Source organism: Anser brachyrhynchus, assembly GCF_964034855.1.
Source record: "Anser brachyrhynchus genome assembly, chromosome: 2".
Classification (NCBI taxonomy): domain Eukaryota; kingdom Metazoa; phylum Chordata; class Aves; order Anseriformes; family Anatidae; genus Anser; species Anser brachyrhynchus.
This window is the reverse complement of record NC_137695.1, coordinates 119,819,412-119,891,500: the sequence shown is the minus strand read 5'-3', so window position 1 is coordinate 119,891,500 and position 72,089 is coordinate 119,819,412. Positions and strand designations below refer to the sequence as shown.

General features: G+C 38.6%; 1 protein-coding gene across 3 annotated transcripts; it reads left to right on the top strand.

Annotated features, from left to right (window-relative positions):
- Positions 1-22,153: 22,153 nt before the first annotated feature.
- OPRK1 (opioid receptor kappa 1) lies at positions 22,154-48,286 on the top strand. 3 transcript variants are annotated; one of them, XM_080581166.1, is made up of 6 exons: positions 22,154-22,441; positions 22,962-23,329; positions 23,821-24,148; positions 39,190-39,542; positions 45,391-47,112; positions 47,206-48,286. In XM_080581166.1, the coding sequence occupies exons 3-5, from the start codon at positions 23,889-23,891 to the stop codon at positions 45,921-45,923; spliced, it is 1,146 nt and encodes a 381-aa protein (XP_080437292.1). In that variant the 5' UTR covers positions 22,154-22,441; positions 22,962-23,329; positions 23,821-23,888; the 3' UTR covers positions 45,924-47,112; positions 47,206-48,286. The 3 variants fall into 3 exon arrangements, with proteins under 3 accessions (XP_080437292.1, XP_080437293.1, XP_080437294.1); XM_080581167.1 differs by lacking the exons at positions 22,154-22,441; positions 22,962-23,329; positions 23,821-24,148; positions 47,206-48,286 and adding an exon at positions 31,585-32,480 and having other exon boundaries at positions 45,391-46,965; XM_080581168.1 differs by lacking the exons at positions 22,154-22,441; positions 22,962-23,329; positions 23,821-24,148; positions 47,206-48,286 and adding an exon at positions 35,593-36,166 and having other exon boundaries at positions 45,391-46,965.
- The last annotated feature ends 23,803 nt before the right edge of the window (positions 48,287-72,089 follow it).

Sequence of the window (72,089 nt, the reverse complement as noted above, 5' to 3'; positions counted from 1 at the left end):
TGATATGTTTAATTCATACCTCACATCTCTAATCTGCTCATTTGACTTTGTTGATATACTGTCAATAACACTGGTGCTTGAATAATGAATAATCTGTTCTAGCCACTAGACTGATTCACTGCCTTCACTGTGGGTTTTGAAAAGTGTCATGTCATTCAGGTGGTACTAAAAGTGAATGATGTGGTGTGATGAAGCAAAATGGTAAATATTGCCTTTAGCAAATGCCAAAGATATTGGAGCAAATACAACTGCAAAAAGATTCACAAAATGTTTCTCTCTTTCCTGTAAAGTATAATGATAATTCTTCAGCACTTTTTTTTTTTTTTTTTTCTCCCCGAGCACTCCACTTCGTTTTATGAATCTTGTTTCTTATGCATTCTCAAGTATGGAGGAGGGCAGGAGTTGTTCCAGGTGCCAGAGCAGAAGTCCTCCTGTGGCCTGTGGAGCAAATACCCAAGCTGCAGCCCATGGAGGATCCCACGGTGAAGCAGTTCATGAAGGACTGTGTCCTGTGGTATGGATCACAAGCAGGGGAAGAGTGTGAGAAGAAAGGAGCAGCAGAGGTGAAGTGCTATGGACTGACGGCAGCCCCCATTCCCCATTCCCCTGCACTGCTTGAGGGGAGGAGGTAGGGAAGTTGGAAGTGATGGAGTGAAGCTGAGCTTAGGAAAAAGGAGGTGATGATATTTTTAGTTTTGTCTTTGTTTCTCTCTGTTCTACTCTATTTTAATTGTCAATAGATTAAATTAATTTTCCCCAGGTTGAGTCTGTTTTGCCTGCAATAGTAAATGGTGAGTGATATCTCTGTCCTTATCTTGACCTATGAGCTTTTCCATCTTATTTTCTCCTTTTGTTCTACTGAGAAAGGGGAGTGAGAGAGCAGCTAGGTGGGGATCTGGAAGCCAGACGAGGTCAACCCACCACAGACACACGTGGAATATAAATATCATTTAAAAAACAGTTGGGAGTAGGAGAGAACAACAGATTAAAATTTAGAAAATAAATGTAATTTCAGCCTGGTTCCAAACTAAAGAATTTCTGATCTGACCCGGAATTGAATTAAGTCTTTACATTCTTTTACAATTTTTCAGTCTATCACAAGTGAGATGCTCTTTAGCTCAGCCTCAACTTGTCATTGTAAGGCTGAGGAATATTACTGCCTTCTTGTTAACAAACATGACATCCAGCTGGACTTTTTCAAAGTCACAAACAAGTTGGGACAGATAAAAGCGGAACCTGAGCTCCCGCAGGATTTCATTGCCTCAACAGCAGTGGTGGGACACTCTTTGGTGCCAGTTCGTGCTAATCATGGCAAGTAAAGCTACAGTTATCTTCTTACTGCATCTCTCTGATGAATGTGTACCCTGTGTGAAGCAGAAATCCTGAAGGTAATGAAACATTTCATCTCCTTTAAAATCTCCATGGTAATGCACATGCACAGGAAGGAGAGCTGTGCAAATGAAACCAAGTCAGAACCAAATATCTTCCCCTTTGCCTTTTCTGTTTCTTCCACGCTCCGCCTGGCGAGCTCCCCACACTGAAAATGCTGCTCTTAAAAAGTAAATTGCAACCATGATAATTCAAGTTAAACATTATTTTCTCAATAATGCAAAAAGTTTTGTGGGAAATAAAAGCAGCACAAAACAGCTTAAAAATTTAAATAAACTTTTATAGTTTTACATATGCATATTTATGTGTATATGTATGTTTGCATATAATAATCCACATACAAACACACATATATACATAGACAGTATTATGTATTTCATAAGAAGTTGTGAGATTCACTCAGATCAAAAATACTTTATCAAAATTTTGTCCATTAATAAATATGTTCTAAAAATATTGTCTGCTTGCCAATAAAATTTAAAAGAACATTTTGATACCAGAATCAAGATTAAAAATACTATTAAAAGAAAAAGAAAGAATAAAACTTGGATCAGAACCAAGGGCTGTTGAGATGAAACATTTTTTCGTGTTCATTGCAAATATGTATGCACATTACAAGATGCACAACACTGCTCTTGTTTGACTACTCAGCTTTTTATTGTTTGGATTGAACAAGCGCTGAGACAGGTTCTGTGACAAATATTTATTCAAGCATTTGTTTTAATTGAAATTGTTTTTTAAAGATACAAACTGGATTTTTAAATATATTTTAAGGAGAAGTCAGTCTTCGGTTTGGACTTGTGTTTTGAATCCCAGTGATATCTCAAGAATAATCCAAATGTGAAGAAAACTGGTTAGCTAGTTCTGGAAACATTTTTGTAGTGATAAGAGCACTGACATTAATACCCATTGTCTTACTGGACAACATTGATGTCTTTCCTGTTTTATGCCAAGAAGTTGTGGTTCAAAAAAAATCTGTATTTTACAGAGATTACAGAACAAGGATTATAGCTGTCATTACTAGTGGTAGAGTTTAAAAGCATCAGAAAAAATATCTTAAAGGTCTCATGCTCAATGTCTTGATTTTTTTTTTTTTAAAAAAACTTGGACAGCTTTGCAGCATTGCTCATTTGTGTAACTCATGCTTGGCAGCATTCAGAAGTAAATGTCACACTTCCATCCCCAGCAGTAGCATGGGGCTAAGGCAGCACACAGTCCCATGTGTTGCTGGTGTGTGCCTTGCTGGCCATGATGAGGGGACATACTCCGGAGCATGAAGTCTTCAGCCCGCTTTCAACAGGGGAACAAGTGCTCAGGCCGGCATTACAGACACAGTAAAGGGGCAAGGTTTAAAAGTTGTTGTGTGTTTAAGCCTATCCATCAACATTTTTTCAGTGTAGGTATAAAACATTGTCATTCTGAGTCCTGGTGGACAACCAGCTGGATGTCAAAGAGCAGTGTGCAGTCTGCTGGTGCTACAGATATTTTGTTTACACTGTTAAAAAGCACAGCTGTGCTATACTAAAGATAAATTGTTTATAGAGTTACAAAAGAGCATTTCTCTGAAGCTCTTGTATCTGCTTGAAAAATTGCAGCCTGACTTCCTTATAGTCTGTCATTTTTCATCGGCTGAGACTGGCAGAAGTGGCAGGTGATGGCTGACAATTTTGGATACAATCGGATTTAGTGAAACCAGGACTTAAACCCCTGACATTCTCATAAGGAATACAATGTCTGATAATTAAAACATTTTATTAAATAATGTTGAAAGCTACCTTACCCTCACCCTAGATAATAACAGTTGTATGAAAACAGATTAAGTGTTTATTATTAGTTTTACAGTCTTTAGAAATTCAGCATGTTAGAAAACCTCGGGTAAGCCTTGATCAGGTGAAATAACCTTTTGATCATGTTTCAAAAACCCAGGGACTCCTAGGGTAAACCTTGTTCAGGTGAAATAACCTTCTGATCATGTTTCAGAGTGTGACTCTTCTTATTCAAGCAAAGGACCAGTTAGTGCCACAGTAAAGAAATATTAGCTGGTATGATACATACCCTCTGCTGAAGGAGGTGATGAGCTGTTGAATCTCATTGTACAAGGTATGACAGTGTTACAGCTGTCACAAAAGCAGATGGTAAAGACCCTGGAATTACTGAAATATAGCTAAGGGTAAGATTTCGTCTACAAAATGCTTATTCTTGGTCATAAGGAAAAAAAATAAATAAAAAGAATATAAAATCCTCCTAGCCTTCCAGTTTGTGCTGAGTCTCCAAGGTGCAGATGGTTAAAAAAATGCCTTTTTATTTCTAAATTCATGCACACTATCGAGACAGTTATCATGAAAATCAATAGTGCTATTTTTGCTTATGAACTAGAGTATTCCACATACAGTGAAAGAAGGCAACTCTGTGGAGATATTCGATATCATTTATCTCCTGGTGACAAAAATAATTTTAACTCAAAAGTTCATTTCTTACATTCAACTGTAGATATGTACTGATACACTGGAGAAGTAAAATATTACAGCAATTTCAAAGTATTTTTTTTTTTTCTCAAGATGAATTTTCAGGGAAAATAAACAGAAACAAGAATGTTAAATTCCATGGGCATGGAAATTTTCTCAGTGATCACAGTCAACTTTAGCAGGTCAGGGACCTTCCTTCATTCTCTCCAGACAGAATATATTCCAGCTGGAGAAGGGGAAAAAATAACTGTCTGTGAAACATCAATGAATTTTTTGTACACTGTAGGACCATAGTCTCCATAGAGCAGTGAATATGCTCTGAACTTTTTATATGTAACACCAGAATCTAACATGTACTGAATGGATGTGGATTTCTCAGGGAGAAAGATTTTCAGTTCTCAAGAATTTTTCTTCCATATTTAAAAATAACTTTAATATCAGGGAAGAGAATAACACTAGGAGTCTGCAGGCATGAAGTACTTGTCTAATCAAATGGTGCAAATCATCTGAACTATGTGATTGTTAAAAGTGATTATTAACTTTTTAAAGGAAGCAAGAAATAAAGCAGTGGCCTGGTTACAGTGGCTATAGACTAATTTATTCATCAAGACCTAATATAAATCCCTAAATTTATGAAGCATTTTATTGACCTCCTAGCTACAGAAGTATGGTTCAGTCAAGCATTCTTTGGAGAACAATTTGCTATTCTTTTGGGTGCAGCAACAGTACTTTGTTTTAGAAAAGTTAATGTCATTTATTCTGTTTATAGCCCTGCATTTGGGTTTTTCTTCAAACTGACTTTATGCTGGGACTGAACTCTTCTCCAAAACACAGACTTGAAGTGAACTGCATGATTTCATACAAAATCACAGAAAGGCTTGGTTTGGAAGGACCCTTAAAGATCACCCAGTTCCAACCTTCCTACCATGGGCAGGGACACCTCCCACCAGACCAGGCTGCCCAAAGCCCCATCCAGCCTGGCCTTGAGCACCTCCAGGGATGGGGCATCCACAGCTTCTCTGGGCAACCTGTTCATGATTTATTGCTGTAGATTTAAGAAATATAACCTGAAACTTCATGATTTAGTAGCCATCTTCAGCACCACGTCAGCTAACCTCATTGGTGTCTAAACGCACATCTCTCCCACTGGCTGTGGAAGAAATTCAGAGCACTAACTTTGAGTATTTTAACAGCAAATGCTCAGTGCACTGAGAGGGACTCCCAGCCCCAGAGGTGGGCTGCAAGGTCTTTTTGGTGTATAAGCAAATTGCAGCAGTTGTAGTCTATTGCTCTGTATGCATAGAAAGCTCAGAATAAAGAATATTAATTCTGCCACATGCTAAACTTTCTGCTAATGCACACTGATGCTACTATGGATATGGAATATGCTCATGATTCTCCTGTGAATTGGACCATTCAAGCACTTTCCATTTCAGTGGTTGTCTTTCCTGTGGGTACTGAAAACATGTACGACCATGAGTCACTACCTGCCACGAGTCTTCTGAGGCACTCTTGATTTATAGGACAGGTCTTGGTACTTATATCTCATTCGGAACTGAATGTTGGGAATTATTTAATTTCTCTCTGCTGGGGAGAGAGGGTGGCTTGGTGACTCTGTGACTCCATGCTGTACAGAAGTAGCATATGCTAAGAGGAGATAACAAATTTCCTTGCTGCCTGTAATGGCAGGAGGTAGTTATGGATGTTAAATGCTTCTCATCACACTTCTCTTTTAATTGAAAATTTACAGTTTGGAAGAAAGGTCAGCACAGAGTAACTTAGGGAGTTCCTGGCACATAAATGTCAGATGATAGATCTAAAATGTTAGAGACCTTGATTAAGAAAAGCAAACCAAAACAAAACAGTGTGATTAATTCATACTGGGTGGAAATAATAGAGCAAATAGCCGGGTTAGGCAGAAGGAAAGCTCCTGTCACTTATGCAGCTGGCTTTAATGTGTCTCTTACCACTAAGAGCAGGAAAAGTAGTTTGTGGGTAGAGACTAAGTATTCTTCATCTTCCTGCTAGCTTCCAATACAGTAATTAGGACAACAATATAATAGATGCCTAACATGAAGGCACCTAGACATAAGGTTTCTGTAAGTCTCTATCGGGCAACACTGCTTGTCCATATCAGGCCCATGGGAATCCCAGCCCTGCCTCAAAGCTGAGAGCTCTGCTCCTGGCCTGTGCATGGGGAGTGGGCTGGGCCCTGACCTGTGCTGCTCTCAGCCAAGGAGGGTCTCTGGGATCTCCGGTTCTCTAGAAGCCCCTGGTGACCACATCTAGCAGAGCCATGAGCCTTTTCCAGGCTCCTTGATCAGCTACTTGAGAAGAAAATTGTTTGCATCCGAACCATACGAGCCTGATTCAAGGATCAGAAGTGTCCTAAGCTAATTTTAGCAGTTTCCTTTTTGAGCAAATTTGCTTTGCTTCACAGCTTAGGCTAAGGACCAGAGTCTGTCACTACAATTTGCTTTGCAAAATATTTCATAGGATTTACTTTATCTGTTTTCTTTCACATACATTACCCTTTATAAATAATAATTTCAGTGCAAGTCTGCCATCATTTCTGAGGATTACATCCTTTCCCTTGTGATTGAAGAATGTCCTAAGACTTCTGCCAGTTTTAGAAATGTGTTTATAAAAAAAATCTTCAGTCTACATTAATTTCCATAACTAGAAAAAAATCTCTAACTAATCTATGACCTGTTAGAGATTACAGTTTTAGCTGTGCTGGACAAAGAAAAACCAGTAATCTACTTTTTTTATTTCTTAGTTTCAAATCCTTGTTTCCTGGTTTCCTGTTTCCTACTAAGTTTGAAACTGAATTTTCTAGACAAAATATAGATATAATGTATGTCATGCATTATTTTTTTGTAAAGTATCTTCTTTAAACCTCTCAGAAATTTAATAAAAATAATACATAATAAATGTAACTAAAATAAATAGATTGTAAGCTTACTCAAAGTACTACCAATACGGTCAATGGTAGAAACATTACAAAGGACGCAAAACTAATTATGTTGGACAGAAAACCCATAAACGTTAACGTATTTTAAAAAACAAACAAAGAAACAAAAACACAACACAATGTTAATTACTTGGACCTTAAACAATGAAGCAAGTATAACAATAATTGAACTGAAAGCCATCAGCATAATATGGTCTTCTGAAAATATAAGTAAGATATGGCTTTTTCTCAGAATAGCTAAGTTCGGAGGAAACTTCTAAGTAAATTCTAAGTTCCAAGTTGTTTGTTGCTTTCTTATCCATTCCAAATCTTTCAGCTATGTAGCTGATCATTGATTATTCCTAACTGCAGAGAGCAAAAGCATTCTCATTATTGCACTTCCTTCTCCTTTTAATTAAACTTCTTCCAGGAAAAACAAAAACAAAACCAAAAACATCTGTTTCTAAAACCCTGCTCTTCTCCATATTTTTTAGTATTTATTTTCTCTTTAATTTTGACCTTTTCACAATGAGACAGCACTTCTGTTCCTTCACTGAATGGACATTGGCTGCCCTTCAATGCCCTTGTCTCATTTTGGTGTGGCTGCAATATGTGAGGAAATGCTCTCTTTCTTCACTAACCACAGATGAGGCCAGAGTACAATAAAATTACTATCTAATATATATTTTATTTTTTATGAACAATCTTATGGTTTTCTTCCTTTATTCTGAAGCCATATTTTTCAAACAAGTTCTTGTTCTTATTGATCTTCATTGATTACATGTAACATTTTAACTTCATAAATTTTGGATAATCAATTTATCTTGAACAAGCAGATTCTGTAATTAAACTAGTCCTGGATGGGATAAACCCCCTCGTAAGGTTTTGTTGTCACATATAGTTTTTTTTTTCTTTTTCTTGTGAGTTCACCTTCGGGGCTTTTATTCATTCTTTTTTTTTTTTTTTTATTTTTTTATTTTTTCCCTCGACAATTCTCCCATTTTCTCTCTCATGTTCAGACGTTCTTCATCTTTTATGGCACCTAACATCATCTTCCTCCTTCTGGCAGATGGAAGCAGTGAATCAACATGTATGTTGCAGACTGTCATTAGTTTGTACCTATCAACAAAATAGATTACCCAGTCATTGCTGGATGATAATGCTTTTCTTCTGCTGTTGCTACAATCCAAATCTCCAGTGAATTCCACTGTAGGGACCCGTTATTCTACGTTACATTCCTCTTGAAATGGGAGAAATTTCTATGCATTTTAACCTCTCTGTCTTCTTTTAATCTCCAACCATATGCAATTGATTAACTGTGAAGATATTCCAGATTGGCGGTGCTGTGCTGTTATTTTCCTACATACAGAATATCTATAATTCAGAAGGTTTTAGAGTGAACTAATTGTTTTCAGGTAAAAATGAATAAAACCAAATGCCATTTTCTACTCTCTCTTTCTCTCCTAATGGCTTTAAACCTATTAGTCAATTTTAAACCAGCTTGTCAAAAGAATAATCAGAAATATTTAATAGATGTGAATGAGTTTGGTGAAATTGGATGGTTGGATAGAGAACAGAGTACACATTAGGAGCCCCATATGATAAAGAGGTTGAAGAAGGAGGTTTTAAATAGGACAGGAATTGTTTCAGTGCTACTAGGACAGTTTATTTTGTTCTTCAAATATTTATGAGTTTTGAAAGGTCTCTGTGATGACCACTGACTTGGCTTGGTTTAGATTAGTTATCTGGGGCACAATGTCCTCTTTTATTATTTATATCTGGAAAATAGAAACAGACAGAAGTGATGTATGTCTAATTCCTTCCAAAGTGCACTTAAAAATGTACTATATGATGAAGTGTTTAATAAATTTGTGTTTTCTAAATGTTGGTTTGAGCATCGTTTATCTACTTGGAACAGTGCATTTTTGCCAATCCATTACTTCTTCTAAGTCTGTGATAGAGTGGTTCACTGGGAATAACATGTTGATTAACTTCAATATCAACATGTTGCTCTGCATTTTTCTCTAGGCTGGGAACGTGTCATCTCTGTAGAACATATATAAACCAGATAGACTATTATGTTGTTTTATCGCTTTGCATTATAGATTAAACATGGAGATTATGTGTGCATTATTACAAAATAAATATTTGTTACATCAACAACTCTTCTGATATTAAAAAATACAACAGGATATCCATCCTTGCTCCTCCTTTCAAATATTAAACACTCTAATAAATCAACTTCATAAACACAATAGGCTTCAAAATTAAAAATGAACATGCTTTCATACTAAATTAATGTTCTTTTCCGTAGACACTTATGTATGATGGCTAATTTTTGTAGGTTTAATTATAAGCACACAATGTCAGAGTAACTGTCCTTCCATATTCAGATTCTTCTGTTAACAGCAAAGAAGCAATTCATCAAACTCTTATGAAAACTCACACAAAATGTTTTCCACATAAGAGCTAGGTGAAAAACTGTCTAAAATTAAAACAAACAAACAAAACAAACATTCAAAAATTCAGGATGTGCAGTTAAGCAAGAATTGAAAAATTCAATTTAGAAATTTTCCATCTTTCATGTATTAAACATTTTCTTTTCTATGTTTTCTAAACCCCATAAATACTGGAAATTACAGGCACTGCCATGATGGTGAAGCAGCCAGTGGGTGTTTTTCTGTTGACTGGAAAATAGTAGGAATTTTCCCTCTATTTTCACTTTTTCTTTTATTACCTCAGTTTTATTAGTCCTGTTGGCTACTGGAACTATGTAGCTAGTTTGTGAAATAGTGACTGTTTTCTTCTCCAGATATCTCAGTGGACCAAAGACTACAGGGTCTTGAGGGGAGGAAAGTGGAAGGGAAAGTCAGAGGCAGGGAAAAAAAAGCCTTCAACCAAGAACAGATTTTCTGCTGTTTTAAAAAAAAATCTTTATTCTGTCAATGTCAAAAAGAAGTTAATTTCATGGTGATGGAGGTAAACCAGCAATTTGCCAAGGCATTAGCAAGGAACAAAGGTTTTTCAAAACGATGGTCCTGCCTGGGAAAATTTACTCTTGCTGCTGTAACAATTTCTCTGTACAAGACTACAGAAAAGCAGGTAATCAATGGGGGTAACAAATGGGGTAACAAAATGACCCCACTGGATTACCAGGTTACTATTGGGAGCACTATTGAGTGCCTGCAGCCTTCAGGGCAGTGAAATCACTATGAAGCATAGAACTTCAGAAAATCATTTGTTTCAAGTCCAATTTCAATTTTTCTAGAGAGATTTATTTCAAAGCATCCTTTTTATAAACCTATAAAATTTTACTAGAGAGAGATAATTTGCTCATCTGCCTTGCAATGAGGTGGAAAATAAAACAATCTATGGACTTCTGAACTAAAAAAGTAACATGGAAGAAAGCATGAACATAATTATTGAATGTTTTTGCTTGAGAGACATCCTGCTGGACAATGCTTGCAGAAGAAAAGTAGACTGTAAAATGGTTTAATAGAGGAGAGAAAGAGTAAGTGTTTGGTAAAAGGAAATTTGCCAAGACCAGAGAGGAGCAGGTCATGTTAGTAAGACCAGATGTGTATGAGGGCCTGGATCACAGAAGTTACTTGTGCAGGAGTGTAAATTTCCAGATCTTTTCAATGCCACTCAGGAAAAACTGTGCCTGACAGTTACTCCATCCTTGTGGTCTTTTCTGCCTCTACCTCTCCAATTCACAAAAATTCCTTTTCAGACAGTTTCCAACCCTGACTGAGGTCATTCTGTGACTGTATCCTTTCCTTGTTCTCCAGAAATAGCTCTCAGTTCTGTCTGGACTCATTGAAGCTGTCCTAGTTGTTTCCAGTCCACTTCCAGTTCCTCTGTCCATTTTACTTCATCTAACTCTTCACACCAAATTCTTACTTATGTATTTATTTATTTATTTATTCCCCTACAGAATGACCTGAGCCCTGGATCTTTGCCCCTTGCTTTTAGTCTGATTTGGAGAGCCTTAAGTTGCTCCAGGCTAGATGGACTAAATCTTCTGAAAGGTCCTGCTTTATGTCCGAATTGTGGAAAATATTGGGGAGATATTATGCAAACCTTTGCATTTTTAACTGGATTTATTCTATATTATGCAATTATTTGTATGCTGAGTGGCCACTGAAAATAAGGAAATGCTAAGAAAAAAATGTTGATGTTGAATAGGTAGGAAAAAGTATGTAAGTGATCATAGCTATAATCTTTACTGTTTCTGTTCACAAGCTAAAAATCACAGACTATTTTCCTTGACAGTAATCTCTTGAGAGATTATCATTAAAAATCAGATTTTCAATGTAGTTTCTACAGTTATTACTTCTTATTCTAAGTAAACACTGCAGGCAAACAGTCAGCTGCTTATGTCAGCCTCTGTATCTCTACGTCCCATCTCCCCAGCCTGATAGCCCTCCTTCCCTTCCTTCCCCTCAGTTCTTCTCTTCCTGGCTGCCTTGGCACAAGGGCAGGACCTGATGTGCTGAGTTCTGCTGCTCAGGGCTAGCAGGCTCTATGGAGATTTCACCTTCCCAGATCTGACAAGTCTTTTCAAGGCACTACGTGAGATATTCAAAAGCTTTCAACACAGCACCATTTGGGGAAATTTCCACATGAGCTGCATTCTCCCAGCTCAGGGTGATTCCTTCTGAAAATATATGAAGTCTTTCTTCTGGTGTCAGTGTCAGAGTGCCTCAGCCAAAAAAAAAAACAAAAAACAAGGTAAAAACAAACCGCCTAACCTTGTTCTCCGAAGTAGTTAAGTACTTTTTTTTTTTTTCTCTGCTAATTTATCTCAAAATCTTTAAACTGAAGATAGAAAGTTAGCATGAAGAAAAAAATAGAGCTAGTATTGAAAGTTGGTCAGAAAACTGAAAAATAATATCTCAGAGAGGACAATGTTTAGGAGGCTTTACCTGCTGCAGTGGTGACTTTGTAAAAGGTAATTTTAAACAACCTGAAAAAAGCCCTTTGCTGGGGCTGTGGAAGGGACAGGAGACTTTCTAATGCCCTGCCTGTCACAGGGAGAGGTTGGTAATTTTTCTTCAGAGACTGTTGCTCATGCCTTTTTGTTGGCTGCAGTAGGGCAAGGCTGGTGGGGCACGGATTTGTGCTTATTTTGCTGAACTTGGTGATTCAGTGAAATGGCTTAATTCTGCCAACTAATTTAAACCATAATTTAGGAACCATTTGGAACAATTAAATGTGTCATCCTTTCTTATTTTCAGGTTTTATTCTTTGGTTGCACTGAAAAGATCACAAGGCTAAAACACCTTGAGGGTTTGCTATCTCTCGTGTATCAATTCATACTTCCTAAGAGAACCTTTTCAAACTTAGAAGAGGTGTAAAGGCTTAGCAAAAGGTGGGTTTGATAACGTCTAATTCATTTCTCTTCTGGGAAGTAAAATGAAAACTAGAAAGGCAGATGGCATGTCTTTTTTTTTTTTTTTTATAGTTGTAATTAATTGTTATTTATGTTTTTCAATGTGAAGTAGAAACGCCTGTACTAATGATCAACTATATACGTGTACTAAATACATATTTCTGTTTGTGGAATTATTTTTTTAAGACTGGTGGCTGAAGCACTGTTAGTTGTTAGCATTGCTACCACTGAGTTTCCGAAGTTATTCTCATGCACATTTGTCAATAAATCTTTCTGTCATAAAGTTGCAGAACTGATAAGTCATGGTTTTTATACTAGAAAAATTTCTATTAGTCTGTAGTTTAATACATTGTTCTCATAATCCCTTTCATTCTCCGGTGTGGAAAAGAGATGTATTCAGACTATGAAAGTGACAAATTTCCTGAGTATGCAGGTAGTGTGAAATAGAAAGGATAAATATTTCCACAGAGTATTGTGTTAGGCATGTTTTTATTTTCCATCCTTCTTCTTGATCTGGAATCAGAAAAAAGAAAAATGCACTGTGTAAGGGCCTGTTTTATAAAGCCTTCCTTACAGAGCTAATTCATTATCTCAGACCAAGTCCTACCAACCTCTAGTGGAAATCTTTTGTCAGAGATGGACTGTTTAACTCACAGAGCATTTGCAGGTCTGATAAACCAGTAAGCCAGTGATATTAACATGGGTTAAAAGCTTTAGGAAGAGGAATGACAGGAAAGCCTGCAGAAAAATGAGGCACACAACCAGGTAAAGAAAAGAAGAATTAGAGCAAAAAAGAAGGGACTTTACAGCCTGCTTCTGTCCCTCTTACTGACTCCTGTATGTCTAGAAGCACACTGTAACCTTTATGTGTTTTCTCTGTCTTACAGATGGTGAGTATTTTTAGTTTATCTGCCTCACAGCAGTATTGTGGTGCTTAAGCAGGTTTCTAACACACTGTTTGTGTCAGAATTAATCAGAATGAACAAAATGAAGAAAGTCCCTATAACCAATGGCATTTCCCTTCTTCCTCCACTCAGGACTGGTTCAGACAACTTTGCTGGCAGAACTTATTTAATCTTGTTCGGTCGTGCAGAAAACAAAGCCCACAGGGAAAAAAAAAAAAGAGTATGGGGATTTCAAAATCTTTTGCCTACATGGACAAATAATTACAATGACAATTGTTTTAGTTATTTTTAGAGAGTACCTCTCTAACTCATTTAGTACATTGCTGTTAAGCAACCTGGGACAATCACAGAGGAAAAACATCAACTGTCTGTGTATATGGTACATAGGTTCAAAGTGTTGAACCTGGATCCTTTCCTAGAAACACCTTCTGTACAGGAAGAATTATCAACCTGGAAAAGTTTAGGTTCTTACCTATGCTTTAAAGTGACAAAATCTGCAAAAGAATAATGCTAAATAATACTGGCCTCCAATTAGTTGAAATAAATTGCTGAAGCAACAGTCTCTGTAGAAAGCCCATGTTTTATAGATAAGATTACTATTTTGTCTGATTATGACCATGTTACCTTAGATACACAGAAATGTCTGGGTTATCATAGCTCATCATTAAGTAGTTATTGCATTCCCTTACGATTACTTCCTTTAGATACAGGTGCTTGGTGTAACATGCTAACCTGTGGTGTAAACTAGCAGCTGCAACGTAGGAATTACAGGGACAGCAGGACCCAGGAAAACCAGCAGTTTGAATGAAGGGCTAACAAGCCAAGGCAACCACGGTCACATAGGGGGTCAGCTGGAACACGCCACAAGCCTTCAGATTAATCACAGTGCTGAGGGACTGTAGGCTTTTTGAGCCAAACTGCCAGCTGGTAATTGCACAGGAAAGGCTTATCAGAGCAGAGTTACTAAGAAGCTTCCATGGCAACATCTGCAAAAGAAAACCTTCACCTGCAACCCAGCATGTGCATGTAAAGCACTTCCAAGTATGCCAAATCAATCTGGCCATGGGTCTGGGCTAAGCACGAGGGATGACCATGAACTCTGAAGATCCCGGGCTATTTTTGAAGCAATAGACGTGAAGAAACAGAAAATCTAATTATAAGAACTGTTTATCACCTTTTTTTCCCCCAAGACACTTATGGGAAGTCAGGAATGTAATTCTTTGCTGCAGACTTAGGCTCGTAATAAATTTTTTTTCCCCAGCAGAAACAAAGGTACAAGGACAGAAGCCTATGCCTGAATCTTTCTACTTTCATATGGTTCATTCTTGGTTTTGTCCAGACCATATACAAAATTTAGAGTGTCACTTCTCCCATAGAAAAATGGCTCTTCACTCTTCTTTCATCCTGTTCTGTTCCCAAAAGCTGGTCCTGTAGTTTTCAGGCCAATTGTTATTTCAAATAATGGAGGAAAAGTTAATGATAAGAGGAAGCCTTCATTTTTCTGAAGAGTAGAAGGGAGAACACCTCATTCTGATTCTTGGTATTCAACAGACCTGTCTGTGAAACCCAGACCCTTGTTTCCTTGGAAGCAGGATTCCATCCCTGTGATCATCTAAGACAGGCTCTAAAATGCTGTTTTGAGAAGCTGTGTGTAAGAAGGGATTTCTGAAACAATATTGTGTGGGTCACTGACATGCAACACTAGAAGGATACAGATTTTGTAATGCTGCAAGACTCTACATAAGATTTTTGGGAAGTCACTTGGTTCACCCCTTGCTTCCGGTCCTTTTTTGTAACAGAAGGACTCTCTAAAGCAGAAGGGTTATGAGGAGAAGAGGGTGGCAAAGCGGGAGGGGAGCTGGGGGTGGTGGCCCCCGCCCTCCGTCGTAAGGGGGTTGAGGGTAAAAGTGAGGGGAAAAGGAACGGGGTGTGGTTGGGCCTCGGGATGCAGGATCTATGCCTCCTGCCAGGAATAAACATCCCAGAAGAGGAAAGGGTGCTGTCGTGAGGTGTTGGGACTAGAGGGAATGGCCTCAAGTTGTTCCAGGGGAGGTTTAGGTTGGAAATTAGGAGCCATTTCTTCTCAGAAAGAGCAGTCAGGCATTGGGACGGGTTGCCCAGGGAGGTGGTGGCGTCACCATCCCTGGGGGTGTTCAAGGAAAGGTTGGACATGGTGCTTAAGGACATGGGTTAGTGGGTGACATTGGTGGTAGGGTGATGGTTGGCCCAGATGATCTTGAAGGTCTTTTTCAACCTTAATTTTTCTATGATTCTATGATTCTATACTACACTCACCTGACTATGCCAGTACTGCAGGACATTGGTTATCGATAGGCAGTTTTTCTTTCTGACTTTTAGCCTCTTACATAGCAATTTTAACATAAATAATAAACCAATTTTGCTAGAGGGCCCAAGATCGTGTCTGAATTTACCATTGACTACTAAGAGAATAAATTTAATTGGAATACTTTTTGAGAGTTTTTTAATTCTTTATGAGTTTAAGAGGTAGATTAAGTATTCTATAAGCATCATGTGTTTTTAAACTATACAACATGCCATAAGCACCTAGAAAAATTCAAGGTAAATATCATTCAAAAACTATAGTCAACACTTCAAATTTGAAAGATTTAAATGAGATCATAATTTTAATGTCATTTCATAATTTTGGTTCCTAAGGAGGAAAAAATCTTTTGTATTCTGATGTGAGGAGGGAACAGAAATGTATGGGGTAAGAATAAATGCACAATAAGGTCAGGCTCACCTAGATGGACTGATACCCTAGTGGATAGATAGAACATGTGGACAACAGGTGGGAGAGCAAGAAAGTCAATATATTTGCTTGGTACAAGGAGGTAAGCTCAGCTTTCTACATGTCTAGCAAGAGTTTTATCTTCTATACTAGAGAACTACCTGTCATTTTCTGAATATTTATTTATCCACAATGGACCAGCACCAAGAGGAAATGCTAAAGCCTAAAGACATTGCTTCTGTAATGCTAACCGTGACCTAATTTAACAGACTCAGCTGCTGTCCCTGTATGTGTATATATGTTTCTGTCTTCCATCTTCAACAGTAATATTGTCATTGAGATAGACAGTTCCTTCAAAATTTGTGTTCAAGAAACTCAGAAGTCTCCAACAGGCTATTAACAGATGTTGAACTCTTCTTACTGAAGGAAAAGCTAGGACACAAGGTATGGTCTTTGCCAGCTGATGCAGGACAGGCTCGGGAAATTTGTTGGCTTATTTTGCAGTTACTTAGACCCATTGGGTGACAAGCCTGTAAAAAAAGTTTTTATGTTCTAGTTAATTGTAAGTAAATTTTAGGAGCAACACCGGTTATAGTTATGATGCAGATTTTTCTGAGGAACAGTGCGTATCCTTATATTGTCCTTCTCATAGCAAGCAGGTTGCTCGGCTCATTCACTCTAAGGTGAATATTTCTTAGAAGAATTTCTGTCACAGAATGCAAATGAGCCAAAAAGTTACATGTTGTGAGGATCATTACAGGCTGTATTCATGTCTAATGATTTCTAAGTTAATGGATGATTATTTTGTGTCATATGAAATAAGCACTTCTCTGTGGTTTCATACCTTCTTCTTTAATAGCCTATGTGGATAAAAACCAGATTGCTCCAGCAAAAACAGCTGGCTATGTAAAATGCCTGACTGGTGTATTGGGTTTATGTGGCTGGGTTTTGGTAGCAGGAGGCTGCAGGGGTGGCCTCTGTGAAAAGAATCCAGAAGCTGCCCCTTGTCAGATAAGGGCCGGTGCCAGCCAGTTCCAAAGGGACCTGCCGCTGGCCAGAGCCGAGCCAATAAGTGATGTTGTTGGCACCTCTGGGAGGGCAGATTTAAGAAAGGGAAAAAAAACTGCTGCACACAGCATGTGGGAGAGAGAGGAGTGAGAACCAGCCCTGCAGCCCCCCAAGGTCAGAGCAGCAGGAGGGCAGGAGGTGCTCCAGGCAGGCAGCAGCAGTTCCCCTGCGGCCTGTGGAGAGGCCCCTGGTGGAGCAGGCTGTCCCCCTGCAGCCCGTGGTGTTGCAGTTTTCTGTGTTATACCTCTACTGAGAAATTTCTCTTCTCCATGCACTATCCCCCCCCCCCCCCCCCCCATGTCCATGCCTTTTACAAATGAGCTTTTTAGCCTGGTACCTTTCAGTCCATGACCAGTGTTACTGGATTTAGTGGCACTACGCACACTGATTAATGAGAACACAATTGGGCTTTCATACTTTATGGGACCCATTTAGTACCCTTCAAAGTGAAGCGTGAGTTTTCCAGCCTGGCAACCAACTGGGCTGTAAGCAATTGATCACAGACACATTTCCTTCTCTCATCATTTGTTTAAGCAAATGTCTCACACGTCGCACTTCCATATGCTGCAAAACGTTGGCATGAGTTTTCAGATTCATTTCCACACAGTAATCTACGATTTAGTAACAGCACCAAACAATGCACGTTTGTGCTTTTTTTTTTTTTTTTTTTGGTGACTTACTCTGCACGAACTTTTAGTCTTTATGTCCTAAGAAATGCGGTCATTTCACGCTAATGGCTGCAGATGAAAGTATGTGACTTTCTGCTGCTCGATGCCACTGGGTAATAACAGTAATAATAGTATAATACTAATAATACATTGATGGGGGACAAACCGAAGACCCGTATTCATAATGCTGGGAGAGGGGCAGCACCACGAAAGGACTCTGGCCCCTGGCTGCCTGCTGCAGAAGCGGGTCCAGGTCCAGGACCAGGTCCGGGTGGGCAGCAGGGCTGCCATCGGGTTTGCTCGGTGGCCCCACGTCAGGGCACCGACACCCTCTGCTGTTGCTTCGGAAAATAGCTCTCAGCATGGGTGCTGGCAGCTGGTTACCTGTACAGCTTGTCGCTGTACGTATATATTTAAGTAATCCCACTTTCTCTTTATTCCAGCTCCTGTGCTGAGCTTTGCCCTCCGTGCCTGATTTTTCTTGATACCCTTCACTCTCAGCACGACCGTTCCTATACTATTCACTCCTATGGCTCAAGTGGGATCTCTGCATTATCAAGTGAGTGATGAATAGATTCGATAACTGGGGAAAGGGGAAGGGGGGATGACGTCCTGGAGTTGGCAGACACCGGCTTAGTCAGCCAGTGCAGGCACAACGCCTTATTCAGAGAGCTAAATTCACCTCTCTTATATCACTGTTTAAGCAGTTGATTATGTCTGAATGAAGGTGCCAAAAGCAGCAGGCAAAGGAGTTGGAAGGGGGAATGTTTAGGGGTTGTCCATGTAAAATTTGCTTTTCTTCAGCTGCGTCATTTGCTTTCAGTCCAAGTCTGACTTCTGCTAGGCATTTGAAAAAGTGAAGAACAAACAATTCTAGCTCTGGAGAAAAGTGGATTAAGATTTGGATATCATTGGAATGTAATTGACACATAGTTCTTACCTCTGGAAAAAAGGATCCTTTCTTTTCTCGTCAAAAAGGTAAAGAGAAGTCTCTCTGGGAGCCTGAGCCCTTTGGGGAGAAGCCCGTACTTATCCCACACAATCCACTGGGATCATCCCCCCAAACACCGGCCTAATCTTAAACTGATTCTTATTTATTCCTGTAAAATTTACCCACAGCATGAACAGCTTCTGGTGCCTCAGCGCTGAAGTTTGGGCTGTGTTAAGTGACCCCCATTCCCTTCCCTGAGCGGTGTGCCAGCTACCGGCAGCCCTGTGCTCCCATGTGCTGGGAAGCCAACTTACTATGGAAGATGATTAAGATAGTGCTCTGCAGGAGGTGCAGTGGCAAATGATCATTAGTAAACAATAATTAGAGAGACTTTAAGAATCAGCTTTTTTATTTATTTTTTTATTTTATTTTATTTTATTTTATTTTATTTTATTTTATTTTATTTTATTTTATTTTATTTTATTTTATTTTATTTTATTTTATTTTATTTTATTTTAGGTAAGAACAGGATGACAGATGCTCGAGGAATACTACAGTTTTCTCTGAAAAAGGGAGGCACTAGGAATGGTTCTCTAGCTCATGCTCAGCTGTTCTCAGCATGCTCGCATCTCCTCCAGTAGCCACAGCTGCAGCCTGCTCCAGGAAATTGGGCAGAAGGAAAACTTCCAGCTGGGGACCCCGATTAAGCAAAGTGCAGGGAAGATGGCAAAGTGGCCACCTGCTTTGACAATGCTGCCTCTGCAGCCGGGGTGACAGCAGAGCGTAGCAAGCAGCTTCTATCATTACGACTTGCAGAAGTCCTTAATCCCAGCCAGTCACCTCCTCGCTGCCAGTGAACTCCTGCCTGTACACCACCCTTCGTTTCCTAAGTCCTGGGGTCAGAAATATGCCAACATCTTCCCAGTGCCTCCCTGCGGCTGGCAGTTTGGGGGTGGCTGGTCTCTGACCCTGCCCACATGGACTTTTCCGTGGAAGATGGAGGTGTCTGGGGACAGGCCACAGAGGTTCCTCCTGTGCTCAGAGTTTCATTGTGTTGGTTTCTGAAGTTAAAAATAGAGAAGTATACTAACAATTTATTTTAAAATGAACACTAACTTCTGCCATCTTTCAAGTGTAAAACAAATTACAAGTCGTATGTTGAACATTCACAGTCTGCTATGACCAAAATGTACGTACAAAAGCTGTTTAGGAAGGAGTATTACATATACTTCCTCTCTTTTCCCCCTTTCTCTGCCTTGCTGGTCTTTGAAGAGGATGATATGTCACATTTCCTGAAGCCGTGTTCACACAGCCGGCCCGCATTTCTGGATACATAGACACAGGAGAACTTTGTTTCCCTGGCAACTGAAAGCACAGAAAAGCTCTTCCAGCATCTCCTCCCTTTATTTGGGCTCACCATTATTGTATCCTTTGGTCAATCAGGTAGTAAAAACAATTATGGACTAAAAAAAGCATTTCGATAGCCAGCTGCACTTAACTCGTCTTGCCTCCCTCACAATTTCTGGAATAAAAGAGACCTCTGCACATGATCCTGTACCAAAGTGTCTGGCTCATGGCTGGACTTCAAGGTCTGCCCTATTCCAAAAATTTAACTTAAACCTAGAAAGTGGCACAGTCTTCAGGGAAGCAATGTTGGAAACTCAGCAGCTTTCACACAGCACCCAGAACCTGCGAGCTGCTGCGGCACCGCGAGTCGTGCCGGTGATTCAGTACACTTCGTTCTTACCTCTGAGTCAGGGCTGAATTAATGTCCCAGTGCATTATTGCGATTTTGAAGCACAGTGCTGATGGTGGCAGCTCTTTAGTTTAGATTTTGGCAATTACAAAAAAAAAAAAAAGACAATATGGAAGCCTTCCCACCTGCTATTGTTAAATATTGCATATATCCTTCCCCCACTGCTACTGTGAAATATCACATAGCTCCCTTCCCCCATGTTCTTTATTCATTCAAAGAATTTCACAAGGATTACAAAAGAAAACACTTTACAGTTACAAGATTCCCAGTTTATGGGTTTCCTTACACTTAAACGTAGTAATATCGTGTAGTTTACCTGTGAATGATGCAGAAAGCCTGGGAAAAAAAAAAAAACACATTGCTGGGTAAATACATGTGTATTGTACTGTCTAGCTATCAGACAGATGGATGTGGCATTTCTGTACCATAGAGGGCTGGGATTCACATTTTAAATCATGATTCTTAAATATAGGATTTTGTACTTAGTTTTACATTTTTAATGCAAAAGTTTTGCATTTAATGCAAAGTTTTTGCATTTAATGCAAAACAAGTCCAGGTGATTTCTCTTGTGTCTCCTAAAGTCCAGTGAGGTGAACACTGAATCTATAGTATTGTAGTGAAAAAAACATGAGGGTGCATAAGCCACAGGTTTACAACTTTGGTGCAAGAGGCAGGTTATAGCTAAATGGTTGAGACTGTGCTCTTATGCCTTTTTTTTTTTATTCAAAAAAAAAAAAAAAAGATAAATATTTCCTTGCTTTCCCCTGAAAGCACAAGGCCTTTTGTCTAGCAAGCTCCATCAGGGGGGCTTCAGGCAGAAGTGTTGGTGTGTAGACAGGTTAGATCTGCAAACTCCTTTGTCTTCCCCTGTGACTTCAGGGCATGTGTCCCGTGCAGCTGTAAGGTACACTTACTCCATTAAGGGTCAGTGACCACAGCTGTTAGCACATCTTTTTTGTGCTAACTCTAAGATGACTGAAGAATTTCAGCACAGAATTTAGGTAGGGAAAGAGGAGCGCACTGTCCAGCCACTGATGCTTGAAAAATCTTTGAGTCTGCTGTTAATTAATCTTACTGATTTCTTCACACCATCTGTGCCTGAGATTTATGCAGAGCAATAACAAACTTTTCTTCCTCATATAGATGTTTCTTATCCAACTGTAGCAATTGCAGAATGACAAACTGTTGCTTCTTCCTCCGTATCACCAGCCTAACCCTTATAATCCATTTTATTGATTATTTTGCAGCGGCATATGCTCACATTTAAGGTACAATCCAAATAAAACAATGGTTTTTAAGAGACGGATTATCAATGAATGCTAAAATATTGCTATATTTTGGCTTTCCTGTATTTTTTAATTCCAGAATGTGGAGAAGTCCAGTGAAGATGTTCACAAGAAGTTAAAAATTGCCAAATAAATATATGTAGGAGAAGAAGCAGTGGTAGTAATTCCTTTTGGTGCATTTGCATGGGCCCATGGATTACAGAGGGAAAAAATGAGGGGTGGAGGGCGAGAACACTTTATGTTAGGATCTCAGTTTTTCTTCCAAGAAATTATGATTATTGTCAAAGGCCTGTGTTTCTCCTTCAAAATGTATTTGGCTTGGGGGTGTTTCTGCTGTGTGTTTGCTGTCTTGCACTTTTTGACATCTCCATTAAAGGTGAAACTTTCAGACAGCTTTTCAGACAGGTAATGAGCAGATGCTGATGCTCTGGAGGAAGCAGGAACCACTGTCAGAGCCATCACCATGTTTGCTTGAGCCTCTGCCTCTGAGAAAGGGGATTCTGTACCTTTTAAATCTCAATAACTTTTGATTCAACAGCTGACACCATTTCTCATCTTGATTATAGGTTTAGAAAGAAACAGATGTTTTAAAAATAGAAACCTCAGCCTTATCACAGACAAGAGGAACCTGAAGTAAAGTTTCTAGAAGGATGAAGGAAACTCACGACCCCTTTTCTGGATGTCTGAGCTTTGACACATGCCCAGAGAGGCACAACGGTCTGCAGTTGCCTGTGGAGACCTGCTGTCCTGCTGGGAGCTTTGAGGTGCAGCCAGTCTGGACATTTTCCACTTCTTCCAAGGGAGAGGCCACTTCTCAGGTTCTTGCCTCACCTCTCCGATTTGCCATTTAGAGGGAGTCCTGGTGGGGATTTCAAGGTCTGTGTGCAAATTAAGGGGTATCCTGAACACTAAGTGGTGTTGGTACTTGATGGAATATTTACGGGATCAATTCTGAGGGATTGGATTTCTGCATGTGCCACTTCTCTATCGCTGGTATGCCTAGCTTCTCACACCGTGTGGCACAGCTTGAATAAATTAAGGACAGTGATCGGGGTGTTCTCAGCTGTTTCTGCCTCTCTGCTTTGATACCCTGCTTCTGCCTGAGTTACAGGTATAAGGGAATAGGAGCACAGCCACCCTGCAAGAAGCATTTGGGACGTACAGTTGTGAAGCTGAGGCAGGAAAAGGCTGGTGGACCAGACAAGGGATGTAAACTGAAAAAAAATCCTTTTATTCAGCATCTACTAGCCTGTAAAAGCATGCAGAATTCAATAAGGCAGAGGAAATCATTGCTTGAGGCCTGGGAGTGCAGGGGAAATGAGAAAAGGTGATTTGGAAAAGTGAGTAAAACCAAGTATTCATTCCTTACAGAACTTATTTCTTGCTTATCTTTTAGTTTGTCTGCCTCTGAGCGTTTAGGCAGAAGTCATGTGAGCTCCTGAGCTGCAGGGACAGAGACGGAGGAGAACGCGTGCATCAGAGCAGAGTGCTGCCAGAGCCCTGGCACGGGGAGAGGGAGGCAGAGAGAGCCTGGGAGGGAAAAGGCGAAGTGGTGGGAGCTGGAACAGCAGCAACTGCTGCTAGCACGCCACTGCTCCTGCTCGGGAATTGGCTCGGCTGCCAGCACGCGTCTCCAGAGGTGCAGGTGCCTCAGGTTCAAAAGTCCAAGAAGATCTGTGGTACTTCCAGAAGCTATGGGGATGCTTTTTTTCCTGCGAAGAACATCTGTCTGAGGACTCTCTTCCTTTCCCTGGACTGAAAGAGGTAATTCATGTCCCTTCTTCGGAAGCAGATAGGGGATCTGGAAAAAGATAACTCAGGGCTGGAAGTTAAAGCAGATGTGCAGAGAGGTGGTGGGTTTCTCTCTCCTTGCTTGTAGTAGAGCTTAAAGAGCTCCTGTCATTAGGATGCTGTTTGATTTAAATATGGAGGATGGGAGAGACAGGGTTAAAGTGTGGGGGTGGATCTGAGCTGCTTCCCATCTGATTTGTTTCTCTGTGTAATCTCTGAAAGTGGAGGAAAACTTTCCTTGTGCACCCGGAGGAGCAGCACTTACCCATTACACACTGAGATGTAAAACTTGCTTTTTTTTTTTTTTTTTTTTTTTTTTGAATTTGAATGTGGTTTACTTAAATCTCTGCTTGGCAAATTACAGTTCCTGCCACAGCAGAGCTTCCCTTAACAGGTACAAATTTTGGAGGGCTGAACATCCAGTGGCCGTGACAGCACTTTTGCCTCGTTCCCTCTCTTTTCAGCACACTTGCCTCCCGCAGCCTGCGCTCCCCTGCTGGTCTCTCTCCTGCCCGTGGGGGCTGTGGCCCCTATGGATGCCCCTGTACAGATTTTCCGTGAGGAGCTGGACTCCACCTGCTTGCCGGGGCCCTGTCGCCCCCCCAGCACCAGCAGCAGCTGGCCCCTGGGCTGGGCAGACTACGACAGCAACACCACCGGGGCCTTCGGGGACACCCATCACAACCACACCAGCATCTCCCCCGCCATCCCCATCATCATCACCGCTGTCTACTCAGTGGTCTTTGTGGTCGGCTTGGTGGGAAACTCTCTGGTCATGTTTGTCATCATAAGGTAAGGGGCTTTGGGGTACCTGTTTGAAAGGGATGCAAATGGCTGTCCTGAAATTTATCAGTCGGTGGGGTGCATATATGAGGAGGTGGAAAAGAAAAGATAGCTGGAATGACTCCAAACCTTTTCAGTCACTGAGGCTTGTCTGGAAGCGCAGATTCAGGCAGAAGGGAGCAGCTGGTTAAAAGTGATGAATCCTGCAGGAAAGGTGCTTGGTGCCCGGGAGCTGCGTTCACCGGGTGCCCTCTAGGGATGAGAGGCTGCCCTTGTCCGAGGGAAAGTGGAGAAGGAAACTTCTGCAAAGCAGCCTTTTTTTTTTTTTTTTTCTCCCCTGTGAGGAGTCCCCTAGGGATGGCTTATGTGTCTAGTTGTGTGGACACTGATACGTTGCTGCCTTGTCACCTAGTGGCTCGTTTAACAGGACGAGAAAAAAAGGAAATGTTTAACATAAACCAAGGTGTGCTGTTTCTCTGCTTAGTGGTGTTTAACTCCAATTGTTGGTGTCTTGAAGAAAGCAAAGCAGATGCAGAGACCTTTCCGATTGTTTTTCCAGAAACAGGACAAAGCTGTGTATCTGTATCAATTAGTTTTTCACATTAAAATACTTAGTGAAATGCACCAATTCTTGTACATTAGCATATATTTTAGCTCACAGCATGATTTTTCTCTCTTTTTGTCCTGTCCATTTGCAATTTATGAAGATGCCCGGATAGTGCAGCTCAGCAGAGTGATAATGAGCAACCAAGGGAACTGAAATCGTACAACTTCTTGGAACCCTGCTTCACATTCTATTTGAATGCTGAAAAAAAAAGGAAAAAAAAACTCTGGAAAAAATAATTCTGTGGAGTATTCATTCCTTATATAACATCAGCTTGAGCACAGTAAGAAAAATGGAAGGATTGCAAGGGACCTTGTTCATAAAGAGTGCATGATAAGGGTCAAGCAATTGCAGAATGGCAAAATAACTCTGTTAGACTTGATATAGAGGGAAGTTAACTGGAAGCAGTGAAGTTATTGATGATGTACTATGTGAAAGATGAGTTATAACCAGGTGAATACCCTTGAAAAATGGAAGTAAAATTCCCTTTAAAAGTTGGTCTAATAGATAAAGATGCCTGTGGTCAATGTGGAGTAACTGGTTTGCTCCATCTTCGTGGTACTGTAGATTTTGTACTCCTTCCCACTTTTTTACCCTTCTTTCAGAGTAGAGATTTCTTTTCTTTTTGAACTTACCTTGCAAGAAGAGAGACTCCATACTTGACATGCATAGTGGCAAAGGCAGTTTTTCTAAATCATCACTTGCTTAACAGCAGTAGTGTTGATTAACTGGCTTGAGAAGTGGAAAAAATTTCAATTGTAGCCAGAGCCCTGAAAGTTAACATGTATGGATTACACTAGTTCATATATATATATATATATATTTTTCTCTTGTTCTTTTTCTCTCCTAAGATTATTTTTTGTGAGGGTCTAGCTAGCCTTGCCTCCCTCTCTTACCAGTTCCAGCAATTACATTACAAACTTATTTACATTACATTTGGATTGTTTAAATATTCCAAATGTTCATGCAAGAGTTGTATTTTTTCTTTTTCATTTTTGTCCTAGCCTCTCATCTCCCTTTCTCTTTCCCTCACATCCTCTCTCAGCATGATTGCACTTCAGGATAAGTTTTCATGACCCATTGAAGAATGCAGACTGCAGTAATGTGCTTTTGTGTGGGAAGTTTGTGAAAGATGGTGGCAAGGCATAGGGGGAACCTGTCCCCTTGCCATGCCACATTGCCTTTCTTTCAGCTGCCATGAATCTCAAGGAGGATGGGAAAATGGCTCTTCTTTATCCACCAGTTGAGCAGAGGGTTTCTGTGCATCCCCTCTTTGCCATGTCTCATGTCTCCAAATCCTGGATCTGCTCTCCTCTTCCTAACTCTGGCTGGACCAGCAGGCAGAGCAAGCCTGTCTCCTCCTCCCTTTTCTCTATTAAGCAACAGCTGATATTGTCATTGTCCTGGTTTCAGTTAGGATAGAGCTAATTTTCCTTCTTGTAGCTGTTATGGTGCTGTGTTTGGGATTTAGGATGAGAATAATGTTGATAACACACCGATATTTTAGTTGCTGCAGAGCAGTGCTCACACAGAGCCAAGGCTTTTCCAGCTCCTCGTGCTGCCCTGCCAGCGAGGAGGCTGGGGGTGCACCAGGAGCTGGGAGGGGACACGGTCAGAGCAGCTGGCCCAGACTTGCCACAGGGGTATTCCATACCATAGGGCGTCATGCTGAGCAAATAATATGGGGTGGCTGACCTGGGGTGTCACCCTGGGGAAAGTCACCACTGCTTGGGGAAAGGCTGGGCATTGGTCAGCAGGTGGTGAACAATTGCATTGTGCATCACGTGTTTTGTACACATTAGTAGTAGTAGTACTATCATCATCATTATTATTATTTTCCTTTCTTTTCTGTCCTAATAAACTGCCTTTATCTCAACCACAAGCTTTCACTTTTTTTTTTTCTGATTCTCTCCCCCATCACACTGTGCTGGTGGGAGGGTGAGCAAACGCCTCTGTGGTGCTTAGCTGCCGTCCAGGTTAAACCACAGCAGTCGACCACTGAGACACTTTTTGCGTGACATAAAAAATACCCCTGATGTTCTGAAACTTTCAATGAAACTGTTGAAGTATCAATGCTGTGGTAGATTCAGGAGACTCCAAAAGGTCTTGAGACCCTTCCAAAGCAGGCTCAAATTCAGCCAGAAGCTGTAGAGTAGTCAGGCCTTGACCTGTTCCTTGATTTAAGACCAACACAAGGGTAGGCCCTTAGCTATGTCCTCACATGTGCTGCTGAAGGAGCTCATGGAGACCAGCAAGTCACCATCCCAGCAGCATACATGCAGAGTGCTGGGTGTCTGAAATATCTTTCGGGTGTGGTGGTTGTGCTTCTGCTGAGAGGGAAAACCCACAGAAGTGACGGGAGAATGACACTTCAGTGGCGTGTACAAGTCCTGAAAGTTAAGTAGCTGCATCTGATAAATCCATGGGATCTTTCAATTTTGGTTAGGGAGCAAATCATGTCATTTCACAGTTTATTAAAGGAGGAAAGAATTACTTCAAATATATGTTTCCTACATGATTGTAACAACTCCTTTACTGGAGGGCTGGGCTATGTTCCAGACCTTAGCTCTTTCCCAGGATGGACAGCTGGTGTCCAAATACCTACAGCGTTGAGGGAGTGGGTGGGATTTCCCTCTGCCCAGTAATGAGGAGGAGACAACATGCACAGAGATGGTGCATCCCTCCTGAGACAAACAGGTGTGTGTTCTGCTTCAGTGAGTGCAAAAGTGGAAGCAGGAAGAAAACAGAAGTGTTGAAAAGGCAAGAAGAGAAAGACATATATATTCCACATATAAATGGAAAAGTGTAGGTTGAGACAGAGGCAGCCATATATTCTTTCATATAGTTTAAAGACATAGGGAGAAAAATGCATTGGAGAAAATAGAGAGAGAAATATATCTCTTTAATGTGTTGAGAAATCTGTGTGATAGGAAAACATTAGAGTTGAAATAAGGTAATATGGACGTTTTTCACCACTGTACGGGTATCTATCTAATTTCCTCATATTGGCAACCAATCATTCCAGCTCCCATAGAGAGCTGTGTTGAAGGCAGGGCGGGAATGGTACTTTAGTACTGTGGTAGCCATACAGCCTGGTAAACCACGTTTCAGGAAACCTTGGTTTTACTTTTGGGATACAACACATTGTTCTTACCTGAGAAGGTCACTTTGTGGCTCTGTGGCTCAGATTCCTCATATAAAATGGAAGTATGGGTATTTATTCTCTTTAAACGCACACAGTAACTGTTAGATTAAAAGCCAAAACTCAATCACTAAATATCCTAGGCAAGACCAGGGCTAATGTAAGCACCCCAGGTTCCTCAGGCACATTGATAATGGTGATTTTTAATATGCAGAAAGTAGTTCTGCCTTATGTATGCAGTGCAACCTGCACTCTTGGCACTCTCTAAGGTTTGCAGGAGCTCTCCCTGTGTTATGATCAGATGCGTGGTCCTTGTACAAGCCCTGAGAGGTCTGCTGTCAGCCAACAGCCAGCGGGGCACACGGGATGTAACACTTGCCTGCAGCTGCTGCTTTTCATTGGGAGACAGTAAGAGAGAAACAAGGAATCATGTTGCTTGCTAAACTGGTGGGAATTGCAGATGCAATGTGGGAAGCACAGTCCCCCTGTGGAGGAGAAGAGGAGGCACAAAATATTTTTGTAGAAACCACGTGAAATTATCTTACCTCACCTGCGTAAAGTTACACATTTGTGTGTGTCTTAACATGATGAGAGTCTATTTCAAACCCTCACAGGCCTTATTTTCTGGAAGTAAAATAGATGGCTGAAGCTGGTAAACAAAATTATTTGTCCTTGGAAGCAAAATAGTCCTTTTTTTTTTTTTTTTTCTTTTTTTTTTTTTTCTTCCTCCCTCCCCCACTTCCCCTCTCCTGAATTGATTTCTCAAAATGTTAGTGCAAACTTTAAACAAAATGGTGCTTTCTTGTGATAGCTGGAGGGGAACAAAAGTTCTCTAAATGAAAGCTGAGTTACGATTTTAACAATGGATTGGCTCTTACAAAAACCATAAACATACTCTGGTAAAAACTCTGTGGGAGCCATGTGACTGCCTCTTACCCGCTCCAGACTGACTTTTTGCATGTGCCTTACCTCCATTGTTAATGAAGTCATTTATTCAGAACAGCTGCTGACATCAAATTCTTAAATAAGCAGTCCTGTATTACTTTTAAAATTATCTTTCAAGCTTCCAGTGAACTGAATAATTTTCTACATTCAAAAACAGTTTTAACGAGAGGCTGTGTCACAGATATGTATATTCATTCCTAAGGGAGAAGACAAAGCTTGTATTCTGCTGCTCAGTCTAATGTTTAAGAAAAAGAGTAACTAGTAATACATTTCTGTTCTGATATTCATCGAACCAAGTGGCATCTTATGTAACAGGAAGAGTCTTTTAAGAAATATCATCTAAAACCAGCTCCTTTCCAAATCGTTTTTAAATTTTATCCACTGTTCATTCCAAACCATAATGAAAATAAAGTAGACATATATACAAAAATGAAATTGATTTAATATACTGGTCTAGATCTGTATTAGATTTTGATAACATCAAAGATTACATATTAATGTGCTTTAAATTATTGTTCTAAATTTATTAAAGTGTATTTGGAAATTATATTGTTCTGAAATGAAAAATGAAACTGGGGACAGTCAACCTAGCTGAATTGCCTCTTCTCTATTACTTGCAGTCAGCCATTTCATTCTTTTATGAAATCATGGGATTAGCTGCTGAATGTAAAGGCCTTGTTGTAGTATACTTTTTGAAGTTTATTGATTTTTACCTATTTTTACCTGGTGAAACACATAACACCCGACTATTATCAGTCCAGAGGCATCAAGTAGATTGAGAGTAGTTCATCACAGGACCTGAAGGAACATCTGGCCTCAACCTTGCTGAATGGAGGTACTTTTGGTGGGTTCTGCAGAACTTGGCCAGACATGGCATTATTATCAACAAGACTTTGACGGATGGTCACTACTGACAGCTTTTACAGATAGCACAAAGACCAGGGTAGAGCAGGTAGAACAGGTTTATAAAAAAAAATATTGGTAGTTTGTCAAGCACAGTTCATTTAAACAAAATTAAATGTTTTAAAATACATTTAATATCCTGCTAGACAGTAAGACCTGGGATTTATAAGCAGATAAGAAACTCAACATGATTTTCTGATAACATGCTATGATAAGAAGATCTGATACTGAAAAACTAGAGAGAGCACAGGAAAGAGTTAGAAGGAATATTTATTGGAGAGAATATTAAAGAGAGGCAATAGCTTATAGTGAGTAATCTCTTTGGCTTCTGGAAAGTAATTTGGTATCCATCCAGACACTTCCGCTGGGCTAGCAGCCAGGTAGTCATCTCTCTCAGAGAAAGGCATAACTGGAATTAATGGCCGGAAACAAGACAAATTATGGGGAGCCCTTCTGAACTGGCAGAAAGTGAAAACTTACAAGAACTTTCCAGTCTGGCCGCTGGCAAGGCAGGAAGCTTGAGACAGATCATCAGTCTTCAGCTGGGAGATGGGTGCGGAGGACTATGCTCCTGGCCAGCATGTGGGGAGGGAGCGCAGCAGGGAAACAGTGAGGGGGACAGAGTGAGGGAAGAGTGGGGACCCTTCCTTTAGTTTTGCACAATGTAAGAGTTTGAATTTGCTGGAAGGGTGTTGAGGTAGAAAATGTTTAACATGGTGACTTTGGCCCAGGATGCACTATGGGCAAGGGGGGATAACCTTGCTGTCTACCTACTTTCACACTCTATTCAAACTGTGATTTGTTGGTCCCTTACCTGAAATTCTTTGAAACACGTGAGTTCCCAAGGAGAGTTTCAATTTCAGTTACTTTCCAAAGGAAAAGCAACCAGGAAAAACTTTATAAAATCTACTTCTAGGAACCTTGCTTAATGTTTCTTGGTCCTCCTATCAGAAAACTCTCTCAAAGTGTGGACCCTGTGTTTACTCCTCAAGTCAGTCTTTGTGCTTTGTTTATTGTTTTTCTCTTTGGGGGAATTTGAGAGGCATGAGGAAATGCCAATATTAATGTCATTTTGTTTACTGGCAGGCATGAGTGCACAAACTGAATTAGCTTTGGGGAAGGGGTGTGTACGGATGGAATGAGGACATAGAAAGAGGTGTGTTTGACCCATGCTGGCATTCTGCAGAATATAAAAAAGATATAAATAAATAATATATAGAGGTGCACAGCATTTTTATGATCCTATTGGGAAATTTGCATGCTAGACTGTGTATTATCTTTGAAATATTTACTTATCCTGAAACCAGAGGGTTCAGATCTCATTAGATTCAGCTTTTAATCCCTAGAGAAGTGAAAATTAGTTCTAGGCAGTTTGCTATTTTCAGTTTCGAGACATTGTTTAAAATGAAAGCTCTTTCCTTTCTGCATGAATGTTAGAACCTAACATGGTTTTCTTCAGAGCACGAGTTTTCCTTAATCCATGGCAAGAACACGTGCAGAACCTTTCTGTTTTCTCTGTTCCTCAGACCACTGCACCTGTGCAACACACGGTGCTCTGCCTGGCTGCTCTTCTCTATTATAAAGTTGGTGCCGTTCTGCAGTGCACTGTGAATGCATACCTAGGGTTGCCAAACCTAGCTACCCAGCATATGGAAGACAGAAGACATTATATTTCCTGACTGACTATTTAGCCAAATTCACTGCCTGCTGCGTTCATAGTCTACCCACAGTGGTTAACATGGGGCAACTAAGAAAGTCCTCCTTGAGTAGCGGTGGGAGTCTGCATGGTAGGATTAGTTCAGACAAGCTATTCATTATGTTCAATTACTATTCACAGTCAGAAATCTTATTTTACCATTCTGCTAGCCAACAAACAGCTTTGCAACCTACTCTTTTACATGGCTTTCAGAATGACTGGTTTGTTAAAGTGCATTGGAGAAGAAAAACATTTTTAACGTGAAAGCTATCAGTTGTGCTTTTCAGTCGACTATATCTTAATGTTTCCTGCATTTCACTTACCTCATCTCCTTTGGAAAACTGTGTGCTCAGTTGGTCTGTGCTGGGGGCTTCTCTGAGGCAAGTGAGGAAAACAGATGAATGAGTAAAGTCCAGAGAATGCCTCTGGGCTGCCTCCTAAGAGGGACTTACGACTTTTCCCTGAGCTGGCTCACTGTTAGTGTATGCATTCATTACCTTACAACATAATCCTGTACTTGTTACAGAGGGAGGTCCCTTGTCTCCCATTCAACTCCATTACAGGATTGCTGATCTGAGTCTCAGGTCTCCACACAACCCAATTGTGTAGTTGTCCTATAAAACACTCCCAGCAGTGGCAGTTATTATTCATCCCTGTGGCAAAATGGAGGCTGGATGTCTTGTTCTGAGAACAAGAGTGATACCCATTCCACAGTGATCCCATTCCGCTGTGAGAATTTTCTGAATTCTTTCCTTATTTCTCTCCTGCAGAAACACCTAGATGAGAATAAATGTTCAGTAGCATTTGGCTGCTTCTGCCAAGTTCTGCATATGTATGCTACCTAAGTAGCAGGAAAACAAGACCCTGAAATAACTTCTGAGGGAGCTGCTATCCCTGTACCCCTGAGCAATGAGATCTGTTCTCTCTGCCAGGCAATCACTATTCTACTGCACAGAAAACTCTCTTCCCACTCCTACAAGAAGATAGGAAGCGTTTTGTTCTGTTAAGGGGGCTCATGATGTCCTTCACGAAGAAAATAGGCTTTCAAGAGGTAAGAGCAATGGGAAAAGTGAATGTTACCTGAGACAGAGACTCAGCTCACTAGGCTAATATGCAGGTGGCAAGTGAGAAGGATTAGGATGGGCTGTGTAACACCCTGTAACACTCAGTGTAACCTGACAGTTTACCAGAAAGCATCTGCAGCTGCATAAAGTTTCTCAACAGAGTCAGTTGCTTGACAAGGACTGGATTCTTCCATTAGATGTCAAAAAAATCAGGTACATAGTCTACATTAGTTGTCTAGGCTCCCTAATGATAATATGAGATGTACTGGTTTTAAGTACCAATTTTGTAAAATTCTGCATTCCCTTTATTTCAATATAAGACATGATAAATCACAGTGCTCTCAAGGTCTCTCTGAGCTCTCCTAGCAAAACCATAGAAGTACAAATTTCAGAGTATTGGTGTTTCTAACATTAAGCATATTTCTTCAAAAAGATGCTTTTGAACTCACACAAAAATATTAAAAGTCCTTATCATAGAAGGAAGAAAAATAGTTCATCCTAGTTATGTAGAGTTTTTTTTTTCTTTTTTTCTTTTTTTTTTCTTTTTACTGGGTTATATGTAAACTTGAACCTTCTCTTCCCTAATTCAGAAGCTCAGGTAGGAATGTTTCTACATCTAAATCTGGAAGATCTCGTTCTGGCTCAGCCTATGGCTAGTTCACAAGAATAATTGTAGTGGTAAATTGTCAGGATTTTGGTGATATCTTCTGACATTCCAGTAGATTAAGCTCCCTGAGGGAAGCATAAAAGCCAAGATCATGTATTATTTAAGCCACTTAAAAATAGGTACCTGCAGGTGTTTATGAGTAAATAGAATTCCACTTTAGGATACTATTTTGAAGGCAACATATACAATTTTCATAAGTTCCTAACTAATTTGATGTTGCAGACAAACAAAATTTAACTGTGTACAGTAACGTTTGCTTTTGCCTAAAGTGGCAGACTCAATTGTTTTCTAATTGTTTGCTCAATTCTGTCTGTCATTCAAAATATAATAATAACATATAACCCAATGTGAACATGGAAGCAGCAGCATATTGATTTTTTGCGTTCTTCTTTTGACCTCAACCTTAGCTTCATATTATCATAAACCTTTTACATTGAGCTTGAAGATCCAAAAGATAGCTGAGCCATCCTTTTGAATTGGTGTTTGGAATGCATACTCCTCCTACTCCTCCTTTTTTTTTTATTTATTTTTTTTTATTTTTTCCTTGTTCTGACGGAGAATGGTATTGAGCGTGCCCTGAATATAGCCTTGAGATTTAGAGCTTTCATGAATAAGCTTTTCAGCTGCTTGATCTCCATATACATCATTCAGAGGAGCCTAGTGGAACAGAGCCTGCATCCTGGTGATAGGTGTTTTTGTAATTTGCTTTTAGATGTGCTTTAGCTTTCATTTACATTCGCTGGCTCAGGTATCTGCCAAAAATATGTTTGTTATACCTTGTATTTCATGCTTTTGTACTTTCACTCTGCTACTGCAGAACATTGTTGTAGTATATTTGTTAGACTTGCTCCCCTCCCTACCCCTCATTTCACACTGCAGGGAACATTTTAGCCTATTTCAGGTACATGACAAATTTTTGACCAGATCTACCTTCTCAGTTTTTATTAACTTTACTAGTATTATGCTGTACTGTAGAACCACACTCCTCTCTTCTTCTTGAGATAACACCTTTAAGGGGCTCTGCTAGCAGGTTTACTAATGAATTTTATTTTTTTTTCTGAAAGTGCACCAACTTCTTACTAGCATGATTCCTTCTTTAATCACCCCAATTTCATTGATAAGATTGGGTTGGAGGTGTAATTTTTATCCTATTTAGTGTCTTAAAAACACATGCAAAGGAAACTCTGCTCCATGAGGAAAAGTACAGTAATGATGATTTAAGTGAGAGATGGTGGAAATTTTCTAAAGGTCAGTCCAAAGTCAGTCTCAGAGAACTTTCCACTTTTGGAAAGTGTACTTAGGTTAAGATGTGATTGCTTTGAGAATTTTACTTGTGATATGTAAGTACACATCATTTTAATCTTGTTTCTTAAAAAACATTACCATATATTCATCCAAAATATATATCCAAATTATAGTTTTCTTTTTATCTTGATTGTTTTTCTGCAGGATTTTCATAAATCTTCTGGGTATTTAAAGCCTACAGAGGCTTGAGACCTGCTTATAGCTTGACAAGCAGTTGCAAAATCCATCAACTAATTTAAGTCATCGGAGGATTTCCTGCTTCTTGCAAAAAGATGCTAGCAGCTGATTTATCAGTGAGACTTGCCATTCCTACGTAACATTAGTATTAATTCATTCTGCTCTGCTAGGCTAATTTAAGCAGATAGCAGTATTTTCCCTTAAATAACATTCAACTATTTGATCGATAGTTTTAATTTTGTAAAGGAAGGCAGGATTCCCTTACTCCATCACTATTTTTGCCTTCTTCGAGTGCTGATTTAGGTGAATGAAGAGTGTCGGGGGGGATGCTCAAACCTTCCAAAATATTGCCTCCCATATTTTAGTGCAATAGAAATGAGTTGTAGAAAAGTGATCAAATTGCTCATCTTGTGTTAGAGTCAAGACTCTATCAGGGTCCACTTCAAAGTGTCTGACTGCAACAGCTCTCACTCCATTACTTTAACTGGACTTTTGATTAAGCCTGCAAGTACATATCTTCAGAGGCATCTAAGCATTTAATAATTTTTAGATGTTTAATTCCAAAAATTCAAAAGGAGTTTGGATGATTGAGTCCAGATTCTCAAAGGCTCTTCTGAATTTATGAACTTCTGAATGATTCTATGATTTAATCCATCTTGCCTAACAGCTTTAAAGGCCAGCATCTCATTTATGTGGAGGCCACTGCTTTCAGATGAAAGTAATCAAGTTCTTTACATTGCGTAAATGTAAAAAAAATAAAAAAATAAAAAAATGATGTCAATGAGATTTAAGGTTACAATAGTAAAAAGTGTTTAGACTTAGCATTGCTGAGGTTAACCAGTGAACCATTTATCCTTTAGTTAGGTACACATAATTGCTCTGCAGTGCCTGGGGGAATTAATTGCCTAAATGTAATAAGGTATTTATTGGAGCATTATTTATTAGTCTCCCTCCTTCTTGTTCCCAGTCTGGCAGAAAAGGGGTGTTGTGGTTTAACCCAGATGGCAGCTAAGCACCACACAGCCCTTTGCTCACATCCCCCACTCCCCTGGTAGTGGGATGGGGGAGAGAATCAGGAAAAAGTGAAAGCTTGTGGGTTGAGATAAAGAAAGTTTATTAGGATAGAAAAGAAAGGAAACAAATAATAATAATGATACTAGTACTACTACTAATCTACTACTAATAATGTGTATAAAACAAGTGATGCACAATGCAATTGCTCACCACCCGCTGACCAATGCTCGGCCTATCCCCGAGCAGTGGTTGGTGAGCAATTGCATTGTGCATCACTTGTGTGCCCAGCGTGGGGCTCAAACCCACGACCCTAAGATTAAAAGTCTCACGCTCTACTGAGCATGGACAAGGGGGAAGAGTGTACAATATAGGAGCCTGTTCTGGCTGAGAGTGAATAATGCAAAGAGGCACCTTCTTGTGGTCTATAAACTCAGGGGGATTCGGGCAAGGCCAGCTAGTCGTGAGACTGCCTGGCTGGTGAGCTGTTGGGAGGCAGCAGGCACACAGAAGGTAAGGCTATCAAAGACAGCGTTGGTATGTGCTTGGATCAGGGAAATGAGCCAAAGCCTTTCACAGAGTTTTATAGATAGAATGACACTTTTTTTTTTTTTTTAAATATATTTTCAGTCCCATATACAACTTTGATTTGCTTACATTGAAGGTTGTCTAAATGCTGATGCTTGGATGACTATGTATTTCTTACTACCTGTACAAGACAAGACATCCTTCTTGTTGGACTGAGGAAAATTATTTTACTTATTCATGCATACGTTGTGTAGTCCAAAAAATCAAAATTGCTCACTTTACATTTATAATATCATTAATACACACTGTGTATACAGAGAACATGATTCATATTGCAGATTAAAAACTTTGAGTTTTGAAATTACCTAAAAAAGAAGTTCTATTTTACAGAGGGTCTTTCCTATTCTGCTACTGGAAGGCTAGGGGTGGGGGAAAGAGGTAATGGGAAAATATAGTATACATGGACGTGTAATTAAATTGTGTCATGGCGTCACATGCACAACAAAAGTTGAATTCAGGCTGCCAGGAACAAGAAATATGAGACAGAAAGGCTTTCAGATATTTGATTATTTAAGGCTAATAAAACCCTCTTAGTTATTTTTTATGAAAATGTTCTGATTTTCTTTAAAGGAAAAAGATAGACAAATTCTTCTGTATGTGAAAGCAAACTTTCCCCATCCAAATCCGTGGGGATTTTTTAAAAGATTTACAGAAGTAGTGATTCAGAAGAGCTATTAGTAATTTCACCTCTGCTTATCACAGGCCATTGCATTTCATTTAAATAATCCTGTATTGAGTCTAGTAGCTTGCGTTTGACTGAAGCACAGCCACTTGCAAAGCGTCAGACATTGATTTGAAGACATAAAAGAAGGAAAAATTACTCCATTCCTGTGTAATTTGTTCCCAATAATAATCACCTTAGTTGTTAGGAAAAATCTATCATTGTTTCTAAGCTGAGTTTGTCTGGCTGTGACTCTTATGTATGTCTCCTTGTTAAGCTTTTCTTTCCAATCTGAAAGAGCTCTTCAGTACCTGCTATTTTCTCTCTGTGGAGGACTTCAGACACTGTAATCAAGTCACCTCTTGGTGTTCTTTTTGATAAACTAAATGTTTTGAGGTCTTTAAGTTACTCACAGTAAGAATTTGCCCCTTTTCTTTCACTTATTTTTGTGGTGCTTCAAGGTAGGCTTTCCAAATTTACAAATGTGTATATATATATATATATATATGCACATATGTGTTGAGTGCTTAGTGAGTTTTTCTTTAGTCTTACAACTGAGATGCATCACTCGGAGTTGCTTTCTTTTTTTTTTTTTTTCTCTACCTCCCCCTCCCAGGAGGAAAATTCCTAGTCTGATAATGCATCTTATATTTGTTACTCCTTGCTATATACTCTCATATTTGTGTTTCTACAGTCTCTTAGGGGCTGTAATGTGACCTAAAGGATAGACTGCCTCCCCTGCTGGAGGTCCTGTTGAGGATGCTGTTCTGGAAAGTTTAGGGAAGCCCAGCTTTGACTGGTGGGTGCTTCCACACCTTTATTCTGCCTTTTATCTTGAATAACCTCAAACCAGGGCAGAGGGAGACTAGACCATAGGGATCACACCATTGCTATAGAGCTGCTTCATTTGGCCGCTATCCCAAGTGCTTCACTGCCTATAGCTTTGCTCAAGATGTAAACCTGTATTAGAACTGTTCATTGGGCAGCAGGCAACACTCCCTTGGGAAGCAAGTACCAGGAATCTTTACAGTCATCTCAGGCAGCGGGTACAGCTTTTTGGCATCTGAGTGAGAAGGGTTTTTACCTTCTTTCCCCTTGCAGTTCTCATTTCCATGTTTTGAACTAGCATTTGGATTCATTTTCTCACTGAATTCTAATTAGAAGGAAGCATAAAAACTGAAGCTGTTTTTCATGCTTCATGTAGGTCACTAAATGACATTCCTGCCTATATTTTAATTAATATTTAATTTACTTGCTAGGCACATTTGTCAGCACTTTTGAACTCTGCTCAAGATTTTTTTTTCCAAATTAATTTTGATTTCACATGTCAAAGTTTAAAAGATAAATAGACACATTGCCCAACATGTTCATTAGCTGAACTGATAGAATCTCATATCCCCATTGCAAATTCGTTAATGATACTTGGCACAATCTAGCTTGATGTGTTTCTGGGTGTGTTGCATGTGCATCTTTTAGTTTGGGGACCCATTCAAAACATGTGGGTGAAACTGTTTTGAGTTTTGAGAAACTCTGTCACTGAATCTCATAATAAATTAACAGCAATAAGCAGAAGTAACTACTTGTTGAGGAATTTCAGAAAGGAGAGTTAAGTATATCGGTGTGGTAATAATGGAAATGAGAGAGGCTGTCCTTCCTGCTTTGTGTCTGTAGCAAAGCTGGCAGCAGTCCCCTGCACCCTGTAACAGAGTCATGACCCCCAGAGTTAGACTGGGTCATTGTGCAGAACAAAGCAGGGTGCTGTCTGGGATCCTATTCCTCTGTGTGGATTAAGGTTCCTACCACATGGACAAAACAAGTGTTTCATATTGGTGAAATTAAAGGATGCAGATAAAACATTGCTGATTTTTTTTCCCCTACTGTTATCACACTTTTTAGTCATCATCTTTTATGTTGGCATTCATGAAAGAGGGGACTGGGAAATGCAGATGATAAAAGAGAAATTGGAAATATAGGAGTGAAGAAGAGAAATTGCTTATAGATGGATTTGAGAATACAGAATTGAAACCAGCTTTTGGATAATTAGATTAAATTTATTCATATGTCTCTTTTCGTCTGTGGTGAATAGTTGTAACTGATTAATGCAGGTGCTGAAGGACAGGGTGAAAAGTGTTTACTGTAATTCCAAGGGTCTTAAACGTGTGCACTTCTGTCACAAAACTAGAAATGATAGTGAAAAAATGACTGTGGCAAAGACTGACTGAAAAGCCATTACATGTTTGAATGTGCTGATACAATCATATAACCTTTACTATTTTTTGTCTTTCAGGTATACAAAGATGAAGACAGCAACCAACATCTACATTTTCAATCTGGCTATGGCAGACGCCCTAGTTACCACAACCATGCCTTTCCAAAGCACAGAGTACCTGATGAACTCTTGGCCATTTGGGGATGTGCTGTGTAAAATAGTTATTTCGATCGACTACTATAACATGTTTACCAGCATATTCACACTGACGATGATGAGTGTTGATCGATACATCGCTGTGTGTCACCCTGTGAAGGCTCTGGACTTCCGTACTCCACTCAAGGCAAAGATAATCAATATCTGTATCTGGCTGTTGTCCTCATCTGTTGGTATATCTGCAATAGTTCTCGGAGGTACCAAAGTCAGGGAAGGTGAGTGTGAGCATTTTGAAGGAACTGAGTCTTCTTGTTTCTCAAATGACATAAAATGTAGCTTTGAATATTGACTAAACCTGTTTTGTTCCTACTTCAATAATTTGGGTACACTTTACACACAGAACACCCATGTTCCTTGGTCCAGAAAGTATGTCCAAATTTCTGACATTTTGAAATATATTGCGGAACATCACTGTATGACGTATAGATAATGTAAGCTCAGATGCCCTTGCCAACTTGAAATGTGGGCTGAAGGTGCTTTCTGTAGGTGTTGTGAGAGTAGTTCTGATGAAGTTCCAAGAGCAGAAAGTAGATTGCTTCTCATTGGCATTAATATTAAAACCATCATTAGTATTAAGACTTGGGAACTTATTATCAAGAGCCATTTCACAGAACTTGAAGGAATGGCAAAAAAAAAAAACTAAAAAAAATCAGTAGCTGGAGAGAGAAAAGTAAGCTAAATCCAGTGTAAATGACAAAGTCAGAAGTTCTTGTTTAAAAAGGAAAGAGGGTGTATATAGAAACTTGGAAAGGCTAGGAATAAGCTTCAGCAGAGGATTTGGGAATACAAAGCATAGCAGGGAAGCTACAACTTGTACAACTACAAGAACATGAGGTCAATGAATCTGTGTGCAGAGAACTTGTAGGCTTTACTTGAAATTTATAATCCATAAGGGACTGCAGATTTCACTCCTATAACTGGTGACTCATTACCAAAGCTGGCCTGCTCGGGAGTTAATCTTATTTGAAATCCTCCTTGTCAGGGAAAGGGGAGATATATACGTCATACCCACAAGCATGACAGTAGTGCAGGAGCATCTCTGTATATTCAAAAGGCTTGAAACCTCTAATGATGTCCTGATGTTGAGGCCATCCTGACACAGATGGCCTATGAAATACAGGGCATACATATTTATTCGGTGGTAGTGTTCTTTGCAATGTAAATGATCTTCTGAAGAATGATTAATAAGTTCCTGAATTAGCAACCTTTTCTAGTAGAAAGTTTTCACTCCTCCCAAGAGAACTGGTAAACTTTACATAAGGACACAGTTTTATCTGGCAGAGAAGATAAATGGTGTGTGTTAAACTCTTGGCATAGATCAATGCAAACAAAACAACGGTGTTCAGCTGCTCAAAGGCTGATTGATTTCACTGAAGATGTATAGATGTTGTTTTTGCTCCTGGTCTTGTGCTGGGTAGGTGAGAGGAGAGACTCTCTGGGAACTCTTCATCAGCCTTTTGGGAGATCAAGCGTCCTGGTCTGCAGTGCTGTAACTCTTCTCCCCAGTAAAGTTTGGACAGGCTCTATGAAATACTGCGTAGCTCAGGAAAAATTCACTTCCAAGCATCTCCAGGTGGGAAGAATGATTGTCTAACTACAGATGAAATCTTGAAGGCTATGAGACATTGGCTCAACCAGGTGTTTTGTTAGGACTGTTCTTAACTAGCAGAATGTTCTCGTCATTCACTGTAAGCATCACATTGAGTTCAGAGGGCTGCTCTGAGGCCAGAAGTGATTAAATGCCTTTTTCACATTGCATGGCAGGCAGCCTTTTTTTTTTTTTTCCTTCCTCCTGAAGCAGCGACTAGTAATACACACCTCACCTGGGCCAAATAAGATTAGGAATTATTAGCAAATGCTTGTCAGCCCCTACCATTCAGCCCTGCTTGTCTGATCTAAGGTGTCTCTTGAGCATTTACTGCCAATTATCTTGTCTGGTGTGTTCATGAATTGCACTGATAAATGGTGAAGGGGAAAAAAAAACAAAGATCCTCCCTTTGCCTGGCAGCTGGATCTTAGTACTGAAACTCTATATTATGTTGATGACAATAGCTGCTGTTTATATGCTCTGGGGCCTCTGTTGGGTTCAGATTTAAACAACAACTGAATATCAAAAGGAAAGTGACTGTATTTAAAGTTCCAAGCCTACACACAGTTAGTCCCTTTTGTTCTCACAGTTCAGGATTGCTCCCAGAGGTGTCCTTCCAGATGCATTTTCCCTACAGAATAAATCTTATGTCTGTGTAAATCTTCCCTCTCTGGCCTTAATGGAACCTTTATTGCTGAAAAATAATTAAAAAAATAAAGAAATCAGAGGTACTATTAGTATTCCCAGAAATATTATGAAGGCTCCAATTGAATAGAGAGGAATATGGATGCCTGAAGGTGAGGTATTACTAAGCTACCTAACTGAAATAGACTTCCCGCATAAGGAGTAAAATGAATCTTAAGTGGTATCTTATCAAACATTTTAATATATATTTACACTAAAATACCTTCTGAAGTGCAGCATTTTCCTCTAAATATATTGATCTATTTGGAATAGATGGCTTCCAGAGTGGGAAAAGTCAGTATGACAGTATGAGCATCTTAAGTGCTCATTTTGTGACACTAAATTTAGTTCTGCACATTTTCAGGCAACAAGTATAAAGTACAAATTGGATATTATTCTCTCTCAATGTTCCTGAAAATTAGTATGATATTTTGCATCTTTGACAGCGATATTTTTTGATCCTTGATGTTAACTGTGAAAAAGAAAAGGATTCCGTGTTCCAAACATTTTATTGCATTCTATATATGAAGTGAAAATGTTTTTCACTTCGTTTATAGAGCGCAGTGAAATATTTGGAATATGGTTTATATATTCTTATGATAACATTCAATATTAATGAATTTAGGATAAGATTTTACATATAAATTAAATTGCTGTGAGATCCACCTGGACATGGTCCTTGGCAGCCTGCTCTGGGTGGCCTGTTTTAGTGGGGGGTTGGACCAGATGGCCTCCATAGGTTCCCTCCAGCCATAACCACTCAGATTCTTTAATAAAGGGTTGGTTTTTTTTTTACATTTTATTTTATTTTATTGAAAATTAGCAATACTGACTTTCACTAGTATATGTTGGAATACACGTATAAAGTATCCATGCCTTTATCTTTTTGTAAGCTAAATCCATTTTTGTCTTTTCTATGCATCAAAAAGAAAAAAAAATGAGTTAACTATGCTGATACTTTTTTTATTTTCTGAGAGAATATTTATGACTATATTTTATAATTATATAAATTCCATTTAATACACTGAATTAACATTATTTTATCTTAATATTATGACATTTGTTTATATTTATTATATATAATTGCTTTAGTATTTTTAACTTAATAAACTACATCTTAAAAATATCTTTCAAGGTAAAACTAAAACAAAAGAGAATTTGCTATGAAAAGGTATATCAGAATGATCTATTTGAATACTCTGAAAGTGAAACATTTCAAGTTTTTTTTTTCCCTGTTTTTCTTTCAGATTATTTTGATCAGGATGGATTAGGGAAATAATTTTGGTGAATTAACAATTCTCATTTTCTGTTGTAAAATTTCAAGTAATTTCTGATCTTTCCTTTTCTGTCACTGGAAGTGCTGCCTGGACTCTGAAATCTTTGCTGAGGGATGATGACTGGGCTGTGGCTGGTCTTGCTCTTCCAGCTGCAGCTGAAGGTTTTATGCTTCCAGCATGACTCCAGCTGTTCAGCAGCTCCTGTCTTCTCAGGAATGGCTGCAAAACTATATATATATATATATGTATTCCTGTGGCTTTCTCAAGATGATTTGGCTGGCACAAACTTTTTAAACAGCAGGAGCTTTTCCTAATCTAATGATTTTGATAAATAAGTGAAATTACATCAATAGACCTGAAGAGGGAGGGGTTATTAGGTGGTAGCTGGATGTGGTCTAGAGCAGTCATCCCTAATCATAGCTCTCATTTGTCCCAAACTGCACATCTGGCTTTACTAGTCTAGACATTGTAGTTGCGTCCGGGTATTATTGCTGCTGTTGCTAGGCCATGATCTACTACAACTAGCAGTAAATAATCAACGTGAAAGTTTTTTTTGAAGATAATTATTGATGTTTCTATAATAATATTAAGTAAAAGTAAATTGCCTTATTAAAATATAATCACAAAGGATTTAGAAGAGTTGAGTGAAAGTTGCAACCTTATGAAATAATGCTTGTGCTGTCATCTTACATTTTCCATCAGTCTTGACAGATGGAGACTTTTTTCAGTTTTCAGCTTTCAGAAACATTAATTAGTCATTATATTCTTTAAAATAAAAACTCAAAATATTTAGTTTCAATTTCAACCTTTTATTTGAATGTAGTAGTGTTCAATATCACCCAGTAACATTTTTCTGATATCTAACTATGGAAATGCCTATATGATACTATAATTTGGGGGTTGGCCTCTTTTCACAGATAACTAGTGATAGGACTAGAGGGAATGGCCTCAAGTTGCACCAGGGGAGGTTTAGGTTGGAAATTAGGAGACATTTCTTTTCAGAAAGAGTGGTCAGGCATTGGAATGGGTTGCCCAGGGAGGTGGTGACATCACTGTTCCTGGGGGTGTTTAAGGAAAGGTTGGATGTGGTGCTTAGGGACATGGTTTGGTGGGTGACATTGGTAGTAGGGCGATGGTTGGACCAGGTGATCTTGGAGGTCTTTTCCAACCTTAATGATTTTATGATTCTAGGATAACTTTCCCCACCCCAGCCTCTGGGGATGTTTTTCAAAATAATATCAGCTGCAATATCAGCTTAATTTGTGAAGCATTTTGATAGCAAGCAAATATATTTTGATGTTTTTTTTTTTCTTTTTCTTTTTTTTTTCTTTTTTTTCCCCGACTGGTTCTGTTTTAGACATGAAAAAGTGATGTACAACAGTGTATTGAAGCTTTCCACCTTTAGCTCTGACTCAATAAAAGCCAATACGTAATAATTTGTAGAGAAATGTAGAATTCAGTAGGGAAAATGAAAATAAATGGATAAAACATACCACCAAACACTAGAATAATGCAGTGCTTGAGAGGATAAACTCTAAGCTACAATTCAGAGTGAAAAATCCCTGGGTTAACTTGACTTGTCTTCAGAGCAGTTTAACTGCTGATAGTAGCTGTAAATTTTTCCCTTGTCTTGCTTTGCCATTTATCTTATTCCTTGTTTCTCCATGTGGTTTGTATGTTGGAAGGCTGCAATGAGGTCAGCAAATGAAACCTCATATTTCATGCCTTAGCAACCTCCTGTCAGATGGAATATTTCTGGGTTATACAACAATGTGAGAGCCTGTGGTTTTGAATCCTGGCATGGGAAAGGAGAAAGGGAGTGGGATGGTGTTAGTGGCTCAGATACTGCAGTCAGTGACATGATCTGCAAAAAGAGCAGTTTCCATTTGACTCTGCACACGCACATATTTTATTTGCTTCTATGTAACTGAAAAGAAGCTGTTGCCAGAAAATGTTTTTTCAGAATACAAGCACTTACATGTACTCTAAGGAGACACGTGGGAAAAGATTATTACACAATTGTCATATATTGGCAAAACCTTCCTACAATCAAAATCTCATTCAGCTCCCACCATTCATGATACCAAAAATCTGCTCCTCCCACAGACAAAAACATATATAGTTTGATAATAATTATGAGTCTTCTACTCCGTTAAACCTGGTATTCTTTCTGGCTTTAAATCTCAGTGAGATTCAAATGGAAACAATTGCTCAACTCATTTTATAAATTTTTGTTTTTGTGACTCTGCATTTTTAGCTTCTCCTATGGGAAGCAAAGTTTATACAATGTTATGCATTTTAAAAAGCCCATATCTCTCTAAGTAATTTCTAGACAGCTGTGTAAAACCAGTTTCAGTGGTAAGTGAAAGCTTTCCTTGGAGTGATTTAATACTAGCTCTATTTATTAGTATCACATTACATGATAATCACTTTTCCTAGCTTATGCTATGATAATTATATTGTTTAGAGTATCTAATAATAAAGCAATTTTCTTCTTGCTTATTTCATTTCTAGATACCACGAGCACTGAATGCTCCTTGCAATTTCCAGACAGAGATTACGTGTGGTGGGACATCTTCATGAAAATCTGTGTCTTTGTCTTTGCATTTGTTATTCCAGTCCTCATTATAATTGTTTGCTATACTCTGATGATCCTGCGCCTTAAAAGCGTACGGCTTCTCTCAGGGTCTCGAGAGAAAGATCGAAACCTGCGCCGCATCACCAGGTTGGTTCTTGTGGTTGTGGCAGTTTTTATTATCTGTTGGACCCCTATTCACATTTTTGTGCTGGTTGAAGCATTAGGGGACGTGTCCCACAGTACTGCTGCTATATCCAGCTATTATTTCTGTATCGCTTTGGGTTATACCAACAGCAGCCTCAATCCAATCCTGTATGCTTTTTTGGATGAAAACTTCAAGAGATGTTTCAAGGACTTCTGCTTCCCCCTCAAGATGAGGATGGACAGGCAGAGCACGAGCAGAGTCAGAAACACTGTGCAAGACCCAGCTTATATGAGGGAAACAGATGGGACAAACAAACCTGTATGACTAGTCGTGGAAATGTCATCCTACTGTCCTCAAGAGAGAGAAGAATCCAATGATCTAGGACTGACACAGATTACCACTGCAGTTTGAGCTAGACTCACCTAGACAGATATTTTTGGAATACTTAAGAAATCCTAGTCGTTTGAACTAAAGCAAGTTATTTATTGACAAGCAAGAACCTCCTGAAACTAAGCTCAAATGAAGAGGACCTGAGGTTTTGGCATCGTGTTTTCTGTAGTTGATCAGGTACTAATGCACACTTTTTAGGAGAGGAGAGATCCTTAATATTGTACCAGTTTACTCTGGATAAAGAAAGCTCTGAGTTTCCTCTTTACGCTATGTAATATAATATTAAGTGACATTTGGCTATAACACCAAGTTATGCCAAAAACAAAGTTTTGCCCCAACATCGAGTGCTTCTGAAGTATGTAGTTTGACAACTTAATTTATCATACTCTTTTACAGTGAAGAGTGTAGGTTTCTGCAGAATGCTGCCAGAACTATAATCAATATTATCCTCAACTAATATATTTGTAACATTTGTCTGTTCTGTGGAAATTCAATCTAAGCATGATCTGCCTACGTACCAAAGTAATTTTGTTGTGTCTGTGTATGGTAAAGCATTGCAGCATTTAAAATACTGAGACTTAAGGAAAATTGTTAGCATATTTTTGCACGTGTTTAATCACCTCTGTGTAACATTTTCTGTGTGTGATTTTTCCAAGATGTTTGTATACTTATGATTGTGGATAATATAATATACATTTCCAGGGTGTATTTTCAACAAGAGACTAGAAAATTGTACATTCTTCACTTGTTAAAAAATTGATGAATAACTGTGCCACATTCATTATATGGGAATAAATAAGCGCATTCCATTTTCAGTAAAGGGGACATACTTAAAAATAGTGCTGTACTTGTTTTCCTGGGCAACTTGTAGGCAGAGCAAAATAAATATTTGAAGAGTTGTTAGAAACTACTGAATTAGCAAACAGATTAACTGGATTGATAAAGAGGAAATGAAGATTAAATAAGTTGGATGGTTTAACGGTGCTTGATTGGAAAAGTTCCTATTTTTTTGATGACAATACATTTTCTTTGATGCAGTCCTATGAATTCAGTAAATTTCTTTGTGTTCCTATGAAGATGGAAAAAACAAGGCACAGCAACACAAGTTAATGGCTTGCTGAAGGTAAGTTTATGGCAAAACTGTGCCTAAAATCCAGCCTATAGTTTCTTGTTTTCCCAATAGTGATATATTACTATCCCAATTCTTGCTTTCCAGAAGTTTGGAGGAATGCTGTCATTTTCTTCACTAAAAGCAGACTTGGTTACCATATATCTTCCTAACAACTTTATTCTTTATACAAAATCACGACTAATGAGGGTGCCTTCACTGCATAGGAAATTTTCTCAGAAACAAAGACTGGTTCAGTCGTACTGGAGCAACCAACCAAAAATCCTTTATGCACACAGATGCAAATTGTGAGATTTTCTTTTGTCGCTGGCAGTGCAGTTCTTATGGAAGTGCTGTGGAAATTCATCCCTCTGGATAACTTCAACATCTTTTAGTATTAATACAGTGACATACGTCAAATATTTTTGGTACCAGGTGAACAAATGCAGTGCAACATTCATCTTGCAGCACTAGACCAGTCCCGAACAGTCCCTGGTGTCTACAGCCCTCTGGTGGTGCTGCCCTGTGGAGCGCAGGCATGAGGTTCAGGCTGTGGAATTTGGTGCTTGAAAACAAACTGCTGTCATTCAATTATATTTGTAAATGAAAATATTGAAGATAATCCTTTCTGGACAAGTCTAGCACTTTCTAATTTTTTCTGTATGATAAGAGCATAGCTGACCTCAGGACACTTGATTTGCAAGAGGAAATGAATGAGGTTCACAAAACTGGTTGTATAATTCTAATGTTCTACTCTGTTTCTCCATCTCTTGTTTTTTTTTCCTTTTTTCTACCTTTCCCTTTCCCTTTCCCTTTCCCTTTCCCTTTCCTTCTTTTTTTTTTTTTCTTTTTCTTTTTTTTTTCTTTTTTATTTTTGGAATGTATGTCTGTAACATGCATAAACATTTCTAAATAATGTTCTCACCTTTAACTAGTCACAAAAAGGGAATGTTTGGGGTAAAAATTAATAGTCAGAGTATTTATCAAGTTAGCAGTAAACATACTATGAGAGAACTGCGCCCTAATGAATTATTTTCGTTCCAAATAACATTTTTTTTTTTTGGTTCATATTTTAGTATTGCATTGCATATGTATATCTGTACTACAGTAGAGTTATTGCTCTACACATTATGTACAGTTGCATTGTAATGAAAATCAATGTTTTGAATTTGTAAAAAAAAAAACAAAACAGAGCATTCTAATTATCTTTTTTTTTTTTTTGATTATATTTTTGAGAAATTAGAGCTTCTTCTGTACCACAGTTGGAGGAAAGAACAAAATCCTAAAAATTTTCCTCTGGTAGTATATAGTAGGCTTGAAAAGTGATATAAAATGTGTTCTAAAGATTTCTTTCCATAAAACATTAACAGTCAAATTAGTCCTGATGCAGCAGAAGGTTGAAGGTTTTCTTGTAAAATTAGGTGTCCTACAACACTTCGTTGAACAGCAGGGGAAAGTTGGCCGAGATTGTTTTTTAAATAGCTGAGAAAATATATAAAAATAGAATAACATTATGGTGTTGCTCACTGGACCTGCTTCCAGTTGATTACATTCCCATTGTTTGTTCAGCAGTTACCAGACTGGAGTGACCAATTTGCAAAAACAATCGTTCTCACAGGGACATGCACGGTGACTATGGAAACCTGTATTTAATCCTTTTAAAATACCTTTCTCTGCAATACTGGACAACTGTTTTGCCTTCACTGTTGTGTAGCCACCTATCTCCTGGAGGCAATGAGAGGTGGAGGAAGGGGATGAGGGCTGCCTAGCCCAGCTCTGTCTGTGCTGGGCAGGGGACAGGGCGGCAGGGATGGGCTGTGCTGTCCCACAGCTCCTGCAGGAAGGCAGTGTGGGGAGATTTGTGCAGTCAGCCTGACAATCAGCCGTACTTCTGGCAGTTGGTCTCACCTCTCTTGCTTACAGAGATTCTAAAAATTTGGTCTTGTCATTTGACCTGATAGATAGTGGGGGCAACTTCCCATTTCATGTTAGGGAATCACTTTGTGTGTTCCTTGCCTCTTTCCATTTAAAAATCCTCGATATGGAAAACAGTGAACAGCGTTCTGGTTCAGTGCTTCTGCTTGTGCTTCAGAAAGCACAGCAAAACAGAATTACCACTGAGTTACTGAAGCTTGCAGACCAAACATCATCTCTGAGATCTCAGACTTGTGCTGTGCAGAGATACCAGATTAACGAGAGAGTGTAAGGCTATTTCACTCTCTCCTCTCTTTCCACTCTAAGTTTAGCTAAGATTTAAATATTTTACAGTTGCCACTAGACAAGCCGTATAGTTAATTTTGTGGATTTTTTGCTGCAGATTGAAAAAGGTGTAAAAAAAACCTAGAAATCTTACTCAAATATCCCTAATCCTGGGGATTTAATTGAGTCCATGGATATTTGTGTATCAGAATTCTACCATAAGGAATTATAGTGGTTTTCTCCTTCTCCTCTCTTTCTCTTCCTCCTCTTCTTCTTCAAGTTGGGAAAACACCTAGTAAAATCCCTGTGTGTCAAATGTCCTTCACTTTCCTTAATGCTAAATGTTTTCTACAAGTTGAAAGTGTCTTTGCTTAAATATGAAATCTGTTGCCTAGCTTTGCCATCACCCTCTAAAAACCAAGGTGGTCACAGAGTGTTCCTTCAGCTACAGCCCAGTAGTTCATTGTTTCTTATTGTCCAAGGTTACATTATACCATATTCGAGCTGAGGCCACACCAACACTAAATACAGGGGAGAATTATGTCTTTTGACTGTCTGGCCATGCTGTATTTAACGAACCCCAAATTGCAGTTTGCCCTCTTGGCTGCCAGGGCACGCTGCTGGCTCATGTTCAGCCTGCCGTCAACCAGCACCACCAGGTCTCTTCCTGCTGAGCTGCTCTCCAGCCACTTCTCTCCCTGTCTGTACCTGTGTCTCCTAGGTGCAGAACTGGTCTGGTCCTGGTCTGTACCTGTGTCTCCTAGGTGCAGAACCTGGCATTTTCCTTTGTTAAGCTTTGTGATGTCTGTGTGCATGAGAAATAACCTTCTTTGCATGTATGTGCACATGCATGTGTATGTAGAATACTGTTTAGTCCCTCACTCCTAGTACATTCAACATACATTAAATTGAAAAGGAATGAAATATTCGTCATGCAGTTTTCTAGCTACATGGATAAATAAAATATTAAAATAAGATTATGCATCATTACGACAGTACAAAAAATGAGAGCTGTTCTGCTGCTGTATGCAGAGGGGAACAGCTAAGTTTTCAGGCAGTCACTGCTCTAGATTGAGGCGATTAATGCTGAGAGATGATATCTTTTATTTTCAGTTTAACATATGCCAAAGTAGCTAACTTAAGTTGCCATTAATACTGTCGTACATTCAAAAACTGGGCAGAAGAGGAATCTTTAGAGTTGCATAAAACACTTTCATTTCCATGTTTTTCTGTGCTGATACCAGATGGGACCAAAAGAGCAAGTTTCACATGCTGTGAGAACAGTAAGATTTTGTATTATTTCCAGTATACTAAGAGAAAAACTTGTGATCTGTGTTGCTCACTGTCACAGAGCTAAGACAAGTATGCAATATTTAAGGTGTTTCAGGGAAAATCTATGACTCTTAAGTGTCCTGGGGGAGAAATTCTGTCACACAAACATCAACATTAGTTCTGTTTCCTATACTAAGTAATAATCATTTTCTAATAGGAAATCTAGACATTAATAGGGAGTTTTATTCAAATAGCCTGTTCTATTTAAATTCCATATTTTGCCTAGTGAAAGCAAAGAGGCTAAATTAATATATATATTAGTTTGAATAGTTAGTATATTAGTAATATAACAGTTTATTTTAAAGACAAACTCTGTTAATTAATTCAAGGGAAGACAAGGATCATTATTTTTTAAAATGAATCTTAGACTTGAAAAACTAAAATGTCATTGAAGTGATGCTATTTTACTACAGATAAAGAAACAGCCCCTGAAGTGTTGCCCAGCATCCCAAACTGCTTGCCAAGTTCAAAGAGAATGTCCTTTAAAAGCAGCCATCGCTGAGGAAACAGAACTTTCTCCAAAAGTTCAGACCTGCTTAGTTCTGCCAAGTTATGGTCAATATGAACAGACCATTACTGAAATCATAAAATCACTTGTTAGAACATGCTTGATGGACTCCATATGAAAGTATTGAAATGCCATTGTTCTGCTTGCAGCTGCTGTAATCAGCTAGAAAACATCTACACATTAGCTTTTAGCCAGATATGTTGTTGTCTTCTTAAGCAACCGTGGCCGTGTAATGGGAAGGAAATGTGTAGTAACACATTTTTGAGGGATATGAACTGTGGAAACAATAGAAGAAAGAGAAGAAAGTGCAGCAAAGCCAATTTATCTCACTGAATGATGAAGGCTGAACGGAAGGACTGGAGGAAGGAAGAAAGGGAAGAAAGGAAAGAGGGAAGGAGGGAAGGAGGGAAAGGAGGGTAGGAAAAAGGGAAGGAAGGAAGATACAATTAATCTTTCCATTCTATACTCTTTTTGTGAAAGTTTTCAGAACTATATATATTATATATACATATAATTTTGCAAATGATACAAGTGGGGCATGGTCAAGAAAGAACAAAGTATTCTAGACTACTGATTTCTGGACTACTGATTTCAAACTGCTTGTTTGAAGGCTGATTTAGTGTTACTCTTTGATATGGTTTGGTTGTTCCTTATGCAGATTGATAAAAGCCTCAAGAATTCCCTTGTTTTCCCTGTCCCACCTCCTCAGAGATGTGATATTTCTGAATTGCTAGAATTCTGTTCCATCTCCAGATACTTTTGATGCCGCCTAAAAGACAGAGCTCCAATCTGAAGGCTGTGTGCTAACAAGATGGCACAGCATGAACAGCAAGCTTTTTGAAACGTGAAATGGTTAAACCATCAGACAACAGGGAAATGACACCCAGGTGTTGAGACACTCCAAATTTAATGATTGAGCAATATCTTTATATGTCAAGATATTGAGAGGAAAATTTACAGAGCATTATCCAGTGAAAGAAAATGCTAAAACCCCTCACTAATTTGAGCCAGGGTTCATCCTTGTGCCAGTAAAGCAATGTAGCCCATGCAGAGAACAGAGTCAGGGAATTATGCGGGGATTATTATTATTTTTTAATTTTCTATCAGTTCTTAATCAAACACAACCACTCTAGATCTGTTTTTTTCCACTGAGATATTTTCTTCAGAAAATGTGGATTCAGCAGAACTCATTAAGCTTGTGATAATTTACCTAACATGTCAAATAAATAAATTCTTTTTGCCTGTTTAGCATCAAAGTGCTTCATATTTAACTGTATCTTGCAGATATATAGTATAGCATAGTGAGTGCATCAGCTAATCACCAGAGTGATAAACACAAAGGAGACATTTCAAGAGGATGAAACAAAGCATTTTGGCTTGTTTTGTTTCTTGAAAAATCCTGAAAGTTTGACAGCTCGTCTTAATTAATAACCAAATGGAAAGCTTCAGAATTTCCGACAGAACAAGGAATTTTCTCTTTCATTATAAACTTTGCATTATTGCTACCCTTCAGGAAAAGCACCTGGCTGCCATGTGTGTGGTATCATCCACCAGAAGAAGAATATGGACCAGGCAACCTGGTGAGAAGATTTTCCTGAGTAGATTAGAACCTGTCTGTGTATAAATACAGAAAAGCTGTAGCTGTGTAATCCTGCCCGAAAAATCACAGCTTAGTGCAATATCATCATAGAACTGTCAAACAAATAAATGTGCAGGATGCAACTTTGCACTATGTGAATTTTTCAGCTTGGGTTTCCATTAGCTAAGTTAAGGTTACTAAGGAAGTGAGCTGGACAAAGTGAGCTACACAAAGATGAAAATGAACGTCAAGAGGCAGTAAAGATAATCTGTCACCATAGTACAAGAATAAAGACATGGCTTTTGAAATTGAAAGTATGTTGAAAACTCATGAATAAAAGAACTTTTATACATAAAGCATATATTGCCAGTACATGAAATTAAAGCCCATGGCTCAGTCATAAAAGAATTATGAATAAAAAGAATTATTATATATCTTCCAAAAGAATTATCTTTGTAGTTGAATCAGAAAGTTAGAAGGATGAAAACCTTCATGTTTTCAAACACCATTTCAGGCATTAAGCCAACACTAAACTAGCCAGTAGCATAAGACAAATTCTAGTTTATAGGACACATAACAGATATTACTGTTACCATCAGGGAAGTTGGTGTCCAGCTTTGTTTCAAGTCCCCACTCAGAGCAGCAGGGCATTTCATGGATGTTGCCCTGGGAAGGACATCCAGGAATTTTAGGCTGAACAACAGTATCTGATGGGAAAGGAAATTAATATCAAGAAGCAGCTTTTCTTTAAGACTAAGAAATAAAAATTTTAAAATGGAATCTAAAATGACAGCTATACTCAGGAAAGGAATAGCTGATGATGTACTTTGGTGTATGTGCCAAGGCATTCTAAATCTGCTGGATAATAAAGGAGTGTTAATTTAGGAAAGTGAAAAAAGAAAAGATGGATATTTTCATGAAGTATGTTCTGGGGAATAAAGTCTCATAACAATGTTAATTTACCAGTTAATCTTAACAGCTAATAATATTCTCCTCATATATTTATATTCTCTCCTACATTTTAATCTATACACAACTTTAACAAACTTTGTCACCATAATGCTAGTATTCTACTATGCGTGAAATGATCTAATTTTGAAAAACAGAAGAGGTGAAAAACATGTTTTCTCCTTCAGTGTTTGAAACAGTGCTTTGTATACGTGATGGGGATAATTGACAAAATAATCCTGTTTTCAAAAGGCATACGTTTTGGCCATATCTTCAAAATCAATACAAATATTTGTCTCAAATTATCCGTGTGACTGATTATAATGTAACTAGGAAAGTAAACACTTTCCTCCCTCCTGCTGTGTCCATACCACATGCAAACAGTAGGACGTGTTGTTCAGTATTACTTGATACCATATTTCAGGAACGTATCTCAAGAGACAAATCTCTTTTATTGTGATTTAACAAGTAAAATTCTAAGGCTGAAATTTTCTCAGAAAGCATATAGTTAGATTAAATGATATGAAGGAGGTAAAAAAAAATAAAGATTTTCTTATCTGTATGATTTATTTTATTTTCAGCTCTATTTGGAAATTCTGGGGACCTTGTCTCTTATGCCTCTTAAATGGGAATTTGACAGCTTTGAGCATATCCTTGGGTTAGATTAGAACTGTGTGACAGCTGGTAATTAGAAAGCTAAGATTTAGCGTCACTTTCAGAGTCTTCTGTCCATTGTAATATTTAGTCTCTGAGACTCTTTGCTTTTCTAAGAAGGAAGCAAATATTCTCTTCCAAAGGGGAATGTAAAATTCTGAGCCAATACACAACAGTTTTGGTTATTCAAAGACGCAGTGGTATACGTCTTCATAAACTATTTGCTGTGGTGGCAGTATTGTTTTGTAACTGTCCAGAAAGAAAAACAAGTTTACCTTCCTCTTCAGGCATCCGAGTAGCTGACTAATGGAGTGTGCAAAGCTTGGGAGAGGGTGTTGCATAAATACATCCCATGAAGCACTTACGTGCAATGCTTGATCACATATTGAAAAGCAATTTGACATCCAGAAATCCTCCTACTGTTTGGCTAATGCAGGAGAGGTGGTATGCAAACACGGCCAGCTGCTGGCAGGAGGAAGGTGGCTGACAGCAGGAGCTTGGTCCTGTGTGAGCAGTAGGAGCTGCCGTGCTCTGTATGGGAAGGCTGCTGGCTGAGGCACCTCCATTGCCTGGTGCCTTGGGTGAGTCAGCTTTAGGTGACACTACTTATGGAAGTTAATTGTGGAAATAACCATCCCATTCAGCATGCTTTTCCTCCAATGCCAGTTGAACTTGGCAGCAAATATACAGTCTCTGATCCATCTCTCAAAGCTGTTATACCAATGACAACACCTGAAATGGGTTTAGGGAGTTTTGTAAGGGCAATACCCATCTCCTTCATAGGTGACCTGGTCCAGGGCAGAATGATGGCCCTAGGGATCTACATTGCTATCTCCACACTAAAAAGGATACTGAAAAATATCAGATCCTCTGTACTCCACTGCAAAGATGTACACAAATCTGTAACCTCCTGAAAGTATCCATGTTTATTAGTGATTTAACACTGTGAATACTTGGAAGTAGGAGAGGGGCAACTTGTGTGAGAAAACTGTTATAACAGTGACTGATAGCAGATGCTTAGGACAATATAAAAACTAGAAGATATTAGAAATATGTTGTGTGTGTTTTTATGTGTGTGTGTACAAGATCTCTCTCTCTCTCCCACTGGTGAAAAACTGTATCTATTCTACAAGGCCTATCTCAGAAAACTAGCTGAATAACATCTGCTTCTTCTCAGAAATAAAATATTCCACAAGACTCTAGAATCAAACATGGATTTAATTTTGGTCTATCCTTGAAATGAAGACTGCAGGTAAATCAGGAAAGTTAAAAGGTGTTAAGTTTTTGTGGATTCCTCTCTGTAACTTAAAATATTATTTTCTTCTCCTAATGCTTGTTATAAATATTTAGTTTTCATTGTTTCTTCATACATGGCAGCTTGATTGCCTGGACACCTTAAAGTGAGACTCTGGGAACTTGGTAATGGGAAGACACAGAACTCTGAACTCACAGTTTTAGGAACATACTATAAAGCATAAGCCAGTAGCTCTGGTAAAAAGAAAGATGGTGGTGGGGAGCTGAAGCCCCGGGGAAACATAAAAATACCACATGAAGGTGGCATCCCTTTGATACTGGTTGGCAGCATACGCAGAGATGGAATTTTTGTGAGCTGCTGTGTGCAGATCTTCTCTGCAAACCAGCTCTTAGGTGAGTTGAGTGCTGGATCTCTTCGTACATCCTAAGGTGGACTTTATTAATAGAACAATTTTGTCTTAAAATAGTCAAGTGTTATAAAGTACTACTTTGCAGAAAATTTATCCTGGAATATTAAGTTTTAATATGTTAAAGTGTACGTATCATGGAGAAACTATTAATGGTCATCAGCACCCAGCAGAGCTAGGTGAAATATTTTGTACATGGCTGAGGTATCATTAATAATCTGTTTGCCATTTCAAGGCCATTTCTAATCTGCAAAAAGGAAGAGAGGGTTATAAAAAGCAGAGAAAAACTTTTACTAAACACAAGTTTTTGATGTGGCTTTGAGGACTAGGGATCGAGATGGGAGGACACTCCAAAGTGTTATTGATCCCTCATTTTAGACAATTTTAATAGAGGAAGGCTTTTATGTTTTGACCTAGAATGAGAACTTGTTTAATTTGCATTTTCTATTATAACATATAGCACAGACAAAGAAAAATTTCTGAACAAATTGGAAATAATTTTATGTATTTTCTGAAAGATGTAAATTTGTATTTTCTCCTATCATTTAAACAGAAAAACAACTTATCTCTGTTCAAATAATCTGAAATATGTTCTGAAAGGCTTGAAAGCAAGCAATTTAGAAGGCTTTAGTGTATGGAAATAAAGTAGAAATAGTGGGTGCTGAAGTACAAAAGGAAAACATGAGATTTGGTGTGTAGGAAAGGATTGAAAGGTAAAAAGAGAGTTCAGAAACTTCTGTGTTATGCAGCAGAATTTCTTGGAAGAGGCCATCATGTCTTGGAAGACTATTTATTACTGCTGATGTGCTTTGTTTCAGAGTGTTTCCCATCAAAGCAAATACTTAACTATCTCTCTTCAAACAAGGCATGACCTTTCTTAGAGCATTTTGCTATACAAGGTTTTCAAAGAGCAACCAGAAAGCAATCATAAAGGCAGTCTGATGATAGATCTGAGACTAAAAGATGCTCTTTAGTTACTGCTGTTTACTATGGACAAGAAACCTATTGAATGCATTTATTTTCTATTTCTAAAAACCTGAGACCCAGCATTGAAATTCTTCATCTATTGGACAATTGCTTGACTGATCTGTGAAAATACTTCTGTACTGTGAAATTGTAACGTACTTGGCAAAGCCATTGTTAATCAGCCAAGGAAATGTCATGAAGCATTTTAGGGATACTTCAATACCTCCCTTCTGTGCTTCCTTTCATCCAGAAGAATTTAGTTTGGTCAAAAAATGCCCTTATTAAAAAATGCCCTTATTTAACTCAAAGCTAGCATTAATGTACTGCCCTCTGTAATAGGTTTTGTGGTCCCAGAGCACTATTTCCTCATCAGCCCAGTGATGTTTCTTATCTCTGGTTTGTGTCAGGGTGCAAGAAGCATTCAGAGTAGAAGAGGGAGAAACACAAGCTGTTTGACGCTCAGCAATGGCCTACCACACCGACTGAGGAAAGTGCTGCTGGTGTTGACGCCAGAATTAGGCTTACCTTGTGTACCTTGAATCTTTCCTCTTGCCAGTCTTGCTCTGTCTCCTGTCTTCACCTTCTGGGAGCTGAAAAAAGGGATTTAGAAATTTTATGCTTAAACATAAAGCTGCTATATGTACATAGTTATCTTCATTTTTTTTTCTTTCATCTTCGTATCTCTTATAGATGCCCAAAACTCAGCAATTACCTCCATCTATTTAGAAAAATACAGTGCTTTGTCCCTACATGAACTATGACTGTTTTTACAGTTCTGTCCTATATTCCAGCACATACATGAAGTGTTTGTTGGCAGCTGTTCCTTAGTATGCAGTTTCTCTTTTCTGACAGGGCACAGTGAAATTTAGCCACTCTACTGCACCCCGTTGATATCAGCAGCTGTTGTGGATTACATTATATACTTCACTTGTAAAAGAGAAGCAGCAATATGTTTATTGATATAATGTAGTGATCTAGCAAAGCTTAACTGTAAATAAGACATCAACAAGATTCGAGATGGCAAGGTACACTTGATTATTTACTGCATAGAGTATGGGATAAGGCAGATGTGTCAGGGAGACCCTCGCGCTGAGTCCCAAGGTTCAGAGTGGACCCCTTGCTTTCTGAATGCCTTGAACGGAAGAGGTGAGGAGTTTAGGTGTGGCTGAATCCACTCCTAGTCCCAGGCTTGTTCAGTGGTTTATATCTAACAATTATATGTGCACAGTCAATTTAAGATATAATCTTAGTGAAGTTTGCAAATTTTAGCAAGCTATTAATCACTTACTGAGGACCTGTTACAGCAAGGAATCTCTCTCAAGGAGTACAGGACCTCTGCAGCAGGCCTTGAGAGGCATCCCGACTCAAGGGGAGATACTATTGTGCAGCCAGGGGCTGTGCAGAGGAGTTCCAGTGGCTCTTGGCCTGCTCACTATTTATGGGGTAAGATGATGGACTAATAGTCATGCTGGTTTTTTGGTGCATGCTCCACTGGCCCTCAGCTGCTGAGCAAGATGTCTGTCTGTCAGTTCCTCCAGCACCCAGCTTAAGCCGGTATTGTGGTCAGCATCTGCATGAGCAAGGCCTCAGGTGAAACAGCCACTGTTTGAGCAAGGCAATGGCCAGGCTGAAGGTGGGCCAGGGGTGGGGGAGCACACCGTTACAGCAGCCTATAATGATATAGATGGTTCTTGCTTGCATTTGTGTTTGTGCGTGTTTTAAAAATATTGTGGTTGTGGTTGTTGTTGTGGTTTTTGCTGATCTTGCCATAACCCAGAGTTACATCCCCATTGGTGTGGCAGCCATACAAATGACTAATAATAATGAGAACAATAATTAATTTTTCGTATAAAATGTTATGAAAGTAATTGAAATATATTTTTCTTGATAAAATGAAACATTTGTGACATTTTATTCATTTAATGAAAAAATATGTTCTGTATCTCTGAGATCAGAGAGAGGAAAAACCCTTCTCATCCTGTGGGTGTGTGGCCATGAGGGTCGACAAGCTCCGTGGTTGGTGATAACATTGGACTCTTAACCATGAGGATATAAGGAATGTAAAGAGTTTTGAGGGAATAAAGAAGGGTGATTCAGGAGACGCCTTGCTGTCTCGGGTTGCTAGTCCTTCAGCTGTTAAGACATGGAAGTTGCTGGGTGTTTGCTGTTGCCGCACAAAGTAGTTGACCAATGAATACTTAGTGGAAAAGTACTGATGTAGAGCGAATGGTATAAGAAGGGAGCCTGTCCTCAATAAATTGAAGTTGAAGTTATGTCATCAGTAAAGTAGTAGCAGTTACTGATCCTAAAAGAACCCTGGTGTCCATGTGGTCATTACACCACATCATCCCAGAAGACATCACCACTTACAGCCAGTGGTCTTTTTCATTTTTATATTGCAGACAAGCTTTAGTTTTCCATTTTGTAAATCTTTCTACAGCTTCCGTTTCCAAAAAATTTTGGAAACTCCTATATGTTCCATGGGTATTGTTGGGACTCTTTCGTCTGAGCGATACAAGTTTGAACCTCATGTAGCAGGTCCCAGAGCTGGATTTGAGCATGGTGTGAAGTGCTCTGCCATCAAAATAGTTCTGCTACATTTTTTTTTTCCCACTTTCTTGAATACCAGATTATGGCAACTGCAACTGCACTTTAGGTTGAACCCAAAGAGGCACCTGGGAGATTTCCAAGCTGTAACTGGCAGGCAAAGGCAGGAACAAGGCAAGTAGTTGGCTGTCTTGCGCACAATCTGGGCATATACAAAGTGAAAATTTGGACACATAGAAACTTTCAAGAAAATATACAAGCCTGTAGGCTTCTGTAGACTTGGATGGCAGCTGAGAAAGACATTTGAAGTATTCTGTTGATGCATAAAATTATGTTAAATTCCACTTATTCTTTAAAGAAAAGCAGACCTCTTCACAAGCTTTGTACTGAAAGTAATTATTCTGTGGGTGAGAGAAATCACATTTCTGATTTCACTCTGATTAGTGAATTTTAAACAGAAAATAAAATACAATTAAGTCACACAGACCTAATGATAACCCCATGAACACCACAGCTGCAATTCAAACCCCACTAATATCAGATGACTAATACAGAGATCTTTTTTTAGTCTTACAAGCCTAACTCTGCTTGCCAGTTCTGGCTAGGAGCACGCAAATGTTGAATGAACATGAATTTTGAATCTTTTTTCTTCAAATATTAACTGGTGTCACATATGCAACATGTCAGATTGGATTCTCTCATATAGCCACTGTACAATACATGTATAGCTATTTCTGGTTATTTCTTAACCAGGGTAGGAAAAAATATAAGGATTTTTCTAAACAGATATTTTTCATTTATATGGCTTACAAAAAATTAGTCAAACAACAGTCAGGACAGGCATCATATTGTTCCATGGGAGGCATTTTTGTGTAGTCTCATCAAAGAGCAGAGAGCTTGGAAATAAATTAAAATAGGAAAACTGTATCTTTTTATAGTCCTTTTCATTTGGAGAGATTCCAACGTACTTTAAAAATGATATACAATGAGTATATATTTCTTTCTTGTTGAAGAATTTGGAAGAAGAAACCAGAAACTTATTTGGTTATTGGGAGAAGTGATAAGATCTTTTTGTTTAAATGCTATTCCACAGAATTTCAGGTAGATGAATTCCCAGGCTTATAACTGGCCAAGCACTTTGAAGAAAATGTTATGGCTTTGCAGAAAACAAAACAAAACAAAAGAACAACAACTAAAACAGATAGTGTTTCCAGCCAATCTGATGTTCTTTACAGCAGGGGAGTTCCTAAAGGGCAAACAGTGGCTCACAGCAAAGGAGAACAATTGGTTTAACCAAGTACAAGAACAGATGCAGGAGTCAGGACTGGAGGTGGCATTGGTTGGATAAAAGGGCGTGAAAAGGGCTCATGGAGAGGAATCACTGTCAGCTCCTGCAGCTTTAAAGCAGGACTTTTCTTCACAGTGTACCTTCCATGTGAACAACAAAAGCTGTTTTCAGAAGATATTTAGTCCCTCAGATGGTACTTTGAAGACTTTCTGTTTTATAGAGTAACTGTATCTTGTTAAGGCAATTCAAAGGCTGAGGCACCTACAGGGGTATTGCTGGAGTGGCATCTTCTCACCCTGTAGCCATCAGAGGAAATACAGCTGAAAGCTTTTGTTTGCACTTCTTTCTGCTCAGAAAGTTTTAATTCTTATGCTCCATCTCAGAAAGGCTGAGTTTGAATGTGGGGTATTGCTGACTAAGAAGCTGAAAGAAGTAGAATCACTTTGGATGAATGAATGCTGCCATTCTCAGGCAAGAAGATGGACCAATACCACTTGCATCCTAACTATCACCAAGTTGGATACCTTCAGACAGCCTTAGTGCAGCCTTGTGCATTAATTATGATACATTAATTCACCTTGTCTTGTCCTTTGCTACCATATTGATCATAGATCCTATAAGGCTAGTTTTAAGTTTATTTAATTATAAGAATGAAGATTTTTTTTTTTGTCTGTTAGAGAAGTGAAGTGATAGTTAGCCTATTTAGCTGACCCAATCTTTCAGCACATGCTTTAGTAATAAGTAGTTGAACATTAGCCCCCTCTCCCAACACCTTCTACTTTCCAATTTTATTTTATTTTAGATGGCTGTATAACAAACTTTGTGTCACCTCATGGCAAGATACAAATAATGTGTAACATGCACAGAAAGGACTGTGCTGTCCCAGCATGCACTGTGAGAAATTCAGTCTACTAAACTAAAAACAAACAAACAAGCAAACAACAAAACCTTTCCTTATACACTAAGAACTGTTATGCCACTTTTTATTTCAAAAAAATCTTTTCTTTGAGCAAACACTTAGAAGACACTTCTCGGATATCTTATTCTTTTTACCTTTTCTCTGGTTTCCTATCAGAACAAGTCATACGTGGCAATGCTTTTGCAAATGTGCCTTGAAAGAGAATAAAAAACTTTTTATAAATTTGTTCTTTAATATCTTTCATTTCTCCAAAGGGAGATTAAAAATACCTGCCTTTTAAGAGATGCTAGCTACTTCCAGAGACAGATAAAACACTGATATTGATGGGGACACCTGGCTGTTTGCCAGCTATAGCACTGCATGATTAAGAACATATGCCATGTTAGAAGTTGCTATAGAAATGATTAGGATGGGCCACAACCTTTATATATCTGTCTGTTACTGCATATCCACTGGTTGAAAAATATTTATCTTCAGAATAAAACAGGAAACGTTCTATTTTAGTTCATCCTCCTACTTTTACTACTCTTAAAGGCTTGTAGTAAACTCAGGCAGGGCCTAGAGTGTCATATATTTAAAGTGATTGCTTGGGGAAAGAGGTCTTCATGAGATGACTATCGCGGAATGAGCTTTCACCTCGCTGCAAACAACTAATGGTCAAAATCTGGAACCGAGAAAAATATTTGTACGTTTCTGTGATATTAATGCCTTCCTACACAATTTGTAAACTGTGTAATGTCTTGTGGCTTGGCTTGATTTGAACATTTCACACATCCTGGGTGCTTCAGCCTTACAGGAACCTTATGAGGTATAATACATATCAACTCTAATAAATGGAGGAAAGAAATAGAAATTTGCTGCTAAGCATGAAAAGAGTTGGCAGACAGAGAAAGTTGCCTTGTTTATTAATACAGCTGTTGTGAACATGGAATTCCTTTCAGAAAAGCATTATGATATATGGGGTGAAAAAGAGAAAAGGGAAACAGAGTCTTTTTTCTCCTATCCTGGGGAAAAAATGACATACTGTAGCCTGACTCTTAGGTCCCCAGCCTGTGAGGAGGCTGGCAGTGGGAAGATGTTCTTGGAGAAGAGGGAAAATGGCTCAGGAGGGATTGTGACAGGTGTCATGGATCAGGATTGCTTGTGGCATATGCCTGTGGCCTTGGGACATAGGCTTTTTCATAGGCTCCCTCACCTCAGGGCAGGCATGCCTAGTTCTTGTCCTTGTCATGCCCATGTCAATAATAAAGGGAAAGTCATGTATCACTGAAGCAGTCTTAGCTTGCTTTCATCTGCATCATTATTTGTGAGCCTCACATATATTTCTAACATGTCCTGTGCTCTCAGTTTGATGGCTCATTGTAACTTTTCCTCAGTAACATATTCTTGCTGTAGGTACATATGCTAGAAAAATAGTATCAGATATCAAATGCTTCAAAGCATTTATCAGTGGTTTTAAAAGTCAATGAGAAACTTGGAGGTTAAATGTGAATTTGATATATAGCTGTTCTGTTTAAACTGGTATTGTGGTCTAACCCATCAGGAGCTCAGCACTACACATCCCAGTGGGATGTGGGAGAGAGTCAGGGGAAAAATAAAAATAAAAAAATCTTGTGGCTTGAGTTAAAGACAGTTTAATAGGACAGAAAAGGAAGAGAAATAATAATAATAATAATAATAATGATAATAATAATAATAATATGTACAAAGCAAATGATGCACAATGAAATTGCTCACCACCCACTGACAAATGCCCAGCCCATCCCCAAGCGGTGATCGCCCCCCACCCTGGCCAACCACCCCGTATATTTTTTCAGCAAGATGCCCCATGGTATGGGACATACCTTTGGCCAGCCTGGGCCAGCTGCCCTGGCTGTGTCCCCTCCGAGCTCCTTGTGCACCCCCAGCCTCCTCACTGGCAGGGCAGCACGAGGAGCTGGAAAGGCCTTGGCTCTGTGTGAGCACTGCTCTGCAACAGGTAAAACATCAGTGTGTTATCAGCATTATTCTCACCCTAAATCCCAAACACAGCAGCATACCAGCTACTATGAGGAAAATTAACTCTATCTAGCTGAAACCAAGACAAATGGGTTCAGATGAGTTGTGTTTTCCCCTCTGCAGAATCATTTCTCACTGCCTCTGCTGTAGAAGTACCCTGATCTTGCTAGAACAACAGTCTGATCTGACATAGTGAATCCTGTAATATTTTTTGGCTTGTTGATTAAGTCTTTTCCAGTTCAGCAGTCTTATTCTTCACTGCTGTCAGTGGAGATAAAAACACTTGTGTACCAACTGAAAGTTGAATTTCTTCTGTAGATATGCAAAAATGGGAAGATAAGGAAGGTCTTCCACTATAAACTATATCCAGAAATTTCCAACTTAGTAAATAGGATAAAGTTGATGTTCTTTATCTTCCTGCAGATTCCCATAATTTTCCCCTTGTCAGCTAATCTCTTTTCTTTCTTCTCTCTCAACAGGTGCCTATTTCTGTTTGTTTCCACTCTACTCACAGCAGCTGTACACAGTTAAACCAAATCTTGATTTAAACATGCTTAAATGCTACTCTTATTTTTCAGGTCTGATAAATGTTCTTTTTCTGATTTTCAGTTTTCTGGTTGACAACTTGCCAAAAGCTTTATTCAGTGAACACTAACTTACTGCTAATTATGACAGATGACAAAAAGAGTTCATTCCTATGCCTTCATTTCTGTAAGCAATGAACAAAGCTCACCACATCCCAGTAGTTTTCGTACATTGATGTGGTTGGATGCAACCACGAGAGCTGTACTTATCACTAGGCAGTACTGTTTTATCAAAAATGAAATTCTTCATAGAAATATTTGTTCTGATAAAACTTTTCTAGAGGAAAAGGGTGTAAGGTTTAGTGAAAACAAAAACAACCCCAGAAGGGCTGCAGTTCAAGTGCTGTGTGCTTACTTGGAATATAGGGGATAGAGTCTAGTACAGCTGAAAAGAGGTGTTCAGGGACTGAAACAGGGATCTTGTCTCCTAGAGAAAAGGATTCATCACTGAAGTGAATGTTTTCTTTTGTTGTTGTTGTTGTTTGTATGTTTGTTTGTTTGTTTTTGCCAATCACTTTCCAGTTGTGCAGACATCTTCTCTGGAGACACGTGAGACCCAGGAGTGGCTGATGCTATGGCAGAGGTGACCCACATGGGGGTTCTCAGACAAGCTACATTATCATGAAGGGCTGTGAAGGAAATGATGCTCTGTCTTTTAGCTGGGCTCCCTGGAAAGTGGGTCCTGGGCAGGCTGTGCCATACCTCATGTGTTAGACCCAGATACCTGTGGCTGTGTCTGGTGTGGAGCAGGAGAGAGGTTGTGACACCACACTGCAAAGAAGCAAGGTACAGCTCTGCTTGAGGAGGAACAGGAGACAAGAAACAGCTGCATGAGTGTCTAGCTGAGTGGGAAGCGGCTTGCCAGGTTTGCATTTGAGGGCTTTTCTTTTTCTACTTGAACATTTTCAAGTGGTCTCTGTTTTGTTCCTTGCTACAAATTGAATTCTTGTCTTTCAGACAGCCTGAGCAGCTGGTCTTAGTTAAAAAGTGTTCTTTTTTTTTTCTTTCTTTTTTTTTTCTTTCCTTTTTTTTTTTTTTCCTTCTTCTTTCTTTTTTTTTTCTTTTTTTTTTTTTTTTTTCTTCCCAATTCTTTGTTCTCTTACTCCCCTTTTTGTTACTAAGAATTCACATGGACAACATTTTTGCTGATAGGAGATTCATTCACATTTCAGCTTATCATATGGCAAAAGCATAGGGTTTGGGGTACAAGTAAAACCTCAGCTGCCAGCTCTGCTCCACATTTTTGAATTTCAAAAAGTGGAGTTAAATAATAATATCCGTGGGAAATCTGCATTGGTGGAAACCAGCTGTGAATTCCAAATTTTCTCCCTACAAAAGCTATTTCTGGTGCTTGTCAAAAAAAAGCTAGCTATGTTTTGCCCCTTACAAAGCTCACGGTCTAGCTCTTCAATTTGCAGCTCCAGGAATGGAAAGATGATGCTGCAGGTATACTGGACAGGGGCTTAAGAAGGTGGAGCTCACTCTCAGACACTGCCACAGGTACTTGTTAGAAGACCAGGGAAGTCATGCAGGCAAATTTCTCAAGGTAGTTTCCAGAAAGATTACTTTGGAAATGCTAAGACATCTGACACCCTAAAGGAACTGAATGCCTGTATGCTTTAAAAATAACATGGAAGCATATCTACATTTTCAAATATCTCTACAAAGATGGTCTGCATGATTTAAATCATTTCACAGTTGCAATGGTATGACCTTCTGTTGGCTGAATAAACCATCCTGCTCTAGGTCTCACTGTGAAGATTAAATTTGGATCAGGAGACCCCTCTCTGGAGGATGTGGCTGCAGAGAGAACTGGTTGGGAGCATGAAACAAAACTTAGCATAAGTGACTCAGAGTCTGGACCATGAATAAGCCTGTTTTCATCTCTTTTCCTGGATATGGGAGCATCATCTGCACATGACAGCCTTGCCGTTTAGAGGGTTGAGGTACTGCAGTGATGAGTCTGGTGTAAATGGATTCCTAGAAAATAGATCTGATGATTTAAAAGCCTGTTTATTTATTTTTTTCTGAGTAACCCAGTTAGTACTAGAAGTGTGTGAGGATAAAGATAGCACACAGTGGGAAATAAAGTAAAGAAGAGCATGTTTGCATAACCTTCATTCTGCCCAGCACCCTTACAGAGTATGAATTCACTGGGTTGTGGTTCAAAACCATTTGAAATACTACAGAAATTCTCTGCCTGTCATTCATGGTTGGGACAGAAATGGTTCCTGGAAATAACAGCAACTTAATTTTGGTAATTGTTCAAGGAAAAAAAAAAAACACAAATATTATTTTATTCCTTCTAAGAAATTACAGAAATAAAATGAGAGTGCATTTATCCTATAACTACCTTGATATTTGTTTAAAATGCAGTAAGGCATATATCTTCTTGAAGGCTCCTTCTGATGTTCTCTGGAATACTGATGAGTTATTTAGTTTATTATAATCCTTCCTTCCATCCTTCCTTCCTCCTTCCTTCCTTCCTTCCTTCCTTCCTTCCTTCCTTCCTTCCTTCCTTCCTTCCTTCCTTCCTTCCTTCTCTCTTTCTAGAACTTCAAAATTTCGTGATTTTATCCAGCTTTTCTGTCTGTTTTGTGAGTTCGAAAGGGTTTCTGTCATGTGTTGTAGGCACATGTAACTATGCAGATGGACAATATGTGTGACCCTCAGACTCCCCTAGCACTGAGGTGGCCCTGGATATATTCTAGGTAACCTTGAAGTCTTCTGCAGGCATGCTGGGAACCTTCACTCTTTAGTTTCACATCAAGTCTCTCTTGACTCTGAGTACCAATCTTTGACATAAGAATACACTAATATTTTTAAAAAGTGGTAAATGCCGTCTTTGAAATCAGAATAAAATTCTCACACTTAAAAGAAACAGTATGCTCCTTTTTCAGTCTTCTGTCTTTCAAATGATATTTTTTACTGACATATTTGTCATGACTATAGTGACATTAACTCATTTCTTTATTTAACTTCTATGCAAGATTTTAAATTATTTTAAATCCATTATGATAATTTGTTTTTCCTGACAAATGCTCGTAACTCAAATATTTATGTATGCCTGGATGTACTGGATGTAAGTTTTTTTTTTTTTTTTTTGCTAAATCTTGGTACTGATAACTACAACTGTCACAGTTAATTCTCCTATTCCCATCTTGGACACTCTTTCTTTCATGATCTGCACCATCAATGTCCTTGGAACTCTGATCTGATGGACGAAACAGGGACGGAAATATCTTAACCTTTGTATGCTTTTTGGTTACAAATTCCTGTTCTTCACAAGGACAAATGTAAAACCCCACAACAAAAAAAATGAGGCCCCAGATAGGTAAAGGGAGTGGAATATGGAAGAACTTTATGACTAACATGAAAGAATATAATAGAAGACAAAGCTAGGACTTATTTCAGGATCAAGAGTCAGTGATATCTCCAGAGATTTTTTCTTTTGGGGCAGTAGAGCTTATCACTGCTTTTTCTTGTGTTATTATTTGCATTTATGAAGATCAAAATGTCACTTTAATTTCTATGAATTATTAGTTTGTTATTTTAAAGACTTGGTCTGAAAAAAAAACATACCCTTAGACGCGTGAAAACACTGCTAACCTAATTCAGGCTCTAAATTATTTTCCAAGATCAGAGAACTTTACTGATTTTTTTTTCTCAATAAAATACGGAATCTAATTGAATTTATTGTCTCCTAAGAATAATTGAATGCTAATCTGTGTACTATAAAGTAGTTCATTTCAGATCACTGTAATTTAATACATTAACTTGTTAATTTTGAATTATGTACAATTTATCCTGACTGTGGGTACTGAATGTTAATTTACTATTATAAATCAAAAATGCAAATGTAACTACCTATAGTTTGAGAAGAGAGTCATGGAACTTTTTTTTCCTTTCCTTTTTTTTTTTTTTTTTTTTTCTATTTTCCATGCATTCCAGGCTTATCTCCTTGCTTTTGTTAGAAAAGTAAATGTTGTCTCTTACTGTTGCTACTTAACACTGTAGAATACTAAAAGAAAATCATTTTGGTCCTGCTTTTCCTTCTGAAAAACAAACAAACAAACAAACAAAAACACTTAAATACATATATGTACTACATTCCTGCTGAAAATGGTGATACCTGTGCAAACACAAAGGTAAGAGACTATATAGGTCAATGCCACACTGAAGACCAAGAAGTTTCATGGATAAAATAGGTATATTTCAAGGTGGTAAATTAGCCAGTGTTCAGATTTGCATCCACCTGGTAAAGCAGTTGTGATCTTAACTTGACCTGGGTAACTATAAGCTTAACTATAGCTTGGGTAGCTATAAGCTTTTGTCACTTTCATGATTGATTTGCCGATATGCTTTCAGAGTGGAATTTAAGCTTTTATTAAAGATGAGATGGAAAGAAATCGGGTTGGCATACTGTTGTTGGTTATTTATAGGTCTAGAAATATTACTTGTAAACTAAACAAGTTGATATGGAAAATATTGCATCAGTGAACATAGAGCTGCACAGACGACTGTGCTATCAGATTTCAGAAAAATAAATATGTAATTTAACGTTCTTCCATATTTAGTATGTCGTTGGAATAAGAAACGTGGATGATGGAGGCCATCATAATTTATGTGAGTGGAGACCAGGATGTATTTACAAAGGTTAGCTTTAGTCTATTGGGGCTCACCCCTTCTGTTTTCCTCAAGAAGCAATGGAGCTCTAAGCACTCTCATCCTTCCTTGGGAGAAACTGATCTCCCTCTTTTGCCTGCACAGGCAGTCTAAGGAGACCAAGCTCACATGGATAATTCGCCTTTGCCAGCATGTGTACACAGGCTGAAGGTGAAGGAAAGCGCTGCCATCTGTAGACAAGGCAATGTACCATGCAGACACAAGACTATGCACTTCTCATGATTAAAGAAGAAAGTGATTAAGTGCAAACTGTCAGAGCCAGTATCATTGGAGGATTTTTCATGCCCTGAGTAGTTATGCAGGTTGCCTAGGCAATTTTCAATTATTATATGTGTAAGAACAGCTGGCACGTCACTGAAATAAAGCATTTAGTTTTAAAGTATGTAGTTCTTTTTATTAAAACCAAGAAATCATGAGTGAGAAGACATGCTTTTAACAAGTTCTAAGTAAAAATAAGTTCTTTAAAAAAAAAAAAAAAAGAACATGAGTGGAAAAAACTCTAAGCATACTTTTCCTAGCCAAGTGTTTTAGTCAATATTTTTCTAGTTTTAGAAAGGAAAAACAAGAAGAGGACATGACAAAGGAAGGAGGTCTTCCTCTATTAAACATAAGGTACATCTGAGTACCAAATAATTCTGAAAACTTTCAGCTGACGGGTACTTTAAATACTGTGGTTTAATGTTTAGGGGCAGATTTCTCTGCTGCATGTGTGTAGTGAGGGACATGAGTAATAAGCCTTTGACAGAAGTGTTAGTGATTTATTGATCCCTCTGAGATTAGCAGTGATGGCATTGATGTTACTGTAATTGGATTGCTGAAGTACATCTTCACAAGCAATATAGTACAATACAACCTGGGAAATTTGGCTTTCACAAAAGTTAGAAAATTGTCTACCAAAGCCAAATATATCTGAATGCTGTAACTTTTTCTGCGAGGAAATATTAGTAGACTTTCAATTTAACAATTGCATATCTGTATTTTTTGAAGTAATAGAAAAAGATTTTTTTGTGTGTGTGACAAAGTGCATATAAAAAGTTCATACTTGTGGAAAAAAATAAGTGGAATTTTCTGAACAATGCAATTTTATTCTTACAATATTCAAGTATGAAGAGGCTTTGCATAATAATAATATAAAAATATAGTCTAAACAGATTTTTTTCCTGTCTCATGTTCTTAAATGAAAAATTATTTATGTGAATATTTCCTGCATCTATGTACACACCATTAATGAGATCCAGACTGGAAAACAACTGCCTAAGCAGCTTCTTTGAAGACAATTCTTTGGGGATAATGGGTTACTCACTCCACTTCACTCAGTGATGTGATGGTATTGGAAAAACAGACGTAGATTTTGCTGGGGAATTGCAAAAGAATATGACCTGATACCATTCAAAATAACAATTTTCCTCCCACAGTGGTAAACTTTCCACTGGGGATGGTGTCTAATTTTGGGCCAAATAAGATGTGCAATAGAAGGAGCAGATTCAGGGAATAGTACTATATAGGAATTCTACAAATAAAATTGTTGAATGAATTTGGTTTGTTCACATTAAGAACAAAGATGGGGAAATATAACAGTATTAGAATTTTAAGAGGCCACTTCAGAGAGAAAATGAAAAATTTTATCCGAACTTTGTAACTGTAACTGAAGTTTCTAAGCTGTGATAGGAAGCCTGGGGAAGACATGGAGCCCCCACCACTGGACTTCTTGAGGTGTTCCTCAAGTTTCAGAGACCACTGACCTACTTCCTACTTGCTCCTGCCTCATAGAGAAAGCCAAATGAAGGCTTTCCTAGCTTATCATTCAATTATTTCTGTGCAACAAACTGTTATGCATTATGCAATATTATAGTTTTTAAACTATATAGTTTCATACTGAATTTACTGAAAAGCTGAGAGGATACTTAGCTGTTAAAAATGGATGCACATTAGTGTTGTATTGATTTACATGAGGCAATGATCTAAAGAATTATACTTTAACAAGTGCAATGTACTATTTATTGTAATTATTTTAGATAAGAAATTGATTAAGCAGTTCCAGGCTGGCAGAGGTAGTTATTTTACGTTTGACAGTGAGGCTCTCTGCTCAGTTCACTATGTTCTTAACACATGAACTAAACGGCACTGATGTTAAATTTATTTACACACTAACTTAGAAAATTTCCTCTCAACTCCCATTAGTGACTCATTTGTGAGTATGCTTATTGTTCATAAGAACCTTTTAACGTACAGTAGCAGTGTTTGTTTCATTACTGACAAGTCAGTCTGATTCTGATCTCACAAAGTGCTGTAAATAGGCTTTTTATTGTGCACTAATGTAAGAAAAATAAAAATCAATCTTCCTTAAAGAGGTCAGTTGAATGACTTTGTGTATTCAATGGCCTATTAAAGTACTCAATTACCAAAAGCATGGAGTAAATAAAAGGAAGGTAAAGTTCTCTAGGGAAAGCAGTTCATCTACTTTATATTCATTTATTTATTTATTATTTTTTGATGAAGGGCTAGGGTAAAAAATCTCATAATAGGAGAATGACTGTGTCCCACCTCATTTTAACCCTTAATGAATAAACGAGTATTTGCCAGAACAGCTGTCTTCATAATGTTGAGAATTTTGCTTCTGAATCACTGAATCACTTTATTAGTTAGTAATCCTTTTTTATTTTTTTTTATTTTTATTTGTTAATTTTGGGAGGAGTTACTGCAAAAGTTTATGTTTTCCTCTGGAAAAGAAAGATCATAAATCAATTACCCCTTATGAATTTTGTTATGATTTATTAGGTTGCTGGGAATTTGCCTTGCATAAAGCATACTGAACCTGTTTTCAGATTTTTTTCATACATTATTAAAATTATTTCTGGGTTCATTCAGGCAAGTACAGATGATAAACTAGAAGTTGACACTAATAACGTAACTTTTGAAGTGGATTACTTAGATCACAGAGAACATCTACAAGGATTTTTTTTTTGTTAGAACTAAGATATAATTTGTTTGTTTAATTCACTCTGAAAATGAATTATGCCACACTATATTGATTGTATTTTAATTTTGAGTGAAACTCTCCACTCAGAGATTTAATTTTGTTTAATCAATGTATTTAAGCTTGTAGCCAGTTTATCCAATTCA

Bases quoted from the DNA above. Each gene is read 5' to 3' on its own strand.
- OPRK1 (XM_080581166.1), top strand. From the start codon at position 23,889: ATGGATGCCCCTGTACAGATTTTCCGTGAGGAGCTGGACTCCACCTGC. The intron at 24,149-39,189 runs GTAAGGGGCTTT...TTTGTCTTTCAG, and splicing joins GTCATGTTTGTCATCATAAG to GTATACAAAGATGAAGACAG. The intron at 39,543-45,390 runs GTGAGTGTGAGC...TTTCATTTCTAG, and splicing joins AGGTACCAAAGTCAGGGAAG to ATACCACGAGCACTGAATGC.